The sequence below is a fragment of the Equus quagga genome, chromosome 11, assembly GCF_021613505.1.
Source record: "Equus quagga isolate Etosha38 chromosome 11, UCLA_HA_Equagga_1.0, whole genome shotgun sequence".
Lineage (NCBI taxonomy): Eukaryota > Metazoa > Chordata > Mammalia > Perissodactyla > Equidae > Equus > Equus quagga.
The window spans coordinates 75,126,077-75,196,159 of record NC_060277.1 but is presented as its reverse complement, the minus strand read 5'-3'; the positions used below and the strand labels follow the sequence as shown (position 1 = coordinate 75,196,159).

At 52.0% G+C, this 70,083-nt stretch overlaps 2 protein-coding genes and 2 pseudogenes across 2 annotated transcripts; 2 read left to right on the top strand and 2 right to left on the bottom strand.

Annotated features, from left to right (window-relative positions):
* The first annotated feature begins 11,581 nt into the window (after positions 1-11,581).
* Positions 11,582-20,439, top strand: LOC124247224 (nitric oxide synthase, inducible-like; annotated as a pseudogene).
* Positions 20,440-22,434: 1,995 nt separating this feature from the next.
* On the bottom strand, positions 22,435-34,722 carry LOC124247408 (galectin-9-like). Its single transcript, XM_046676630.1, has 8 exons — positions 34,650-34,722; positions 32,154-32,245; positions 30,984-31,185; positions 30,042-30,152; positions 26,455-26,505; positions 25,266-25,354; positions 24,965-25,127; positions 22,435-23,166 (listed from the first exon to the last, which is right to left on the bottom strand). The coding sequence occupies exons 1-8, from the start codon at positions 34,686-34,688 to the stop codon at positions 23,020-23,022; spliced, it is 894 nt and encodes a 297-aa protein (XP_046532586.1). The 5' UTR covers positions 34,689-34,722; the 3' UTR covers positions 22,435-23,019.
* A 3,316-nt stretch (positions 34,723-38,038) lies between these two features.
* LOC124247223 (nitric oxide synthase, inducible-like) lies at positions 38,039-47,477 on the top strand (annotated as a pseudogene).
* A 2,589-nt stretch (positions 47,478-50,066) lies between these two features.
* Positions 50,067-61,638, bottom strand: LOC124247547 (galectin-9-like). Its single transcript, XM_046676934.1, has 9 exons — positions 61,603-61,638; positions 59,195-59,286; positions 58,047-58,245; positions 57,103-57,213; positions 54,116-54,156; positions 52,868-52,961; positions 52,322-52,410; positions 52,023-52,185; positions 50,067-50,213 (listed from the first exon to the last, which is right to left on the bottom strand). Exons 1-9 carry the CDS (start codon positions 61,636-61,638, stop codon positions 50,067-50,069), a joined length of 972 nt encoding a protein of 323 aa, XP_046532890.1.
* Positions 61,639-70,083: the final 8,445 nt, after the last annotated feature.

Here is a 70,083-nt window from a genome sequence, read left to right as displayed (position 1 = left end):
GTGGGTTCTTTTCTTCTGCCTTGCTGCCCTTAATACATTTTCTTTGTCATTCACTTTCACCAGTTTTACTAATGTATGCCTTGGTGAAGGTCTTTTTATGTTGATGTAATTAAGAGTTCTATTGGCTTTGTTTACATGTAATTCCAGCTCCTTCCTCAGGTTTGGGAAGTTCTCAGCCATTATTTCTTTGAACAAGCTCTTGGCTCCTTTCTCCCTCTCTTCTTCTGTTGGAATACCTATAATCCTTACGTTTCCTATTGAGTAGCATATTTCTTGGATAATTTCTTCATTTCTTTTTAGTCTTATTTCTCTCTCCTCCTCCACCTGAGGTATTTCTCTATTTCTGTCCTCTAAATTATTATTTCTGTCCTCAATAATTTCAACTTTGTTTTTTGAGGATTCTATATTTTTTTTTTTATCTCACTCATTGTGTTCTTCATCTCCAACATTCCTGTTTGGGATTTTTGTTTTAGAGTTTCAATCTCTCTTTTTTTTCTTTGAGGAAGTTAGCCATCAACTAACTATTGCCAATCCTCCTCTTTTTGCTGAGGAAGCCTGGCCCTGAGGTAACATCCATGCCCATCTTCCTCTTATTTGTACATGGGATGCCTACCATAGCATGGCTTGCCAAGCGGTGCCATGTCCACACCAGGATCCGAACTGGCAAACCCTGGGCTGCCAAGAAGCGGAAAGTGCGAGCTTAACCACTGCACCACCAGGCCAGCCCCTCAATCTATTTTTTGAAGAATTCCCTCTGCTCATTTGTTTTTTTCTTGAGTTCATTGATGTGTCTGTTTTCTTCTAACTTGATAACTATTTTGATATTTAAATGATAACTATTTTGAATTCTCTGTCATTTAGATTGTAAATTCTATGATTTCAGATGATTGTTTCTGGACACCTGTCATTTTCCTTCTGGTCTGGAGTGTTAACGTATTTCTTCATGCTGTTTGATGGAGTGGACCTTTGTTGGTACATAATGGTAGTATCTGGTCACAGATTCAACCTGCTACCACTGAGGGTGGCTGGAGCTGAGTTTCTGAGCCCACTACGTTGTGCCTATCCATTGCAGGCTGTTTCAACAGGGCCAGTTTGTGTCTGCCCACTGGCTGCCACAGCTTCACAGGCAGGGGCAGGTGCTCTGGTGTGTATCCCCTGCTCTAGCCTACTGGCCAAGCTGGTGCACCAGGCAGGATGGGGAGCAGGGGGTGCTTTCTTTCCCATCTGTGTTCCTGCTCTGCAGTCACTGGTGGCCCACCTGGGCTGCTTAGCTTTGTTGGTGCCCCTGTGGCGACTGAGCCTGCTCAGTGTGGAGTATTCCTGCTTTCTGGAAGCAACTCTGACACCAAAAGTGTCCCTGTGGAGGGCTGTCTTTTCCCTTGTCTCCCCTCAGAGTTGTGCACCAGCAGCTGTGTGAGGTCCTGTGCCCTAGATTGCTTCCTCTGGGGAGTGGGAGTAGATCCGTTTACCTCCTTCCACTGTTTCTTAGGGGATCCAGTACCCCAATCGTAAGATGTATGGCTACATGGATTTCTCTGACATCTATTGTGTTGTGTGGATGTCCTCTGTTGTTTAACGAGTGCCCTTTTCATCGTATCTTACAGGAAAGAGAATAAGGGAATAGCTCACTCAGCCATGATGCTGACATCACTCCTATAAATACTTTTATAATTTCTAGAAACATACTACTTCATGGTACAGTCTTTCAATAAAATACAGGAAATTTTTGCTAATAGATCCAAATACCTTTTAGTTTCTCTGTAATAAGAAACAAAAAGTGGTAAACTTAGACTTGTTTAACAATTAATAGGTCTGTATTTTATCTTATGTGAAAATGACTTGGATACTCAGTATGTTTCTATCATATAACTTAATTTAGCAAAACTCTAGAGTTTGAAGTCACACAAAGATTTTGAAATTATTTTAAGTAAACACACCATAACGTATAATTGTTATTAAAAAGTTCACCCCAAACCTCTCTCTTTTCACATCTACTTAGTTTATTTGTTTCCAATAATTATGTTTAGACTGCCTACAAAAACTGCATGAGATATTAGACAAAATCAGCTATTGTTCTAAGCTACTTTGTTGACAAATTTTGTAACAGAAATAACATCAGCTTATTTCACTAATAAACCCAGGAAGGAGGAAGATTGCATGTCTGCATGATATCCAGTGCTGATAATTCTAATGAAATGCTTATTTCAATCAAACAACAAACTTGGATAAGCTGTTTACCAAAGATCACTTTTTTAATCACAATAACTTGAAAGACATTTAGGTAGGTTTCTATTACATTTACATAAGTGCTTACTTTAAGCCAATTAAATAGAGCTCTTTAGAACTTTCACCAACTGGAGGCAGTCAATTATCACATATATAACATATATATATAGATAAACAAAAGTACACAGATAGATGCAATGAGGATTTTATATACTCCATTTTTAAAATTTTCCTTAGATTTTTTGGGCAAGGGTGCTTTCATAGAAGTCTGCATCTCCAAAAGCTTCTTTCCCCTCTGCTTCCCCCAGCCCCTACTTTTGTTTTTAGCCTTAGGCATCTGAGATGGTCTAGATAATAGTTCCCCAGAGAGGTCATAAGTGATTTTTTTGAGATAAACAGGGGAAATTTGTTACTTATCAAAGGACTGACATATCTATCCAATTACATTTTCCTTAATTTGCTTCTTTCCCTCTGGGTACTTAGTTTTATCTTAATTTAGGGGAGAAGCCAAAAACAAAATTCCTCTCAGACTTTGAGTATCAGCTTCCAATTTGGCCAAATTTCGGATCATAAGTTACTAAATCCTCTCATATATCTTGTCAGGTTTCAGCTGGGAGAAAGAGCGACTATTCCTGACAGCATTAAATGACTCCATCAATTTTCAAATTTTAATTTCCCCTTGACTGTTTAAGGGCAGCAGTTTCCCAGAAAATCTCTCAGAATGTTGTTAGCCCTTGGAGGGGCTCATATTGGGTCCTCCTTGTAAGGTAGCCATGGCTTAATAAGTGTACTTTTGGGGGCCAGTCAGGTGGCATAGTGGGTTAAATTTGTGTCCTCTGCTTTGGCGGCCTGGGGTTTGCTGGTTTGGATCCTGGGTGTGGACCTATGCACTACTTATCAGGCAATGCTGTAGCAGCCATCCCACTTATAAAATAGAGGAAGATAGGCACAGGTGTTAGCTCAGGGCCAATCTTCCTCACAAAAGAGGAAGATTGGTGGCAAATGTTAGCTCAGGGCTAATCTTCCAAAAAGAAAAAGGGCATTTCTTAAAAGATTTCATCTAATTGGAACATTCCTTCAAATATCCAATGTACAAGTTTTGGAGGCCCAAAGGAGCTCCAAAGTGACCACTATAATTTTAAGTTATTGCAGCTTATCTTGATCTGAAGATCCAACCATTTATGGTTATCCTCATTTTGTTAGGCACTTGCAAGTATCCCATCTGCTGTGTGGATTGAACATGACGTTAGCCAGAGTTCCAGGGGGAGGCTGCCCATCTGGGAACTGGTTGGCCTTAGAAGCAGGATTTCCCAGTTTCTTTTAGTTTTTTTTCCCATAACACTTGAAAAATACCTAAGGACGCTGTAGTGCATCAAAAATGTGCTGCTTGTAAGCATCTCTCCATAAAAACGTCATGAACTCTCTCTTATATGTCTCCATGTCTTCCACCAGCAGTCTAAAACTACCCTGGGGACTCGGAGTGGGGAGATAACAAACAATTTGGCACACGTGTCCAGACGAGCCCTCAATAACTTAAAGTGAAAGCACCGTTCCAGTGACAATTAGAAAGTCTACAAGTTTCCTTCCCACTGCAGTTGTTACCTGTGGTTCCTTGTGGGAAATGTTGATGGAGCTGGTGGAGTCTAGAGGAGCCCCTGGGCCCGTCACTCTTGGTTGCTGTCAGCAAACTGGAGCATCTGGGTGTTAGGTGCGTTGGTGTCCTCTCTTGATCTCCAAGAACGGTTAGGATATTCCTTTTTCCAACGGCCCTTCTGTTCATTGTCTTGACCCTAAGGCTGAGTGTCCTTTGCAGTTGAAAGGTATGGGCCCCTGGGGGTCTTACCCATGGCTGTTTGTCTTTTCTCATTGGCCATGGCGGATGGTGACTGAGGGCTGTGGTGAGCAGAGCAGTTTGCTGTCACGTCTGCCATTGTTCCAGTTTCTCTGGCTCCTGCTCATGTCTATTGAGTGCTTTAAAAGCAATCTCAACAAGTTGAGACTTGGGCATCCCAAATCCCCCTTTCAGTCTTTGTAAATTTTTCCTTATACCAGGGGCATTCTGGCTGATAAAACAATTTCATACCTTAAGCCCCTGTTAGGTCTATGTCCCTTAGCAGCAGGAAGCACCTAGAGCAGCTGTCACTGTCACCACATTTCCCTCAAGATTGAGGAACAAACAACAAAAGGGGGGATTTGTAACCACAGGATCAAGAACAGAATTTGTCATCCTAAAATATGCCTCTTTGGCATAAGAATGATTTTAGGTTTGTTCTTAAGAAACAGCTGGCACAGGAAAAAAGCTCTGAAAATGTAGTAGAAGTTACTCATTTGTAAAGGAAGTTTACATTTATAAGAGAAATCTCCATTTGTAAGGATGCTTCCCTCTCTGTGCCAGGAAGGAAAGGATGACTAAGTCCCTAGAAAGTCTTATCAATAGAGAAGGCAATGACTTAAATCTGCATGACAACTTTACGCTCCTGTATGGTGCTGACCTAGTCCCAGCAACAGAATGTTAAGGCTATTTTCAGGGGTGGTAAGCTAGCCAGGAGTATGGGCAGGAGAGAAAATCTTCATCTGCCATTTGAAACTCATCCAGTCAGCAATTTTGCATACTAGCCTGCCCTCCTGGATCCCTTCAACCCAGCCCCATGCCCTGGCTCAGACAGACAGAGTGGAGAGCCAGCTCTCCTGTCTCCTTACTAATCGATTGCATCATAAACTTTCTTCCCTCAAAGTGGTGTATAGACCGTATTGGCTTCTGCGTGTGCAGGTGGAGAGAGCCCTTGCTCAGTATCAGGAATGCCTTATGGCTGCGAGAAGCTGGTGTCCTTTCTCTCAGAGCTGAATGAGTTTTCAGTTTCTTAACTTGCTATTAAACAAATTGTTCAGACTTTATAGATACAATTCTTTCCAATTAAAACTAAATTAGAAAGTTATTCTGCCCTATTCTCTCCAAAGTTCCACTGAGGCTCTCCTGTCTAAGAAGTTCCCCCTGTGTTTCTCTTACTTAGGAAATGTACCAACATCCTCTTAAGACGTCTAGTCTTAAGACTTGAAACAGCTCAAGTAAAAGTCAGGAATGACAACTAAAAGAATAAGTTCTGGGCTTCAGGAGAAACTCACTGGGGGCACCTGAAGAGTCCTGTGAAGCTGGAGGGGCTCAATGGGCCCATGTGGTACCAAACGCTGCTTCAAAGCAGATTCCAGTTGGTCTCTGGTGGGTTTCTATGAAATCTTGCCCCAGTGTGCCAAGAAACGTCAATGCAAAATAACCAATAATCATTTTATAGCTAAGAGAAATGGGTGAGCTTTAATTGAGTGAGAGTGAGGATTATAACCTGGGAAGGCCTTTTCCAGAAAAGAAGAAAGCATCCCGGAGAAGCATGGCTTTCAGTACAGTCTTATATCTTTTCAGAACAAAGAACATACATTAAACACACCCAGCACATATTTGCATCAAAGTTTCAAAGGAGTATTTAGTTGCAAATTAGTAGGTCAACAAGACTCTGACGTCAGGAAAGGAACTAATAAAGGTTTACTGATAATGGTTTAGGTGGAGAAGTATATGTCCTTCTCTTAAGAGAGGGCATTATTTATCTTAATGGTCAAGCAGATGTACAATGTGTGTTTGATGGATCATAAGTTAGGCTTCTTTAGTTCAAGCTGATCAATTTTGAACTCCAATAGTTACCCCATATACCTCAATATGTGAAAATATTTTGTCAATGTGTCTGCTTCTCCAATGCTTCTCTGCCTCCCAGTTGAGAAACTTACTGAAATGATGCAATTTTTAAAAAATTTAATGGTGGGATGGGAGTGGGAGGTGGAAACCTGCACCCACATTGGAAACTATAGTGTGTCCTGGGCCATCCACCTGATACGAACATTGAGGATGACCCGCTGCTGGGGTCCTCTTGGGCTGGAGGGAAGGAATCACCCTGGTCAATGAGTAGCTCCCCTTCCAGGGAACAGCCTGGTATTCTGCAAAGTGAGGGTGCAGATCCTGGCTTGATGACGGCAGCCATTGGGCTTTGAGTCTCCACTGTGGGCTAGGTGCTTCACACGGTTCATTCATGTACTCTTCACGACATCTATGCCAGGTAGCAAGATCCAACTTTCTTCATTGATGAGGAGACTGAGGTTCCAGGAGGTGCAGAAACTGGTGCCGGGTCACACAGCCTACAAGCGGGAGGGCAGGGGTTTGAATCCTACTCAATGTCCTCTGATGACTATATTCCCTTTTCTCATAGTGTTCAAACCCCTGACTTTTACTGGGTGTGTGCTGCCCAAATTAAAGAGTTCACTGCTAGCTGGGTGATTCGAACAAACAACATAACTTTTAGTGTCTCCGTTTCTTTTCTTGTGTATTAGACTGGGGTGATAATAGTACCTACCAGGCAGAGCGATAGGAGGGTTAAATGAGTTGACCACATACAATACCTAGAACAGAGCCTGGCCATAGCATGTACTCAATAATATTTACTTTGAGCTGCTGGACTGCACAGAAAATAGGGGCAGCTGTTTAGCGGTGCTGTGGACTTCTGACTAGAGGCAGGAAAGAAACCTCAAGACTCTGCATGTTGTCACTGGGCCACTCCCACCAAGCCCCTCCCATTCCACGCAGCTTTGGGGAGCAAAAGAGGAGCTTGGCTTTCTTTTCCCAGAATTAATCTAAAAGAGGTTAACTTGTACCCTCTGAGAGCTTAAATTTTAAGGGCTAGAACAGGAAAGTTCTTTGCAATACTCTTCTTGTGATAGCTCCTTACAGTAATGGCCCCAAAGAGTCATGTTTCCCTATGTCCAGCCCTATGCCATGTGACTTTGCTTTTCCACCCATCAAGAAGTGGAGTCCGTTTTCCCACCCCTGATTGTGGGCTTGCTGGTGACTTGCTGTGGCCACCAGAGTGCTGCAGAAGTAACATCATGACATTTCTGGGGTGAGGCCTTAAAGACCTTTCAGATAAATGGCTGAAGTGATGACTTTTACATTATATATATTTTACTACAACGAGGAAAGGCAGAGAAGAAAGGTATTAAATTCCAGCTGGGTAATGTTGTTCACCAAAAGTTCTGAGTCTGAAGCCTGCCCTCTCTGTGTTAAAAGAGAGACCAGCCCTGGTGGGGAGGTGGCACCAGCATCAACCTGAGTCTTTCTTCTGGAGCTCCTCAGAAGGATTGAAAAATAGTTGGAAAGAGAATGACTTTATCACTGTGTGACTCTAGGTTGTTTAACTTTGTGTCTCAGTTCTACCCAAAAGCATTGTGTTACCACCAGTAGCAGGGGCCCCACACTGGGGATCCCTCAGCTGGGAGGAGAGTGAACGTGTTCTAGGACATGCAGGTTGGCACCGGGTCAGGCTCTCACTGGGTAGGCCTGTTAAGGAGGGCAGGAACCACAGGAGGGCTGGGACTGTCCAGTACCCAAGGTGATGTGATCTTTTTGCCAGCCATGGACTCCAGCCCACTTCTCTTGTCTTGCCTAAACGCTGAGCTATTTCTTTTGTTTAACCTAGTTCTCTTCTCTTGTTAAACGGTGCAGATGTTCCTTTCTCTAACAACTTTGGGGTCTTGAGTTTGTTGGTTTCAGCCATTCTCCAGGAAGAAGACCTAAATGCCAACTGCCTTGAACTCAACCACTCTGAACCAGACCAGACTGGTTCAGACTGTAACCTTAGGAGTCACACCTGCACACATGGGTGGAAAGCTATAGTAAAGTAACCCTAAATAACAGTGTAAATTCTTCTCCTTCTGGGAGAAGGAAGACATTTTTAGATCATGTGATGTATGCAAAAGCTTTTTTTCAAACCACGCATGTGCAAGCTTGTGCCTACCTCTACATGCGATAATGAAACTTCCCCTTTTGAATGTTCGTTACCTATACAGAATAAAGGGACCCATCTCCCTGTGCTTGGGGAGCCACAGCTTTGTGAAATTATTCCCTACTTTCTCCGTTTTATTTCCTGCATGCTGTGAATAAAATTTTGCTTTGTGTGACAACTACTTCTGGTGTATGTTTTGATTTTAAATCATCAAGGATCAGACTCGCTTTGGTCCAGTAACAGTATTAACCAGAGTGGACGGACCCCAGAGCCCTGACTCCTACACTGTCAGAGGAATACCCCTTACACTGAAGCCCACTGACTCCCTGCCAGGCCCCCATCATCAACTCTGGGCCTTGGGGAGGGACACAGTGGTTTGCAGTAGGTCAGAGCACATCACCAGAGCACTTAGCATGTAGCAACAGAAAGTCAGGAGGGTGTGCATGTGGGATCTCTCCTGATGTCTGGTGTGGCAGCTTGTCACTGGCTCCAGTTGCCTCCTGTTGGCAGCCAAAGCTGGGCCAGAACCTGCAACAGGGTGGCCTGCATGCCAATTCCAGTCTGGAAACTTGTTTTGTTTTCCCTACACACTGTTGAAAAAAAAAAGTAAGCCAGCTTTTGGACATTTGGAGATTTCACATGAAAATCCAGACTTCTAGCTTCTCTTAAAATAATAAAAAAGAATGACAAACAAATAAAAAGGAAGCTCTGGCTACACTGGGCTCTCATTCTCATGAGGCAACAGTTCGCCAGACCTGAGTACCAGCTGCCTCCTTAGAGAGTGCATTCTCCAGTTAGCCACAATCCTCACCTTCCCCCGATGTCTCTCCAACACTGAGGGCCAGTGTCAGTGGCCATTTGTCATTGCTCTCTTATTGTGTGCTTCTTACAAGAGAGAACTATTTCTCTATACTTATGTCTCTGCCAAAAGTAAGGAAACAAATGATATACTGAAAGGGCCTAAATTTGTTACAAAAAATGGGAGAGAAAATATTTCTTTGTGGAAATGAGGAATTTTCCTGTACACTTAACAAGCAAGCAAGCACCAGATCCATTTCAGTCATGCAAGATATATCCTGGCCCCAGAGGCCTTTGAGTTTACTCTGAGCTGGACCAAAGACACAGACGGTTTGAGAAGAAATAAGGAAGTCCAGCCTTCTTTTGGCACATGACAGTGCCAGCTGTCTGAGAGGACAGTGGAGGCCTCCCTCTTTCTACCCAAAATACTCAGAAAAGGGAGAGCAAGAAATCTACTGACTTTGGGTGACACCAAACTTACCTCATTTTCTAGACTTATCACAGTGAAACCAAAGCCCCAGGTGTACCGTGACCCAGACCTGCATGCACTTCTGTAGCACACAGAGCTGTTTTGTCAAGAATGCCTGTGGGAGGGCAGCAGCGGCCACACAGGATAAACGATGGGTTCTCTACAGACCTGTTTCCTAGAACCTCTGTCTCTTGAGGGACTAGTGTGGAGTTAGGCGGAAACATTGCTAAATGTCCTGGCTCAGATGCTCAGTTTGACTAGTTTGGAACAGCCCCGGTTAGTGCCTGTTATCCCTGCATCCCCGCTGGTTAGCACCACCTTTTACTCTCAAGTTGTCCTGGTTTGGATGATATGGTCCCCCTGCTTGTAACCGACCCCTTGTCTTTAATTTATATTTCTAAATTATAACAACTTCTGACAATTTATTCCTTTATTCTGGATCCAGAGGTAAACCAAGCACAGAAATAGCCGTGGTTTCTAAGTGTTGTCTGGAGGACTGTTTCATGGGAGGGCATCCTCTGAGCAGCCTAATCAATCTCTAAACGGGATGGCTACCTGGAGGGCCTAGTTTCCCCTGCAGTTCCCAGTCTACCCTCCTGTGTGCCGTTGTAGCTGCAAACTACACAGAGGAAGGTCAGAACTGCAATGCTGCTCCTCTGCCTCCCACATTCTCCATATGGTATGGAATCCAGCATTCTCTGACCATCTCACCTTCAGACGTCAACTTCCTTGCTCAGTATGGGGAAAGCAGAGGTTCTGTTTTCCATTTTCTCCCCAGTGTTTCTCTTTACAGGGGCTCCTTGGCATCATGTGCTCCTCCCACTCTTCCCCTCCCCAGATTCTGACTCCTGTAAAATCTGTCCTTTTTCCCTCCTGCCTTCTTTGAGACTTCAGGCTCTCCCCAGGGGAGCCAGTATAATGGGTTTTAAAGAGTGTGGATGTGTGGGAGATAGTCCAAGTTTGAATCTTAGCCCTGTCACTTATTCTTGTGCGATCTTGGATTAGTTCCTTAATTTCTCCAAGCATCGTTTCCTCATCCATGAAATGAACCTTGTAGGTTGTTGTTGGAATTAAACGGGCTAGTGCTGAAAAGTCTTTAGCACCGAGCTCAGCATGTGGTACCTCCGTGGCAAATGCACTGTTAAATGCACTACTTGCCCAGGTGGATCTTGCTCCCAAATCTACCCACCTCCCCCATGGTATAGTCCTGCCAGAAGGAATCCTCTGGTCCAGTGTGACGCCCCAGCACAGAGGGACCTCAGCAGGGTGGACAGTGATGTCCATAGACACCTGAGTCCCAACGTACACTCCAGGAAGCCCTGGTCCTCCATTCTCACTTCCCTTTCGAAACCTCACTGTGCAGGTCCAGCCACGTTGAAGCACAGTAGCAACTGAAACACACATGCACAGCCCTCCCGAGAACGAGCACGAATTATCACTGAGGATCCTCTAAATCCTTAAAGTCAGCATATCCTTCTTTCTCCTCATCGGCTCATTGACAACCTGCCTCTCTCTCCTGCAAAGGAGTTAGTGCTTGGCTCTTAGAACACGTTTTAGCTGGTTTCCTCAACCGCTGCTTTCAACTCGCCCCTCCACACCTCCAGCACAGGAAAGGGGCCCATTTTGGAGTCACACACACTTTCTGAGGTCTCATTTCTAATTACACAAGGATCCTGTTGATGCTTTGAGATGTACACTCCTAAAGACTGCATTATATTTGCATACTTTTCCGTCTAGCCCTAGGGGGTGGGAAAGAGAGAGTTCATTCTTCCAGTGCATTATTTTCCTTCAAGTACTGTATACAACATTAACCTTAATTCCCAAGGACCCAGATGCACTGCCATTTGCTGTCATTTTGATCATGGCGGATAGCGGTCCTTTTTGGTGAAAATAGGAACGATAACAAGTTTTCACATATTGAGGTAGATGGGGAAGCCAGTAAGGTTTGAATCTGATTTGAACTAAAACTGGTTTTCCAAGAGCAGCCTGACTTATGTCCCACTGGACATGCACTGTACATCTGCTTCAAACACTTTCCCAAAGCAAAGCATGCACTCTTTTAAGATCAGGATGTGACGCCTCCCTCTCTCTGATGCTGATGCCAGTCCTTCTTTGAAAATGAGCTTTTCTTCCCAGAGAACCAACTTCATGTTGATGTGCTCTGTCTGTGCTAAACTGTGGCAAAACATCCCCTTGTGACGTTGGGAAAAAACAATTGCATTCCTCTCATGCTTGATGAATGTTCTTTGTTCTAAGACAGAATATGACCATGCTGTAAGCCACACTTCCCTGGAGTGCTTTCTTCCCTCGGGAAGGGAGCACTTCCGGACTAGTCCTCACATGAGGCTCAATAATAACGCTTGAACTTTCTTATTTATAGATTAGTTGTTGATTATTTGTATCGACGCTCACCCCTCTCCTTCTCCACAGACCAGCCTGTAACACCCACCAGCACCATCCCCAACCCCCCAACATATCCCTAAGAAGTTCTCTCTCCTGCTCCAAAATCAGGAACCATCTACTCCAGCAGAGGCCGTGGAGCAGCTTGAATGGGACAGCATGTAAAGATCTGGTTTCAGGGCACAGAGGTAATTAGGGAAATTTGGATGTGAAACAATGGGGCAAAGACAGAGCCATAGTCTGCCAAATGCTCCCTGTGCCTGCTGCTTTCTGAGACAATCAGGAAGCTTAGATTAGAGGTAGGACAAAGGGACTCCCACCAGGACCTCAAACTGCCCTAGTTAATCTCTAACCAAACCCACCTTCACTCAGGCCCAGATTTTATTTGCATGAAGGAAAGACGAGAGCAAGTCAGTCTTTGCAAGGACAGGAGAGAAGTGGCCGCTGGCGTTGACAATGACGCATCAGTAGCACCTGCTTGACCGGTAACCCCTGTGGCCACCAGTGCCTTGTGTCTGGTCTCCACTAACCACGGGCCAGCTTTCCAGCCTGGGAGCTCGGCACCTGCTTCACTTCCTGTCCTTCGTCACTTAACTCTTTCCCCAAAAGGGAGGGCCAGAGAATCCCAAACACTTGGCTCTTTGTTCAGAACTTTCAGGGAAGTTTGGGCGGGAAAGGAACTTTCCCCGCCAGGATAGACAAGTGCTGTGGACTCTGTGGATTTTGTTTATCTGTGCTGTGCCCTCACATTCATTAGGAAAACTGGGCTTGGTCCTAATAACTGGATTTGTGCTGGGGACAAGGGAAGGTTTGTCTCGATGGCCACGTGTCTCCCAGTGGGATCCTCTCTTTAGGCAGAGTCTGTGGTCAAGCCCTGCGGGGATCAGAGGGCTGCACAGGCAGAGGTGCAGCCTACGCACTCCCCAAGGAGACACCACAGGCCTGGTCAGCCCTGGACCCTCTTGAGCACCCCAGCCTCAGGGGATGCTGGCCACCCATGCTCATGGAACAGGGCAGGAAAAGGAAAGGAGGGCACATTTCCTGGGGAAACTGGCCCACTCATCAGGGAGCTCTGGAGGAATCCTGCTGGCATCACCAGAGGCTTCTTTTTCCCTTCTCCAGCCACACCACCCTCCTGGAGGAATTCTCCAGCGAGGTCAGCTGGGGTCTGAGCTACCTGCCAGGGGAGCACCTCGAGGTTTTACCAGGCAACCAGCTGGTTCAGGTCCAAGGCATCTTAGAGGGAGTGCTGGATGGCCCTGCACCCCACCAGCCTGTGTGCCTGGAGACCCTCGACGAGAGCGGTGAACCCTCTGCACGGGAGCCTCAGCTGAGGCAGCCCCAGCATCTCCTCGCATACCCCCCAATCTGGCTGACGGGCTGGGCCCAGGCCTGTGCTGCGGGCAGCTAACCCTGTCCTTCCTGCTGAGTGGGTGGGCCACCCCAGCCTGCAATAAAGCAGCTTTGCAAACACTCCTCACCCGGCGGGCAGGACAGAAAGAAGGGACGCTTCTTTGGGGCCATCTGCCCAACATCAAAAGCTGGGGAGTCTTTTTCCATTCGTTCTTTTGCCCACCCAGACACTTTTGTTTTTGATCGACTGATTCAATTATTTTTCCTTTGAAATTATAACTGGTCACATCTATATACCAGGCAGGCCCTGGGGTACAAAAAGGAATGAGACTCAGTGTCTGCCCTCAGAAGTCTCACTACCTAGTACCGGAGACAGACATAAAGAATATTCATAATAAATATTATTATAATACAAACAGTAGCAGCTAGCATTTGCTGGGTAATTACTACATGCCAGTATTTTACATGCATTGTCTCTTTAGTCCCCACAATAGACCTGTGTGTGCAGCTTGCTTGGTGACATTATAGAGAAATGTGGAAACCGTGTAAAGAAGATGAGCTCTGAAGGCTCAAGTCCCCGACCCATCACTTACTAGCTGTGACCTTGGGCACAGGAGTCAACCTCTCAGGATTTCTTCCCTTGTCTCCAAAACAGAGATAGCAGAGCCTTGCTTGTGGGGTTGTTGGATCCTGATGAAATAACGTAATACTAATATTTTACCTAATATTTCTGGAGCACTTGAGTACCAGACACTGTACCATTGCACACGCACTATTTCAGTCAATGCTCCTAAAAACCCAGAGAGACAGGCTTTGTGATCACATCCATTTCACAGAGATGGAACCAGGGCACAGAGGGATCAGTCGCCAGCTGGTAAGTGGGGAGCCAGAGTTTGAAACCGTGTCTCCTGGCTCCACGGTCCATGCTGTTACCACCCTGGATGCTGTCTCTGGGGCACATTGAGACTGACCACATCACTTTGAGCTGATTTGTTGCTTATCCAGCACCTCTGGGAATGGCATCCCAGGGGACTGCAGTCACGGGCTTTTCTCTAAATGAATACCTGCCCTCTGGGGTGTACATCAGTGTTTGGTGGCTTTAGTCACTGTGAGTCTGTTGTTCACCTGTGAGTATCCTGCTAAAGGTCAGATCTGGGTCCGAGAGGGACTGGACTCTGGTCCGCGGTTCATTTTGCAGGATTGTGTCAACATGGGTGCCCTTTGGAGGGCTGTTATTCAGCCTTTCCTGATAGCGCTATCTCTGGGCACCACCTTCATAAACACAATTTGGGCACATGAGCCCTTTTGCTGTTCCTGGAGTCAGAACTGTGTCTTCTCTCCCCTGCAGCTGGAAGGTGGAGGGTGTGCGCCCCAGAGGTCTCAATGGGGCTTCATTTTCCATCCTGATTTCTTCCGTCTCTATCCAGGCAGCTACTGGGTCAAGGACAAGCGTCTGGCCCCTGCTCACTCAGCCAGGCCCTCACCTACTTACTGGACATCACCACACCCCCAACCCAAGAGCTTCTCTGAAAGCTGGCCCAGCTGGCCACGAAAGACGCTGAGAGGCAGAGGCTTGAGATCCTGTGCCAAGTGAAGGAGGGGGCTGGTGGGTGAGGTAGGGACGTTTTTCAGAGTTGGGGGAGCCAGAGCCCAGAGATGGTCTTTAATGTCCAAGGGGGATCCCCGCCAGGATCCCAGAGTGAGACCTGTCAAAGGCTGCTGGGACATCAGCCATTGTCTACTATCCTATCTCTAAAACAGAGTTGTGTTGAGTGAACTGAATTTTTCTGAGTGTCTGCAGGATGCAACCGAAGTGCTTCTTCAGAAATTAGCTAGAAAAGGGGAGCTGCTATTTCTTGTCTGTCTTTATATTCCCCAAACCTGGAACACGCCTGGAACTTAGGAAGTGTTAAAGGATGGATGGTGTGGATGAATGGATAAGTGGACATAGTGACAGATGAGTAATTGTATTAATAAACTAATGGGAGAATGCATTAACTCACTGGCCACTTTCTAAGCCCCAGTCTTTGTGAAGGCACTGAATGTTATTATTACCATCATCATTATTGCTAATTATATTGATTCCAGTCACCTCCACTGCCATTATCCTATGGCTTCACTGTACTATCTTGGTGCACATTTTCTTGTTTAATTCTCACAGTGTCTCTGTGAGGTAGGTTATACTATCCTCATCTCACAAAGGTTAAGTAACTGAGACAAGATGCCAGAGCTAGTGAGGGCATTCAGTAAAGATTTGAACTGAGGTCTGTATGATTCCAAAGCCTTTCCCAAAATTATAATAAAGATCTGACTCCTGCCCACAAGTTGCTGATAGTGAAGTTCCAAGCACATGAATTAGATGAATGCTTCTCTCTGGCCTGTGTTCCTCAGGACAGGAACTGTTTCCTCTCCAGCTTGGTCGTCTCAGCACCCTGGACAGCGCCTCGAACTTCCAGGTGTTTGGTGAGGGAGGGAATGAATAAATGAATGAATGAATACTGGATTGTGACAGCCTCTTCCCTCAGTGTGGGGCAGGCACCCTGAGTGACTCACACTGCTGTTGGCTTTCAGCCCTCAGAGTACAACAAGTAGAAGTTTACCAACAGCCCCTCATTCCTGGAGGTGTTGGAGGAGTTCGCGTCCCTGCGGGCGTCTGCTGGCTTCCTGCTCTCCCAGCTCCCTATTCTGAAACCCCGGTGCTACTCCATCAGCTCCTCCAGGGACTGCACACCCAAGGAGGTCCACCTCACCATGGCCGTGCTCAGGTACCGCACCAGAGGTAAGGCTGGGGCACAGGCTCTGGGGCCGTCCAACTCTGCTATTTACGGACAGCTCTCCAACATCTCTGAGCTTTGGTCTCATCAGTTAGACACCCACCTTCCAGAGTAGTTAACAGCAGGAGGAGGCGTGTGGGAGAGAATACTATGAGCTAGGCACTGAGCTAACCCTATTGTATGTGTATTATCAGTAACCATGTGAGATGGGGACTGTGTGCATTTTACAGGTGAGGAAACTGAGGCACAATGAGTTTAAGCCATTTGCTTAAAGTCACACTATTAGCAAGTAATAACTGAGATTCAGACCCAGGTAGTCTGACTGCTGAGTCAAAGTTCTTCACCACCCCACTCCACTCTTACTACTATGGGGAGGATTTAGTGGGATCAAACGTGAAAAACCCCCAGTCCCAGCAGGAGCCCAATGAGTCTTCATCTTCCTGAGAGTCCAGCTGAATACAGGGGTGATTCTGTCTGGATTGTTCATTGACGCCCTCACTCAGCGATGATTTATTTCATAAGTCTCTATGCGTGGCACCACCATGGCTGTGGAAATATAGCACATGTAGCCTCTGCCCTCATGGAGCTTCTCAACTAGAGGGGACAATGAAGAGAGGGCATGGAAATAGACGATTGTCATTATGTGAGTGATAAGGAGATCATAGGCGGCTTTGAGGAAAGAGGATGTGGGATGGACTCACATAGGCTGGAAGGTCGAAACCGTGACCAGTAGGGTTGGCTCCACTGCTGGGTGAACCATGCCCCTGCCCTGCCCTCTGTAACTGAGTGTTTCCTGGGTTGGCAAACCTGGGAGCTGGCCCACACCTCAGATCCCTCTGGGCTCTGAGAGGCTCAGTCACATAACTTCTAAAAAGTGAGCAGAGGCTGTCTGTGTCCTGCTGGAGACCATCCGCCCAGGCCAAGTCTCCATCCTCAGACCAGGAGACTACAGGCAGGCACGTCCTGTGAGAACAAGATTCCACCCAGAGGAAAAGAAAAGGGATTTCTCAAGTTGGTTGAAGGTCCCTTCTAATAGTGGGCCATTGGGAAGGGAATGTAACCCAGAGAAAGGTGGGATTTCTGGAAGCCCAAGAGGGAACACTGGGGGAGACAGAGCAGACGGAATGCTCAGGAGGTTGTCCCTCATGCAGGGTTCCTACCAGCAGGGGCCATACTGGTGAGACGCTCTGGGGCAGTGACTGTGGCTACCCTGTGGGGCCACTTTATGCTACTGTCATTGGACCTGAGTGCCAGGCTGGGCGGGTCCTGGAGAAGCTCTTGGAGGGAGCACTGGGGTAGGAGTCGGGGAAGCTGAGCTGTGACCTGACTCCACTGCTGCCTGAGTGACCTTGTACAGCCCACTTTCCCTCTCTGAGACCCAGTTTCTGCAGTGGCAATGGGAAAGGTTTGCACACTCTCTAGTCCCTTCCAGCCATCACCAGCTCTGGGTGTCTAGAGGGTGGATCTCAGAACCCGGAGGAAAACAGCCCATCATTAAATCAGCAGAGCTCCTGAGTGGGCTGTTGCAGGAGGCGCATCACTGTGGGAGGAGCTGCTGGGACAGGTCCCGCATGGCCATTGGGGGTGATGTTGGTCAGGTCTGTACTGTCTTTGCAGATGGTCAGGGTCCCCTGCATCATGGCGTCTGCAGCACATGGCTCAGCAGCCTGAAGCCCCAAGACCAAGAGCCCTGCTTTGTGCGAAGGTAAGTCCTTCTCCGCTCTCTCCATTGTGGAGCCACTGGCCCAGGGGCATTCTGGGTCGAAAGGGAGGGATCTGAGGACTGGATGCCACTCTGGGCCTCTTGGCCCATGAAGAAGGCGCTGGGCTCACACTGGGCCTCTCCATCCTACAGCCTGCTATGGAGTGCGACCCAATCTCTAGCAGGGACAGAGATGCCAGTTGTGGGGGGGCCCAGAGAACAATGACACTCAGCCCTTTCTCAAAAGGCCCCCAGGGAGAGGTGATGGTGTGCCTGGACAGGGGAATGATGCAGCCTGCTGGACTTGGGAAATCTAATTTAAGCTCCGTGTCCCCACTGCTGAACACCACCACCCCCAACTACAGCCCCAGCTCCCCAGCCCCTGTCCTGGATGTGCATCAGGCCAGGGTGTCTGAGGACTAGGGTCTCTATCCTTCTGTCCCCTTCAGGGCCAGTGGCTTTCTGCTCCCTGAGAACCCGTCTCATCCTTGCATCCTCATCGGGCCTAGTACGGGCATTGCCCCCTTCCACAGTTTCTGCCTGCAGTGGCTCCAGGATGGTGAGAACAGAGATACAGCTGGAGGGCTCCTGGGGGGCGGGGTGGGGGCACTTGTTGGCCAGCACCAGCCTGGGAGCAGGACAGGCGCTGTGGGGCAGTTGTGCCATGCTCCCACAAAAGTCTCCTGGGCCCGCTCCCAAGTTTGCCTCAGCCTGTGTGGACAAGTGATCTGAACGCCCTGGGCCTCAGTTTCCTCATCTGTAAAGGGGGGACAATACTAGACCAGATGCTTGTGGGGATGAAATGAGATTTCAAGTTGCGCGCCCAGCTCCTCAGGCCCTGAGCAGGAGCCCGCCCTCTGGTGGCCACCCTGGTAACTGCATCTCGCTGGGTCTTGCAGGGCTCCAAGGTGGCCACATGACCCTGATGTTCGGGTGCCACCACCCAGATGAGGACCACCTCTATCAGGAGGAGATGCTGGAGATGGCCTGGAAGGGGGTGCTGCATGAAGTGCACACAGCCTGTCCTCGCCTGTCTGGCCAGCCCAAGGTAAAGACAGCCACTGCCCAGGCAGTGGGGGAGCCTTCAAAGCACAGACTATGGGGGGTGCCTGACTCCCCACACACCCCTCACCCCTCTGAGCCTTCATCTCCTCAGCTCTAAATGGGAGGTGGGTAGATATTACGTTCACTCTTCCAGGAGAAGAGACAGGCCCCGAGACGTTCAGGACTGAGTCAGGGACACACGGTGGGTTCATCCCAGTGCCCAGCCCCCTGAAGGTCCTCCTCCCGGGATATGTGACTGCCCGGGGAGAGGTGGTGCAGGCCAGCTTCACGCTCAAGCACAGCAAGGCTGGAGGGCAGCCGCTGCTCCCACCATGGCACATGAGCTCTGCTGCCCCAGGGGGCACTTTGCACCATGAGCGTGGGGAGTCAGGAAGGCTCTTGGCTCAGCCCTTGTGCACTTGCCCCATCCCAGCTCCTCCCAGACCCAGCGCTCCACACCAATTGCTGAGGTCACTGGCATCTTGTGTGGAACAAGAACAGAGAGTCCCCGATGGACTCCTGGACTTCCATGTGACTGGGCAGCCCAGGGCTCTGTGCCCTGCTCTGAATGACAGTGGGGATCCCAGGGACAGTCTGCCCCAAGAGGCTCCCTTTTGTAGGGAGTGGGCACCTGGGCCTCACTGGGCAGGGGCAGTGGGTCGAGGGATGCTTCTTTGAAATCTGGAAAATTCTGAGTAAATCCGGGAGCCCCACTGGGCGGTCAGCTCCTTGTGGTCAATGTCCATCTCTGCAGCCCCAGCCCAGGCCTGGCTGGGTAGGGTGTCAGTGCATCTCCGCATCCCAAGCCTGGTCCCCATGCCTGGCTTTGAGGGTGCTCACCCTGCACTCGAAGATGCAACCAATCGTGCCCCTTGCCCACCTCCCCATGGCCAGCAGGCCTGATTGCAAGCTTCACCCCCAGCGACAGGGGCCCGGACCCACCATCTCCTCTGGTTTCAGGTCTACGTTCAAGACATCCTGCTGCAACAGCTGGCCAGCGAGGTGCTCCATGTGCTGCATGAGGAGTAAGGCCACATCTATGTCTGTGGGGATGTGCTCATGGCCCGGGACATGGCCCACACCCTGAAGCAGCTGGTGGCTGCCAAGCTGAGCCTGAGTGAGGAGCAGGGCAGGGGCCACTTTTTCCAGCTTAAGGCACAGCAGCTGGCATGCGGGCTAAGGATGGAGGTCAAGGGCACTGGCCAGGGAGCCAGGACTCCAGAGTTAGGCTCAGAACAGTCCTGGACCCCAAAGGAATCCTACAGGTGGCTGGAGGTCAGGGCTGGCTGGGTAATGAGAGGCCAGACTGTGCATCCTGGTATGTTGCTCAGTTTAACAGAGGCAAACGCCTTGCTTTATGACAAGACTTCTCAGAGCCTCTGTGCATCGTGACATTTCGAGGTGGGAGCAAGTACGCAGCATGTCCCAGATGCATTTATCTCAGAGCCACATTTCCTGGAGCCTCTGGAGGGACAAGTTCTAGGCAGGCCTCACTGGTCATCATAAGCTTGGGGAGATGCTTAGACGTTCACACCAGAGCAGGGGCCTATGGGAAGGAAAGAGCTGAGTTTAGGTCCAGCATGATCTAAGCAGGTCAGTGGGAAGGCAATGGCTCAGGGGTGTACGTGTGACAGGGAAGCAGGGAGACCAGGGGCTCGTCCCAGCCTGGACCTGATAAATGAGAGGCAGCTGGAGCAGCAGAGCTGACACACTGGTCTCTGTTTTCCCGTAAAGAGCCAAAAGCGCTACCATGAAGACATCTTTGGTGCCGTAGTTCCCTACAAGCTGAGAAAGGATGGGGCCACAGGGCAGCCGAGCCATCCCAGAGTGCCATCGGCCCCCAGGAAAAGTTAAAGCTGCTGCCGCAGAATTCAGTGACAGAGTCAACTCTGGATTACAGCCGGCAGAGATGGAGGGAAATTATCCCCAGCCTCACATCTTATTCCCCATCTCCTTCCCCCTAACCCTTTACTTGACCTGCTACAAAGTAGCAGCCTGGACTGAGTGGAACCTCCTGTCTGTCTTGAGTCCACCCGTCCCCGGATAATGCAGAGTTGGGGCCTCCCTGGTCCTTGGAGACAATCTGCAATGCCAGGCACGTCAAGTGGGAGAGGATGGAACCGGCTTCTGATTGCACCTCTTGGAGTGACCACCAGGAGGCGCTGTCGTACCACTCTGTATTAGCTGCCCCATGTACAGTTATTTATGAGTCTGTATTTAAGAAAAACAAACCTCAGTAGGCTTCTGACAGCCACTTGGGCCTTCCTTGTATGACTCCTTGATGGAGATATTTATATGAAATGCATTCTATTTTAACCACAGTGTGAGTGTGGGTGTGGTTGTTTTATAGGGAAAGCAGTCCTAAATTATGTAGGAGGGGGCACTGGTGGTGCCACAGCCTGGACAAATATCCCCCACAACGGGTCGTACCAGCTTGGCCACACTGCCTCTCTGAAATGGTCAGCAGGTACGGGGCAGCACCTGGAGTTGTGGGCACATCTGAAAGCCTGGATGGGCTGAGGGAGCACAGGCTCGCCTGCAGGGCCTGAGCTCACCTCCCCCAGGAGGCCTCTCCCCTGGGGCTGTGGCAGGTGCCATTGCACGGGATGCCAGTTCTCTAGTGAAGGCCTGGACCACACCCCGACTTAGAAAGTCACTGTACTTTGCTCTGGGGGCCGCCTGTGTCACGTGGGTGTAGCCAACAAGGATTTGGCATCTGGGTGAGAAAGCAGGTGAGGCTGGGCTGCGTGTCAAGGACTCGGCAGAGAGTGAAGGACACACGTGTTCCCTGGGGAAGGCTTCTCAGGGGATGAGCCAGGTTTCCTTCTTGGTGAGAGCGAGGAAGGAACTCAGCCAGGGGCTCAGTGGGGTCTGGACAAATCTGGCCCCAGCTTGGGTTTGGTCTCTGCTTCATTGGCTCCATGCCCACTTCTCCCCTCCCCACTCCTACTCAGATGGTAGGGGGTTGGAGGTGTGGAGAGAGGGACATGCCAGGCTCCAGTGTCCAGCAGGGCATCCAGGATGAAGTCAAGAAGGTGGTCACCTAGCATGGTGCCTCCCAAACTCCCACCCTCCTACCCTCCTACGTGCACACGAACCCCCTGGGCTCTCGTCACAGTGCAGACTCTGACCCAGCAGGTCTGCCCTGGGCCCGAGCTGCTGCGTTACTAACAAGCTCCCAGGTGCTGCTGCTGCTGGGCTGAGGGCTACACTTTGAGCCCCACCCTGGTTCCCGAGGTGCTAGACTCTTGATGGAGCTGGCAGGACATGTTGGCACCATGTGGACACTGAGCCAGGCCCCCTGTCCTGGCCCAGTGGCTGGCAGAACACTACACAAGGAGCTACTTTCCCCACCACACTCCAACCACTAAGCCCGGGGGACCCATAGTGGAACCCACAAAAAGGCCTCTCTTCTGAGTCAGCTTCTTCTGACCCCACTGCCACCTCCTCCCACTGGGACACAGGGTTCTGATGAGCTGGCCCTGCCACCTGGCCTCCTGGCCCTGCTTTGGCCCCCATAGGCTCTGGCCCAGCCCTTGGCCCATCTGGGCCTGTTTCCTGGGTTCACCTCTGTTCCCCAGCTTCCTGCCTCAGAGATTCCTGCCCAAGAGGCCTGAGCCTGGCCTGCTTTCTCCCACACCCGTGAAGGGTTTGTGGGGGACCCACTAGGAGCAGGTATGGATGTCAGGACCCACCCCCCCATCAGAATGAGCTCACACTGTCTCCTCCCACTCCCCTCAGCCAGGATACCCCAATTCCAGAGGCTCCAAACTGTCTTTTAATAAACCACAACCAGCCCATATGTGTGCCAACAAGCCTTTTTCTTTATTTCTTTGAAGGACACAGGGAGGGGAGAGCCCCCTGCTGAGAAGGGTCCCATCAGTTGGAGGAAACCAGTGGGGTGTCATCAGGGAGCGTTCCTGGAGTGGGCGAAGGGCTGGTGCAGGTGCAGGAGAGGCTGAAGCTGGGAGACAGGGAGGGGCCGAGGAGACCGCCTCCCCTGGGGAGTGAAGAGCTGCTGGCCTGGGGCTGACTGGAGCTGACTGGGCTGGGGATGCAGCTGAGAGGCAGACGGGGTGTGGGCCTGGGTCGGGCACTTGGGAAGGCCCAGCACCCTCCCTTACTGCCCAGGGAACTGAACCTGGGGCTGCAGCCTGTGTGGACCACCCCTCTCCTCAGATGGATGGATTTGGGCAGCTGGGGCCCCCGGTCCTGCCCCTACTGAGGAAAATGGTCCCAGCCAGCTGCCCTCGGCACTCCAGGCTGGCTGCAGCAGCCTCAGCAGGGCCAGACAAGAGCGTGGTCTCCCCAGAAAAGAGACCCTCTGCAGGCTGGGAAGGGCTGGGGCTGGGGCAGGGACGGGGAAGGTGGAGGTGATGAGCAGATCCAGACAGCAACGTGCCCCAGCCCTCGAGCCCAGACCAGGGATCCCGCCTATAACTGCACATGGGTCAGCCGGATGTGACCCGCTACATCCAGGACGTTGATGGCGCGAAAGTTCTTCATGCGGTGGTTGTAGTCAAACTTGTACACTCCATTCACGGCCACCCTGAGGCGATGGGCTTTACATGTGATGCGCACCTGGACACAGAGGCCACGTCATTTGCCCTCTACTTGGAAATTCCTCAGGACTCAATGCAGGCTCGGGTCTCCCTCCCTCCCTCCTGCCTTCCTGGCACCTTAATCGAGCAGACCCCACACCTGCCTTCTAGCAGCTCTGAAGGATCCATTCTTCACTCAACACGCCCTGGACTCTCCTGCCCCCGTGCTTTTGCACATTCTGTTCCCGCCGCCCAGAATGCCCTTCCTCTTGTGCTCCCAACTCTGCTCCCCTTGCCCACACGGATGATGGCTCATCGCCCTTCAGGATTCTTCCCCCTCCCTCCAGGAAACTGAGCCCTGCCTGTCTTCCCCACATCCTGATGCCCTCCTAGTCGAGTCAGGAGCCCCCCCAGGCCATGTCCCCACCCCATCTTCATTCTCCAACTGGACCCTAAGCCTCCAGGGCAGAAACGCTGGCTTGTCTGTCCTCGTCCCTAGAACCTGGCGCACAGGAGCGCTCCGCGCCTGCACTCCTGCAGCGCCAGCCTCCTAACCTGTCTTTTCCACCCCAAACTTTCTCCTGGAGGCCCTCGGAGCACGTCTGTGAAAATGTCATCACCCCCATCTCAATAGCTGACACTTGCACACATGCACACACTGTCCTAAGCATGTTATAAACACAAATATCATTTCATTCTTACACGTCTGTGAGAGTGATGTTACTCTCAGCCCATTTTTAGATGGGGAAACTGAGGCACAGTTGAGTCGCTTGCTCACAGTCACCCAGCTATCTAGAAATCAAAGTACAGTGTCTCCCTGGCTTGAAACACACCAACACGCTGTATTAAAATCCCAGCTCCCTTCCATGGCCCTCACAGCCCGACATCAGTCGTTTCAACCCTGGGGGAGGAGCATCAGGGTGGATTTACAAATACGGAGGCCCAGGCTCACCCCCACGTTGGCCTGTACCGGCCCAGGCATTGACTTCCCTTCTTTAAGCTCCTGGGGATTTGACTCTATGGTCGGGGCTGAGAACACCTGCTCTCTGTGAGCCGGGCCTCAGCCGCCACAGCCACACCTCTCTGTCCTCACTGTCCACCTGGGAGCCCCCGCCCCATGGTCCCAGACAGGCCACGCCCAGGACTCCGCCTCTGCAGTAAGAGTGGCTCCCTCAGCTGCCTGCCCCAACACACCCGCAGATCTTTGCAAGGCAGCTCCTTCTGCCACTGGGGTCTCAAGGGCACAGTGGCCTCCTCGGAGAGCTGTCAAGTCTAAGGCAGCGCGGCCCCTGCCCCGGGGCTCACTCTGTCCCTCTATTCTGTTTGCTTTCTGCAGAGCACCTGTTCTTATCTGCAAGGGTCTGTCCCCGCGTTTGTGTCCTGCTTCGTCTGCCTCCTAAACCGCTGACTCCGTGGGGCAGGACCTCGTCTGTCCGCTCCATGCTGTACCCCCAGCACCCAGGGTGCTTCCTGCACAAAGTAGGTCTGATAGAATAGCTGAAATGATTGTGGAATGAATGAGTGAGTGAGTGAATAAAAGGAGGACACCTCCTTCTTGGGCTCCACCTGGCACTTATCGCTGTGTGACCTCAGGTCAGTAACCTGCACTTGTGAGTCTGTTTCCTCATCTGTAAACAGCAGATAGCACCACCTGCCCCATGTGGGACAGTAACAGTAAAATAATGGCAACAATTTGTTGAACACTTTTTCTTATTCTGTGCACAGCCCTCACCCCAGAGGCATCAGCTCCCATCTTGTTCGCGGGACCCCCAATGCCCCCTCTCCTGCTCCATTTGCCCCATGTGAGCCGCTCTGAGCTGCAGGCTGGGGCAGTTTACCGTGAAGCTCTGGCCTTGGATGAAGGGCATTGGTCCCCACAGACTTCTCTCCTCATGCCCCCAAGAGCCGTTGATCAGTGAGTTGCGGACCATAGAGTTCTCATTGAAACGGGGGTTCAAGTGGAAGGCGATGTCACTCCCAGAGCGCAGGTTGATGTGGAACCTGGGGGTGGACAGCTCACATGGACCTCCTCTCACCACTGAGCTCCGGGTCCCTGCGCCTCCCCAGCCCGCCCAGAGCCAGGGCGATGGCCAGAATGACCCTGGGCTGTCTCTCTCCTCCCCGAGAGCCCTAGCTTACCATTGAGCGTTGGGCAGGATGGTGCCCGACACAATGATTCTCCTGGAGGGGTACAGGCCACCCGGGATGCAGGTGAAGAATGGATTCATCTGTTGGGAGGAGAGGGAAGGGTCAGCCAGCGGCAGCCAGAGCAGCCACCATGGCAGGGGGCACTTTGTGCCTATTTCCATGAATTTGGACAGTCAACTGAGTTTGACAACCGTGCCTGTAACATATTTTCAAGAAAGAACTCCATGGTATCATTTCTTAATTCAGTAAATGCCAGATGAAAACTTCCCAGCCTTCTTCAAATGAATGGGCTTAAACTGCCATGCAAAGAACTTTAGGCGGACGTAGGACACTTGGGCTGAGAAGGGAAGGCCACTTCCTATGCTCACTGTGAAGGGACCATTTTAAAAGTGAAGCTCCTGTCAAGAGTCTTCTCGTTTACTTGGGTGATTTTAGGAAGCTCAGCTCACTAGAGCACTGCTTCACTGCTGTCACTGCCCCCCGCCTCCCACCCTGCCCAAAGCCAACAGAACCTCCACCCCTCCTGGGAACACAGTTACGTAGGCTGGGTTGGGATAGCCCGTAGGAGGGAAGGTGGGATTCTGTTGAAAACAGATAATTCATGTGCGAGTGACATATGCACGAGCCCCACACATTCGAGAGGGGATGCTTCAATGTGACACTGAGGTCGTGAGGCTTCAGCCCTTGGATTCTCCATGACTTCCTTCTCATGTCAGCCTTGGCAGGACTTCCTGTCATGTCCCAGGCCCCATCACAGTCAACTGCCCCTCCACCCAGGGCAGCCCCACTGACTCCAGGCCTCCCGTATGACGTGCACTGGCAGGAGGAGGAGCAGCAGCTCCATCCTGTGAGCAGCAGGGACATGCTGGTGTTCATCCTCGGGATGCAGGGCCTCCTCTCCACATGCTGGACCACTGCACTCCCTCTCAGTGACAGAAGGAGACGATTTCCTGCTGGTCCCTAGGGGACCTGCCTCTGGGACCGCTGGGTGAGTCCAGCCACCTCCAGAATCTGCTGTCCCTGGGAGAGTTTCACTCTGTGTCTTCTGAGCAGAGGCCCGGCCCCAGTATCCCCATTCCCTTGCTAAACTGCTTTCTTCGTGACTCTGGGACTAGAGAATTCAGCCCTTGGAGAAGGGGGACACCTGAGGCTGTGATCTGACCAGAGCTTTCAGACTCACCTCTGACATCTGTTGAGGGGCGCTCAGCTCCCTGTGGATCATTGTTTGCTTCTGGAAGAAAGAAAATCAGGTTTTAAGCAGCCCTCCCCAGCATAGAGACCACCACCTGCCACCAGAGGGCACCACATAACACAATATCTGAAGTCAGTTAATCCTGAGGGGGTAACTGGCTCTATGGCCCCAACCAGACCCCCAAAATTGGAGGATATGGGTGTTTCCTCTCTCAGGGGATAAGGGAGGGGCAAAAGTTTCCTGTAGAGAAGGAATTTGGCTGCACTGTGGCCTCTGGCCCACCTTTCTTCTCAGGGGAGTTTCTCCAGCACAGCCTCACTTGGCAGGAGGATGGAAGTTGAGGCCTCGGTCTTCTGTGGCGGCCACAGTGGCAGAGGACTGAGCCAAGAAGTGAGTTCCGGGTGTTTCCTAATTCATCAGGGTCCACACCCCTACTCCCTCCCCTCATCACTCAGCCTGGCAGATGCTCAGGGGTTCAGCCCCACCTTTCCTGTGGGTGGGCACTGAAGCCTGGCCCTGCATCCTCCTTTTAACCCACAGGAAGAAGCAAAATGAAGAGCCACGAAGAGAGAGCAAGAGACTGGAAATGGGGGAGCTTATTTGGCCAGCCTGATTCCTGGAGACGAACAGGATGAGGAAATCAAAATGGAGGTTAACCTCGGTACCACACGAGGGTGAGACCATGGCAGAAACTGTGGTCAGAAATGCCCCCCTGATTCTTCCTTGCCTCCTTCCTGCTCCCATCAGCCTTCCTGAGCCTGAGGCCTGGATCTGCTCGCCCTCCCAAGATCACTGTGCTCAGGAAGGGGCGGGGCCAGGGTTGGAGGACAGGAGCATCCCCATTGGCTCCTCCAGAGGGAGAGGAGGACCTGTCTGATGTAGACCAGCCAGCTTCCCTCAGCTCATTGCTTCCAGGGCCGTATTTCACCCAGAAGGTGAAGACCAGCATTTACTGAGGCCTGTCGTGTGCCAGGCTCAGGTTCCAGTGCTCTCCGAGGGAGGCAAGCTTAGCTCCTGTTCCTCTAGTGAGGCATCCAGGCTCAGGAGGGTTAAGCAACTTGCCCAAGCTCACCCAGGGAGCAAGTGATAAAGTCCAAAATGGTGCCCAGTTCTGTGTGGTTGTGTCCACCCACCCTGTCCTCCCCAGGCCAGGACCCAAGTGGGGCTGCCCTGCAAGGGCTCCCTGGAGCCGCACCAGGCCTGCAGCCAGCGTGGCAGGAGGCAGATGCCTGAGCTGGACTGCGATGTGCCAAAGGAAGGCTGGGTGGACAGATACCCGTTCCCCAGCCCCCACTGTTGGGGAGCCAAAGGAGGGGCCGGGCCCTGCTCCCCTTCCTGTCCTGGACCCTGTGCCCCCTGCAACTGACTGATCTTCTTGCCCTGACTGGTTTCCTCTTCTACTGCCCGTGCAAACCACACTCCACATTCACTTACCCGGTGCCTCCTGTGTGCCCGGCACTGTGCAGAGTGCTAGGGATACACACTGAACAAGCCACAGTCCCAGCCTGCAAGGCTCAGGGGTGGAGAGAAAGAGTGGGTGGAGTGACGGGGACAGACACAGAAGCACAGTTACAATGGGATGTGGTCATTGTACAGTGACATGCAAAGTCTATGGAGACGCAGTGGCAGGGGGGCGTCCAGCCATCCCCCAAGCAGGGAAGACGCCCCCTAGGAGCGACATTTCAGCAGAGCATTGAAGGGCCTTTAGGGGTTGGCTCCAGGTGAGGTGGCTAAGGGTGCTGTCAGCACCGGGACAGCATGTGCAAAAGCCTGATGACCCCAGGGAGCCTCGAGTGAAGAGTGGAGGCTGCGTGAGCTTCATGGGGGAGGGCTGAGGCCGGGAGCTGCGCTGGGGCAAGACTGGGGAGGATGCTGCACATCCTGCTGGGGAGTTTGCCTTTGTTTAAAAGGACATGGGGCCTTCAGGATTTTTCAGCTGGGAGAGGATGTGACCAGATTTGCTTACAGGAAGGGCACTGCTGCAGTGGGAGGGTGTGGGGGGAGGGGGGAGCTAGACCACGGTCCTCGTGATGTGGGGTCGGGGGCCTGGACCAGGGCAGTGGCTGTGGGATGGAGAGGCGTTGGTGCCCTGGAGAGAGATTAGGGGAGGGAGGGAAGAAACAGGATGACTCCCAGGTCCCGGCTGTGGGTGCCTGGTCGAGGGAGACAAGCAACCTTTGGTGGGGCCCTAGGCCCTGGCTGGCCTGCTGGCCGGAGCCGGCCTCTGGGGCCCTCTGTCCTTCCTGCTAACAGCTCCACTTCCCGGACTTTTCTTGTTTAACTCACTTGGGGTTTGTGCCCATTGGGTTTGTGTGGGAAATGGGCAGCCTGGGAGAACTGCCTCGTGGAGAAGGCGGGACAGGGCTGTGTGGATGTTCTGTTAAAGTAAAAGGCACCACGGGGTGAAGAGAAGCATTAATGGGGCCAAGAAAGGCAGGGACTGAGCTGAGAGGGAGAGAGTCAGGCAGGTGGGGGGCGGGAGGGTGCTCAGGACCGCGTGGAGGGGCAGTGGGGATGATTAGGCTCCAGGAGGTGACAGCAGGATGGTCCCCCCCTCTCTCTATATATATACCTTTCTCTTTTTCTCTCTCTCCTCTCACCCTCCTTTTCTCTCTCTGTCTCCATCTCTCTCCTTCTCTCTCCTCCTACCCTTGTAGGGGAGACAGTTGGGTAGGGAGAAATAAGAGAGATGGGGAAGTAAGAGAGATGAGCTCGTATTTGCCCAGGGCCTCTGTGTGTTGTCCCCATCTCAGGAGCATACTCGATACCGAAAGTGGTAACAACAGCTCCAGTCCAGCCTCCAGGGCCCTGCGGGAATGTGGGCCCAGCACACCCCAGTCCTCTCAGTTTTCATGAAAGGCCAGAAATCAAGGTTTCCATGTGCTATTTCCTGACATTTTTTTAAGAATTGAGGTAAAATACACATAAAGCCTACCATCTTAACCATTTTTAAGTTTAGAGTTCAGTGGCTCTGAGTCCATTCACATTGATGGGTAAGCACCACCACCATCCTGCCTGGACAACTTTCTCAGATCGCATAACTTGCTCTGACCTTTTAAACGCTGGCAAAATGTGCAAAAATTTTAAAACACAGAGAAGGTCAAGCAGACCCTGGTATAGTCCCATGTGGTCCATTTTGTAGCCTCTGACATTTATTGCCCCATGAACTCACACCAAACCTCGAAGGGCAGCAGCAACTATGCCCCTTCCACAGATGGGGAAACTGAGGCTGGGAGAGGCCAAGTCGCTTGTGTAAGATCCCAGAGCCAATGAGGATGGCAGAGCTGGGATCTGAGCTGGATTCAGTTGGACTCTCAAGCCTGGTTCTTTCTAGACCCACACGGCCTCCTAACCAGAGTGGAAATAGAGAGTGACAGAGAGGAGTGGACTAGGAATCTGGAGACTGAAGCGCAGGTTCCAGACAGAGACAGTGACACAAGAAGCATGAGACGCGAGAACTGAAGATGTGTCCCCAGAGTCACACGTGGGGTTTGGGCTCCCCCAACAGGGCCTAGACACAGCTAGACTGAGCCTGCCCCGAGCCCCTGGGACAGGTGCCAGGTGGACCATCTGACCTGGAAGCTGATGGAGGACAGTTGCACAGCGCCGGTGACAGAGAGGGTGTCCACGCGGTGGAAGGGCACACGGTGTGGGTACTGCACAAAGAGGCTCCCGTTCAACATCACCTGCCAAGTTGAACGCATGTTCCAGGAGAGGGGTCCCAGGCCCGGGCAGGGAACACACCTGGGCCTCCGGGACCCCTGCTTCTAGAAACTAAGACCATCCATGCCTTGTAGGTCAGGGGCACCGGGCTCCAGAGCTGTGTCAGTTACAGGAACATGCCTGTGATCCAACCTCAATCTGTGCTTGGCTCTCCTTGTTGGCTTTTTAGTTCTTATGGTTGTTTATTGCAGTCTGTTTTCTGTCTAATCATAGCTCCCCTGGGTGTTATTTAAATATGCATAAAAATGTTCATAGGGAACAGAGGAGAGGCGACCTCAGGCTGCATATGGCAGGGATGGGAACATGCACCTTCACAGAGATGCGTGGACACAGATATACTCATCTCCACCCATCTTCCTAAGCCCAGAGACGGGACTCTGCTCGCAAAAGCAATTTGCAATGCCTTGCTAGCCATTACTAGAACCTGGATAAAGCTTGCAACAATATGGCCAAAAAACAAATGTTCTCAGGGACTTGGATGGACCAATGGCTACAGCAGAAGAACAGAATGAACTCAGTTTTTAAAGCCCCAGGAGGCCAAAAAAGCCCATGGTGACTTATCTGGTTCTTAGTCCCTGAGTAAAAGAAGCAACAGGTGCTCCTGGACGAGCCAGTGAAGGTGCGTAATGAGGTGCAGCCATCAGTAACACCCTTAAAGGAAATGGTCCTGTCATCTGTCTATGGCGTTACTCAGCCAGATCTCAATGGGTGTGGTTATTTAAAGGCTCTTCCCCAGGTCTGTTAGCGCTGAGGGGACGGGTAGCGGGAGGGAGGGGATGAGAGCTCCTGCTCACCTGGAAACATGAGCTCAGCACCAGGAAGCTGAGCTCAAAGGGACTCCCCCTCTGAAAGGGCAGGTGTGTCTTCTTCTCCTCCAGCCCCCAGAGTCCTTTCTTCTTCGTGTTGCAGACCACAGACCCGCCCTCTTCAAACCGTGGGTTAAAGTGGAAGGCAATGTCATCGTCACTGCGGCCTGTCTGAAAGTTCACAGCAAACCTAGACGAGGGAAATCAGAGAGTCACCTGTAGCCTGGTTTACACCAATGGCAGGAACGGGGGAGCCTCGATCGACTTTGACGGGTGTCTCTCTGGGAACTTGCAGGTGACTGGCGATCGTCAGTCTGTTGTCACTCTCGTTACCATGTAGCGCTTAGTGTGTTTTTGTACAATTATTGCATTTTGCCTTCACAGTGTGATTTTCCTAAAAATAAGTACAAATTGGGTAAATTGTTGATACCACCAGCAAGAAGCATAGGTCTTGGACACTAATTAAAAATTCATGGGACAGAATGGGAAACAAAGACAGAAATGGGAAAAGTGCCTAAAAGAGCCTTCGGCACCAAGTGGACACTGGTTGGAGGTGTACCCATGTCTGCTCAACTGGGAAAGAAGAGAAGAAATTCAAAGCACAGGTGGAATTGATGGGAATATACCTACAAACACAGGGTCTAAAAGGGGAGGCATGACTAAAAACTAAAATAAAATAAAAATGAAATAAAATGAGATACAATAGGAGGTGTCGAACAAATATGAGCTCTCCTGGCATGAGAATTTTCATCAAATTACATTTGATGGCAACTTTAAATGTTTGAACATTAGCTGAATGAGGGTTCCAAAGATGAGGGCAGTTACGGGAAACAGAGGAAGGGAGATCTTGCACGTCTGGGTCAGAGTACACAGAGTTCAACCCTGTAACATGATCACCTGCCTCTGGGCTTGCCCGCTTCTCTCCTTAGGCTGCGAGCTCCCGTCATCCCTATGTCTACGGGGACTCTATGTTAATGGTGCCAGCACGCTATTGGCAGATGGCAGTGCTGCCATTCAGTGTTGGCAGGGGCCGGGTCCTACTCATCTGGCATGTCCAGGTGCAGGTAGCTCGGAGGGTGCTGGGTGAACCATCCTGAACTGACAGGCACCATGGGTTGCTAAGGGGCGAGGCTGCAGAGAAACAAGAGTTCCAGGTACCTGGTTCCACTGGAGGGTAAAACAGTTCCACGGACAGTGATCTCAAGTCCCTCCTGGAGACCCCCTTGGATTATCCCAGAGAAGGGGGTGACCTGCAGAGAGAAGACACATTCTCCTCTGAAATCTCCAGAAGGAACCAGCCTTGCTGACACTTTGGTTTTCGATTTCTGACCTCCAGAACTGAGAGAACAAATTTGTGTTGTTTTAAGCCTGGCCAACCGGGCTGCTGTGGACTTATGACCAGTGTGTGTTAGTGTGTGTCTGAGTGTGAGTGTGTGTGTGTGTGTGTGTGTGTGTGTGAGGCAGGGATCTCGGCAGGCAACAACACTCACTCTTGCTCTGTATGGCGCAGGAGGGTGGGTTTTGCACTGGTTTTCTGGTCCACAGGCCTGGGCTCGCCTCCAGCTCCTGTGCTGGCAGCTCTGCTGTTGGGCAGTCACTGACCTGTCTGCACCCAGTTCCCTCCGTGGGATGGCGGCACCAGAGCCCCAGCCTGGCCGTGGTCTTGGGAGGATTAGACGAGGAGCCAGCCGGAAAGCCCTTGGCTCTCGGGCCTGACAGCGGCCGCTGTTGGCATCAGGGTGACTTCATCCCTGTGCCGGGTCAGGACTGCTCTCTCCTCTGGCCGTGCCTGGAGCCTGAGAACTTTTCCTTCCCTTCCTGTCCAGAAGTGCAGACAGCAGAGCCAGGCCCTACAGGCCAGAGGGTGGGCAGCCTCCTTCTGGAGGCTCAGTGTCACCAGAGGGCCCCCAGCCCCCCTGGCAGAGGGGCTCACCTGCAGGAGGCAGTGCGAGGCTTACCGCCAGAGGGCGCTGCTGCCCAGAGGTCCCGAGGCCCTTCTGGTGGCGACCTTCGCTGTCTGCATTTCCTCATTATCCTCACAACCACCCAGGCCATTCCTCATCTGTGAAGTGCCACCTTCACAGATGAGGAAACTGAAGCACAGGAAGGTGTGGTAACTTTCCCAAAGCCACACAGCTGGTGAGTGATAGAGTGGGGTTTGAAGCCCATCACCTGTGCTTGTAACCGCCACACAGCCTCCTTCTCACCATGAAGCACAGAACATCCTGGCTCCTGGCTCACCGAGCACTTCCCTGGACCAAACAGTGAGTCCTGTCCTGCCTGTGGTCCCAGCCTCGTCCCGGCCCTCTGAGGAGCTGGGACTGAGCAGAACTGCCGGCCCTGTGCCCTTCCCACCACACTTAGGAGGCAGCACCATGGTCCCGGCTGCCGGAGGTCTGCAGGTCCCCAGGGAGCTCCTGGTGCCCATGGGGACCACACCCGTCCTCTTTCCTGTCCAGACTCCAAGGCCCAGTCTGAGATCTATGCTGCCCACAGGAGGACTGTCCTGATTTGAAAAGTCTGGGTTTTGAATCCAAGGACTGGAAAGTAAAAACCAGTCACCAGAATGATACAGTAGCAGGGCCTGGCTGGGGCTCCAGGGTCCCCATCTGATGGAGAACACACCTAGTGGGGCACATTCTGTCTTGGAGGTCCTGCTTCCTGCCTGCCTTCCCCATTATTGCTCTCTGTGGGCACCTCCCGCCTCTGGGGTGAATCAAGGCACCTTCCTTCTCTGCCTCTTACCATCGGGGATCTGGGTCCAGTGGCCCCAACCTCTTAGAGCCGCAGTTCTTCCCTGTGTGATGCGGGGATGACAAGCCTCACGGGGTTGAAATGAGGCCACCTGTAGACAGGGCCTCCACACAGGGGGCACAAAGGTGCAAAAGGTGGCCCTTTGTGCCCCACACTGCAGGGACAGCCCCACTCCTCTCACTCCCGAGATGACCTCTCTGCAGACTCCCTGGACCCACCCTGGCCTCGTGACCTCCCCTCAGGGAGCACCAGCTCCTCGGGGCCCTTCCCTGCTGTGCCCAGATTCCTGCCAATACTGAGCCCATCCGAAGCCCCGTGTGTGCTGGGCACGTGCAGGCACCCTACAGATGCTGCCTCCCTCCATCCTCACTCCAACCCTGGGAGGGGGACAGGGTCACCCCATTCTATGGACATGGAAACTGAGTCCCACAGAGGTCAAAGGAACTTGCCTGAGGTCATCCAGCCACTCAGTGGCTGAACCCAGGAAGGCCAGCTCCAAAGTAAGTGCCCTCGACTGCCGTGCTGTGTTGTCACCCTCCCCAGAAGTCCTGTTTACTGCCCTTCATGCAAACAAAGCATCACTCTTCTCATCACTACTCACGCCTGTCTTCTACCCCCTCCACCAGCAATAGGACCAGGCCCCCAGAGGGAGCTCAGGAACCCTTTGTCACATGCTTGAGTCCCAATGCTCATCATCCTCCAGTCCTTAGAGGCACAGGGGAGACCAGCGTGGAGCAGAGGCTGTGTCAGGATCTCCCCATCTGGCGTTCCTGCCCTTCTTGTGTTCTCTTTAGGATGCCCCCCTCCCCTGCCCCCTGCCTCCCAAGAGCTGTTTCCTCAGAGCCCCAGAGCTGCTTCCCCCGGGCCAGCACTGCCCCACACCCACAGCCCAGCACTCACTGGGTTCAGGTAGGGAGGCTGGGCACAGGTGAAGACCATCTCCCGCCTCCTCTGTGGCCACCACTGCTTTTCACACCAGCTGGACAGTTGTCTGCACTGGGGAGGACTCCACAGAGATATAAATGTGATTGCGATTTGGCAGTTATTCAATGGGAGGGAGCCAGGAGCAAGAGGAAGCGGATCTAGAGAGATAAAGGTTGAGTCCTGGGGCAGGAGGGGCGAGGGGGGACCTGGAGAGAGGGAAGTGGAAATTCCCCACCCCAGTGACCCTTCCTCCTCTCTCCTCCTGTGTTGCACCCCTGAGACTCAATCATATCTGGCTCATAGAAGTTCAAAGAGCCTGACCACACTGACATGACAGTGAGTTTCTAGACGATTCTGCCCATTAGTATGTAACTGTCTCCTGAGGATGCTCAGTCAGCGTTCCGAAAACATTGGGGATTTTGGACAGGGCCTGTGTGGCTGCACATGCCTGAGCCCGGGCTGGTGGTGGTGGTGAGAAGACCTGGTTATATCCATTTTACACACAGAGTAACCAATGCTCAGAGAGTCTAAGGGTCATACTCAAGGTCACACAGCTCACATGTGGCAGCCTGAGCTATATGAGGATACTTAGGTTCTCAAAAAAGTATGTCTCCCTTTTCAATTCTATTCTTTGTATAAAAACATAATCATTAGGAAGAAATGTTTTGCAAAGAGAAAGCGTCATAATGGAGATTGTTGTCCAGGAGTATTGTGGTGCCCTGGGAGCTTCTGCGCCCTCTCTATGAACTCATTTCCTTTTTCTCGTCTCTTCCCTCGCCTTGTCTGGGCTTCAGAATTGAGACAGGAGAAGTCTTGGACATAAGAGAACATCCCAAGTGATATGGGATAGGGGAGACATATTAAATAAACTGTCCTTCATTGGCTCTAGCACCTGGTTAAGAGACATGATTGATGAGAGAGTCGAGCAGGAGAGGCTGGGTCGGGGCAGTGAGGGTGGGTTGGGAATGTTGATATCAAGCAGGTCGCTGCAGTGAGCTAGGGAGAGGCCCAGGGGTCAAGCCAGGGATGAGAAGTTCAGGGTCATTCAGGCCCCAGTGGGTAGAAAGCGCCCCAGGGCCGCACATCTGTCTGCACCCCTCTTCCTTCTTACCCTTCACTCGATGCACCAGAATTTGCAAAGACTGACTTCTCTGAGGTGCTCCCATAGACTGAAGCTACATGTCCCCCCTACTTACCCTCCATCCCCACCATATTCCTGGATCCCCCAGAATTTGACTGGATTTAAGGGGCAGAAGGCACAGCTGGAGCAGAAAGGAGGGAACAGGGGGGAAATTCTTTGCAATCCTTGCTGACACCAGGGACCACAGGGACAATGTCATCATTGGGATATGGAACTCCCATTCACTACCTGGTTGGAATGTAAAATAATGTAACTTTGGAAGCTTCTTGGTGGATTGCGGTGAGTTCAGATATCTACCTCTCCTGTGTCCTGGCTGTTCTACTCCTAGATATTTACCCAAGAGAGGTAAAGACACATACACATGTTCATACCAGCTTGACTCACCAGAGTCCCCTACTGGAAACAACACAAATGTTCACCACCAAGGAAAAGAAGAAGCAAATTGCAGTATTCATATGATGGAATATGAGCCACAGACACAGGAAACAACATCAATGAAGCTCACAGTCGAGCAGAAGAAGTCAGACACACGTGAGCATGTGCTGTGCTCACAGGTCAGAATAGCGATTTCCCTTGGAGGGGCCTCAGAAGCCTTCTGGGGTTGGCAGGTTTTGAGCTTGATCTGGATGCTGGTCATGAAGCTGTTTTACATAGCTAAAAACTTATCCAGCAAACTAGATCCGTGCATTTTACTCTACCTGTATAATATCTCAATAAAGTTCTGTTAAAAAAACCAAAAAACTCCCAGAGTGCAGGGATATATAGGGACAGCTAGAGTACCAGCCACAAGCACTTTGGGGTCACCACATACCTTGGTGGTGAGTCACAGTGACTCTAGCCCATAAAGGAGAGCCCCAGGGACCTCTGCCCCCAGCCTGCAGGGAGGGACGACAGTCAAACCCAAGGCTAGTGAGTTTTCGGATGAATTAAGACAGTAGGGAGGCATCTTCAAGACAGAGTGCCAGGGCACAGTTGACCTGGGCAGCCTGGCATCACTGTGGGGTCACCACGATCCAATACCTGGGCCTCACTCTGGGCTAAAGGAGGTGGGAGGCAGCCCTTGGGAAAGTTCCATCTCAGAGCTCTGTCAGTCAAAGTCCCTGACACGTGTCTGACGCTCTCTGTTCTCTGCACTGTAGACCGAAGGGTCTGTGCAAAGTGTGAGTCTGCCACTTCACACCCCTTAGGATGGCGACTGTCAAAAAACCAGAAGATGACAGGTTGCTGAGGATGTGGAGGAGGCGGCCTTGGGCACTGCTGATGGGCAGGTCAAATGGTGCGACTGCTGTGGAAAAGGTGGTGTGAGTGCCTGACGATACGCTTTGGATCGCTGAGGCATCCGTTTCAAAGATACCCATCTCAAATAAACGTATTGCCAGCTGGATGACACAACTGCTTGCAAAACAACCAGATGAGGAACTGCTCTGTCCCTACACATGAGGTTCTCTCTTTCACAAAGCCCTGGTGACCTAGATAACTGACTGAGTGAGTGACCGTACTCTTCCTTTGCTGTCCCCTAATTCGCACGCAGCTACCCCACCCTTGGGACTTGAGCATCTGTGGATTTTGGTATCTGTGGGGGTCCTGGAACCAATCAATAATCTATAGAACAAATAGACAGCAAATCTCTAAAGAGTTGGATGATTTAAACACTATCACCCCAATGTAGTTGTCATTTATGGAACTGTGCTCTCAACAGCAGTAGGATATACCTTCTTCTCAAGCACACATCAAAATGAAATCAAAATCTCAGCAGGCTGTGTTCTTGAGGGTTGGGGGGAATTAGCAAGCTGATTCTAAGATTTATGTGAAACGTTAGAGGATCTAGATGAATGAAAACAATCTTTAAACAAAGAGAAACAGAGATCATTTACACTATCTTGATTCCATGACTTACTCTAATGCTACGCTAAGCAGGATGGTAAGGTATTGCTGTGAAGATAGACAATTTGGTCAGACAGAATAGAGAGTCCTGAAATAGACCCACACTTATTTGGTCAATTGATTTTCAACAAAGACACCAAAGCAACTCAATGTGCAAAGGAAACCCTTCTTAACAACTGGTGCTACACACTCTCGTTACGTACATGGAAAACAGCGAACTTTGATCCATACCTCAGCACACACAGAAAATAACCTAGAAATGGATCATAGATGGAAATGTAAAACCTAAAACTATACAGCCTTTAGGAAAGAAATAGAGGAGGCTACCTGTATCCTGAGGATGGGCAAGGCCTTCTTGGACAGCACCCAAAACCCCACAACCATGAAGGAAAAAAAAGGTAACATAGATTTCATCAGATTAAAAACTCCTGTTCATCACCTGGCTAAAATCGCTACAGTTATAAAGACTGACAACACCAAATGTTAGCAAGAGTATGGAGCAACTGCAACCTTCACTAACTGCTGGGGAGAGTGGTAAACCACACCACAACGGTGACCCACATTGCAAATTGTTCTGGTACTTTCTCGTAAAGTTAAGCATGCCTTCCTTATAACCTAGAAAATCCACCCCTAGGTATTTACTCAAAGTAAATAAACTCATATGTCCACACAAAGACCTGTGCAAGAATTTCTTCGCAGCTTTACACATAAATAGCCCAAGTGTCCAACGGAAAGCAGATGGATGAACAATCCTAGTGCGGTCATACAACAGAACACCATGCGGTAATAAAAGAACAAACCGCTGATGAACAAGAGAGAGAAGTCTCAAAAATGTTCTGCTGAGAAAAAGAAGGCAGACACAAAATGTGCACACTGAATGCTTCCGTTCATAGGAAGTTCTAGAACAGACACAAGAAATCTGTGACAAAGGACATCAGACTGGTTGCCACTGGAGGAGTAGGGGTGGCCTGTGAAGCGGCCAGAGGGATCTTTCTGGGGTGATAGAAACGATCTCTATCTCAATAAGAGAAGGGGCTATTTGCATGTATGTACTTGTCAAACTCACCATTCTATACATGTGGGTGCTATGCTTTTCACTGTGAAGTCCACCTCAAATTTCTAAGAAATAGCCTGAGATAGGCCCAAGGAGCTCAATCCCATGTGTATTTCAAAATTAAAAAAAAAAAAAGCACAGAACCGGCCCTTCTGTATGTCAGCAGGAGAGATGGTGAGGATGGAGAGATGCCATATGTCACCCAGGAGAGACCATGCAACATGAGGTCGCCGAATCGTCTTCCAGCCTGGACCGGACCACCTCCAGGCCCGGGCTGACTCTCCCACTGGCCTGGGAATTCAAGGGGGAGCATCGGCATGCGGACAACATGCTCCAACAGAAGAATCATCCCGCTGCCTTAGAGAAGGCCCTGCTCCAACTCTCACGCTCCTTCTCTTAGCCTCTGCTTGGCAAAGGCTCACAAGGGCTCTGGTACCCACGTTGTGGACAGGGCCAATCAAAGGGCAGCCAGGCTTCCTGGGACTGACTCCCTGAGACCCAGTGATGAGCCCCACCTGCACCCAGGCCTGCCCTTTGTCCACAGGGGCTGCTGCCTGAGTCACTCCTTCTCCATCAGGAATGGAAACTGAACACTTCTTTGGAGGAAAGGGGAAGGAGGGAGGAGGCTTGGCTTGGAAGGGGAAGGACACGAGGATCCCTAGTTGGGGCAGAGAAGGGACCCTGGCAGGGCAGGGTGGCAGGCTTCCCCCTGGCTTGGCCCCCAGCCCCTTCCCGCTCCTCCCTCCAGCTGAGCTCCCATTAGCAGAGCCCGGCAGGGCAGGTCTCGGCCTGAGGAGAGGGATTTAAACTATCCGGGGAAGGAAACTCAGTGAAGCTCAGACAGCACATTACCTAGAACAGGAGGCAGACAAGCAGCAATATTCATAATCAGTATTATTATAATAATAATAGTAGCGGCTGGTGTTTGTTAGGTAATTAGTATATGCCAGCATTTTACATGCATCGTCTCTTAGTCCCCACAATAGACCTGTGTGTGCAGCTTGCTTGGTGACATAATAGAGAAATGTGGAAACAGTGTAAAAAGGGTGAGCTCTGAAGGTTCAAGTCCCTGACCCACCACTCACTAGCTGTGACCTTGGGCACAGGAGTCAACCATCTCAGGATTTCTTCCCTTGTCTGTAAAATAGAGGTAACAGAGCCTTGCTTGTGGGGTTGTTGTGAAGAACAAATGAGTGGATACACATGCAACCGTCACAATTCCTGGCACCAAATAACTGCAGGGGTGGAGGAACATCCACGTCCCACAGGCTAATGCACATGTGTCCAGAGGGTCAGAGAAGGGGGCTAACACACCCTGAGGGTCTCCTCGGATCCCAGAGTTTATAACCTCAGTGCATTTTCATGCCATCTAATTTCATTCTGTTTCACCATGAAGGGTCTCATTTGCCCCCAACTTCCCTGGGCAATGGGCAGGGGCAGGTCACAGGTGACAGGCGAGTGTGGCTCCTCCTGGCCATCCTCCCCGGGGACAGATGCTGTCCTAGGGAGGGTCCAGAGCACCCTCTTCCTGTGCCGAGGGGAGGCTCTCAGTCTGTGTGGGGAGCATAGCACGGGGGTGACTGGCCCCAGGAGAGGAGAACTAACGAAATCAACGATCACGGGCCTCCCAGCCCAGAGGACTAGCTCTCTGGCCTTGGTGTCCTCAGTGATAATAACACCTCCAAAGACTGTGCCCCCCTAAAGAGAGTGGCCACAATAGGAAAGTGACGGTCAGAGAAGCAGAGTCTGGCATTGATCCCCACTGTCCAGGAGAAAATGAGAGAGCCTGAAACTCGGGGACAAGGGGACAGGGAGTCATTACGACTGTAGGGAGACAGATGTGGCTCATCAGGCCTTCTTTCTAGATGAAATAACATAATACTAATATTTTTACCATTTATGGAGCACCTGTTTACCAGACACAGTACCATTACACATGTAGTATTTCAGACAATGCTCGTACAAGCCCAGAGAGACAGGTTTTGTGATCATGTTCATTCACAGAGATGGGACCAGGGCTCAGAGGGTTCAGTCACCAGCTAGTAAGTGGAGAGCCAGAGTTTGAAACCACATCTCCTGGCTCCAGTGTCCACACTGTGACCACCCTGTAAACTGCCTCTGGAGACTCCTTGCGACTTGCCCCCTCACTTTGCGCTGCTTTGCTGCTCACCCAGCACCTCTGGGTGTGGCACCCCAGGGGCCTGCAGTCATGGGCTCTTCTCTGAATGGACACCTGGCCTCTGTGGCATACATCGGTGTTTGGTGGATTTAGTCACTGTGAGTCTGTAGTTCACCAGTGGGAGTCCTGCTAAAGTTCAGATCTGGGTCAGAGAGGGACAGGACTCTGGTGCATGATTAGTTTTGCAGGATCGTGTCAACTTGGAGGGCTGCTGATCACCCTTCCCTGGCAGTCCTATCTCTGGGCACCACTTTTCTGAACATGAGCCAGGCACATGAGCCCTTTTGATGTTGATGGAGCCAGGACTTCAGGGTCTTCTCTCCCCTGCAGCTGGAAGGAGGACAGTGTCTGCTCCAGAGGCCTCAGTGGGGCTTCATTTTCCATTCCGATTTCTTCCATCTGTATCCAGGCAGCTACTGGGTCAAGGACAAGTGGCTGCCTCCCTGCTCTCAGCCAGGCCCTCACCTACTTCCTGGACATCACAACTCCCCCAAACCAGCTGCTGCTCTGAAAGCTGGCCCAGAGGCCAAGACCAGAGGCTGGAGACCCCGTGTCAGGTGAAGGTCAGGGCTGGCCGGTGAGGCAGGGACAGGGTTCCAGAGTTGGGGGAGCCAGAGCTCAGAGCTGTTCTTTAAGCTCTGATGGGGATCCACCCCAGCTTTCCAAAGTGAGACTGTCCAAGGCTGGTGAGACGTCAGGCATCTTCTCTCATCCCATCTCTAGGACACAGTTGCATTGACTGAACTGAATTTTTCTGAGTGTCTGTAGGACACAACTGAAGTGCTTCTTCGGAAATTAGCTAGCAAAGGAGAGCTGCTATTTCTCGTCTGTCTTGTATTCCCCAAGCCTGGAACAAGCCTGGAGCTCAGGAAGTGTTAGAAGATGGATGGTTTAGATGAATGGATAAATGGACATAGTGACAGATGAGTAGTTGAATGAATAAATTAATGGGAGAATGCATTAACTCACCTGCCGCTTTCTAGGCCCAAGTCTTTGCAAAAGGTGCTGAATATCGTTATTACTATCACCTTCATAGCTAATTATGCTGATTCCAGGCACCTCCACTGCCATTATCCTGTGGGTACAGTGTATTAACTTGGCACACAATTTCTAATTTAATTCTCACAGCATCCCCTGAAGGTAGGTTATACTATCCTCATGTGACAAAGATTAAGTAATTGGGGCCAGGTCCCACAGTTCGAATCCAGTCAAACTTTGAACCCAGTTCTGTATGATTTCAAAGCCCAGCCCCAAATTAGATTATAGTAAAGATCTGACTCCTGCCCACAAGTGGCTGACAGTGAAGTTCCGAGCACACGAGTTCAGTAAATGCTACTCGCTGGCCTGAGTTCCCCCAATACCTGAATGGTTCCATTTCCAGCTTTGTCAACTCAGCACCCTGGACAGCGCCTGGAACTTCCAAGTGTTTGTTGAGGGAGGGAATGAATAAAGCAATGAATTAATACCGGATTGTGACAGCCTCTTCCCTCAGTGTGGGGCAGGAACCCTGAGTGGCTCACACTGCTCTTGGCTTTCAGCCCTCGGAGTACAACAAGTGGAAGTTCACCAACAGCCCCACATTCCTGGACGTCCTGGAAGAGTTCCCCGTCCCTGCGGGTGTCTGCTGGCTTCCTCCCCTTCCATCTCTATATTCTGAAACCCCGGTGCTACTCCATCAGCTCCTCCAGGGACCGCACACCCACAGAGGTCCACCTCACCATAGCTGTGCTCCCGTACCACACCTGAGGTAAGGCTGGGGCAGAGGCTCTGGGGCCGTTCAACTCTGCTATTTACAGACAGCTCTCCAACATCTCTGAGCTTTTGTCTCCTCATGTGTTAAACACTCACCTTTGCTGTTCACAGAAGGAGGAGGTGTGAGGGGGGGATTACTATGAACCAGGCGCTGAGCTAACCCTTTTGTATGTGTATTATCGGTAACCATGTGAGATGGGGCTGTGTGCATTTTACAGGTGAGGAAACTGAGGCACAAAGAGGTTAAGCCACCTGCGTAAAGCCACACTATTAGCAGGTAATAAGTGAGATTCAAACCCAAGTTGTCTGACTGCTGAGTCCAAGTTCTTAACCATCCTGCTTCACTCTGCTGTCATACTACTGTGAGGACGATTTAGTGGGATCGAATTAGCTAGGAAGATGATAGTAATAATGATATTCAGCACCTTTCGCAAAGACTTGGGCCTAGAAAGCAGCAGGTGAGTTAATGCATTCTCCCATTAATTTATTCATTCAACTACTCATCTGTCACTATGTCCATTTATCCATTCATCTAAACCATCCATCTTCTAAAACTTCCTAAGCTCCAGGCTTGTTTCTTAGTGGGAGCCCAATGAGTCTTCATCTTCCTGACATTCCAGCCAAAAACAGGGATGATCCTGTCTGGATTGTTCATTGACTCCCTCACTCACTCACTCAGCAGTGATGTATTTCACAGGTCTCTGTGCTTGGCACCATGGTGGAAACAGCGCATGTTGCCTCTGCTTCATGGAGCTTCCCATCTAGAGGGGACAATGAAGAGAGAGCATGGAAATAGATGACTCTTATTATGTGGGTGCTAGGAAGAGGAGCGCAGGGGCTGTGAGGGCAGAGGATGAGGGATGGGCTCACATAGGCTGGAAGGTCCAAACCTTGTCAATTAGGGCGGGCTCCTCCGCTGGATGAACCGTGCCCCTGGCTGTGCCCTCCATAACTGAGCGTTGCCTGGGTTGGAAAGCTGGGAGCTGGCCCACACCTCAGAGCCCTCTGTGCTGGGAGCAGCACAGTCACACAGTTTCTAAAAACTGGGCAGAGGCCTAATTGCTTTGCCGGAGACCATCAGCCCAGACCAAGTCTCCATCATCAGATCAAAAGAGGACAGGCAGGCACATGCTTTGAGAGCAAGATTCCATCCAGAGGAAAACCAAAGGGACTTCTCAAGTTGGGTGGAGGTCCCCTATATTGCTGGGCCGTTGGGAATGGAATGTAACCCAGAGAAAGATGGAGCTTCCACAAGCCCAGGAGGGGACACTCGAGGAGACAGAGACATTTCAGAGCAACTGAATGCTCAGCACGTTGTCCACCATCCAGGCCTCCTACCAGCAAGGGCTATACTCATAGAGACACTCTGAGGCAATGACTGTGGCCACCCTGTGGGACCACTTTATGCTACTGTCATTGGAGCTGAGTGCCAGGCTGGGCGAGTCCCAGAGAAACTCTTGGAGGGAGCACTGGAGTAGGAGTCGGGGAAGCCGAGCTGTGACCTGACTCCACTGCTGCCTGAGTGACCTTGTACAGGTCATTTTCCCTCTGAGACCCAGTTTCTGAAGTGGCCGAAGGAGAGGTTTTCAGACTCTCTGGTCCCTTCCAGCCATTACCAGCTCTGGGTGTATAGAGGGTGGATCTCAGAACCAGGAGGAAAACAGCCCCTCCTTAAAGCCGGCAGAGCTCCTGAGTGGGCTGTTGGAGGAGGCAAGTCAGTGTGGCAGGAGCTGCTGGGACAGGTGCCGCACGGGCGCTAGGGGGTGATGTTGTCAGATCTGTCCTATCCCTGCCGATGGACAGGGCCCCCCTGCACCAGGGCATCTGCAGCACATGGTTCTGTAGCCTGAAGCTGCTTGACCCCGTGAGCTGCTTTGTGCGGAGGTAAGTCCCCCTCTGGTTTGTCCAATGTGGAGTCACTAGGCCGTGGGACTTCTGGGTTGAAAGGGAGAGATCTGGGGTTTAGGTGCCATTCTGGGCCCCTTAGCCCATGAGAAGGCACTGGGCTCACACTGGGCCTCTCCATTCTATCTCCTGCTATAGAGTATGGCCAAGTCTCTAGCAGGGGCATGGACAGAGATGCCAGTGGTGGTGGAGCCCAGGGAACAATGAGGCCCAGCTTTTTCTCAAAGGGTCCCTATGGTGAAGTGACGGTGTCTCTAGACAGGGGAATGAAGCAGCCTGCAGGAGTTGAGAAAAATTATTTGAGCTCATTGTCTCCATCCCCCCACCACTATGACCCCTAACCACACCCCCAGGTCCTCAGTCCTTCTCCTGTGTGTGCATCAGTCGACAGTGCCTGAGGACTGGGGCCTCTCTCTTTCTGTCCCCCTCAGTGACGGTGGCTTCTAGCTCCCTGAGGACCACTCCCATCCTTGCACCCTCATCGGGCCTAGCATGGGCATCGCCTACTTCTGCAGTTTCTGACTGCAGTGGCTCCATGATGCCGAGAAGAGAGGTACAGCTGGAGGGCTCCTTGGAGGTGGGAAGGGGGCACCTGTTGACCAGCACCCGCCTGGGAGCAGGACTGGAGCTGTGGGAGAGTTGTGCCACCACCCAACAAACAGTCACTGGCCCCTCTCCCAACTTTGCCTCAGCCTGTGTGGACAAGTGATCTGAACACCCTGGGCCTCAGGTTCCTCATCTGTAAAGTGGGAAAGTACTACATTGGATGCTTAGGGGGATGAAATGAGATTTCAGGTTGAGGCCCCAGCTCCTCAGGCCTTGAGCCGGGACCTGCCCTTGGTGGCCACCCGGTAACTGCACCCCGCTGGGTCTTGCAGGGCTCCAAGGTGGCCCCATGACCCTGATGTTCGGGTGCAGCCACCCAGATGAGGACCACCTCTATCAGGAGGAGATGCTGGAAATGGCCCGGAAAGGGGTGCTGCATGAGGTGCACACAGCTTGTCCTCACCCGCCTGGCCAGCCCAAGGTAAAGGCAGCAGCTGCTGGGGTAGTGGGGGAGCCTTCAAAGCTCAGACTATGGGGGATGCCTGGCTCCCCACACGCCCCTCACACCTCTGAGCCTTCATCTCCTCAGCTCTAAAGGGAGGCGGGTAGTTATTACGTTCACTCTTCCAGGAGAAGAGACAGGGCCTGAGACGTTCAGGATCCAGTCAGGGGCACATAGTGGGTTCATCCCAGTGCCCAGCCCCATGAAGGTCCTCCTCCCAGGATATGTGACTACCCAGGGAGAGCTGGTCCAGGCCAGCTTCACGCTCAAGCACAGCAAGGCTGGAGGACAGCTGCTGCTCCCACCACGGCCTGTGGGCTCTACTGCCCCAGGGGGCACTTTGCCGTGTGAGCCTGGGGAGTTGGGACTGATTCTTGGCTCATTCCTTGTGAATTTGCCCCATCAGAGCTCCTCACAGATCCACTGCTCCACGCCTATTGCTGAGGTCACTGGCATCTTGTGTGGAACAAGAGCAGAGAGTCGCCGATGGACTTCTGGGCTTCTGTGTAATGGGGAGCCCAGGGCTCTGTGCCCTGCTCTGAATGACAGTGGGGTTCCCAGGGACAGTCGGCCCCGAGAGGCTCCCTTCTATGGGGGGTGGGTACCTGGGCCTCACTGGGCAGGGGAAATGGCTCGAGTGATGCCTCTTTGAAGCATGGTGAATTCTGAATCAATCCAGGAGCCCCACTGGATGGTCAGCTCCTTGTGACCGTCCATCACCACAGTCCCAGCCCAGCCCTTGCCAGTCAGGGTGTCAGTGCACCTCCGCATCCCAATACTGGTCCCTGTGCAAGGTCCTGGCTGGGAGGGTGCTCACTCTGCTCCTGAGGGTGCAGCCCATCATGCCCCTGCCCACCTCCCCATGGCCAGCAGGCCCGACTGCAAGCTTTTCACCCAGCGGCAGGGGCCGGCACCCACCATCTCCTCTGGTTTCAGGTCTACGTTCAAGACATGCTGCGCCAGCAGCTGGCTGGCGAGGTGCCTCACGTACTCCATGAGGAGCAAGGCCACATCTATGTCTGTGGGGATGTGCGCATTGCCTGGGACGCGACCCACAACCTGAAGCAGCTGGTGGCTGCTAATCTGAGTCTGAGTGAGGAGCTGGGCAGGGGCCATTTTTTCCAGCTTAAGGCACAGCAGCTGGCGTGTGGACTAGGGATGGAGGTCAAGGACACGGGCCAGGGAGCTAGGACTCGAGAGTCGGGCTCAGAACAGTCCTGGACCCCAAAGGAATCCTACAGGTGGCTGGAGGTCAGGGCTGGCCGGGCAGTGAGAGGCCTGACTGTGCATCCTGGTCTGTTATTTAGTTCAACAGAGGCAAATGCCTTGCTGTATGACAAGACTTCTCAGAGCCTCTAACATACTCTGTGCATCGTGACACTTCAAGGTGGTAGCAAGTACGCAGCATCTCCCAAATGCATTTATCTCAGAGCCACATTTCCTGGAGTCTCTGGAGGGACAAGCTCTAGGCAGGCCTTGCTGTCCATCATAAGCTTGGGGAGACGCTTAGACGTCCACATCACAGCAGGCGCCGATGGGAGGGAAAGAGCCCAGTTTAGATCCCACATGATCTAGGCTCGGCAGTGGGAAGGCAATGGCTCAGGGGTGTACGTGTGACAGGGAAGTGGGGAACCCCAGGGGCTCGTCCCAGCCTGGACCTGATGAACGAGAGGTGGCTGGAGCAGCAGAGCTGACACCCTGGTCTCTGTTTCCCTGTAAAGAGCCAGAAGCGCTACCATGAAGACATCTTTGGTGCCACAGTTCCCTACAAGCTGAGAAAGGATGGGGCCACAGGGCAGCCCAGCCATCCCAGAGCGCCATCAGCCCCAGGGAAAAGTTAAAGCTGCTGCCACAGAATTCAGTGACGGAGCCAACTCTGGATTACAGCCTGCGGAGATGGAGGGAAATTATCCCCAGCCTCACATCTTATTCCCCCATCTCCTTCCCCCCAACCCTTTTCTTGACCACATACCAAGTCGTTGCCTGGACTGAGTGGAACCTCCTGTCTGTCTTGAGTCCACCCGTCCCTGGATAATGGAGAGTTGGGTCTCCCTGGTCCCTTGGAGACAATCTGCAATGCCAGGCACATCGAGTGGGAGCAGATGGAACCGGTTTCTGATTGCACCTCTTGGAGTGACCACCAGGCAGCTGTCGTACCACTCTGTATTAGCTGCCCCAAGTACAGTTATTTACGAGTCTGTATTTAAGAAAAGCAAACCCAAGTCTGCTCCTGACAGGCACTTGGACCTTCCTTGTATGACTCCTTGATGAAGATATTTATGTGAAATGCATTGTATTTTAACCACAGTGTGTGTGTGTGTGTGTGTGTGTGTGTGTGAGCAGTTGTTTTATAGGGAAAGCAGCCCTAAATTATGTAGGAGTGGGCACCGGTGGTGCCACAGCCTGGACAAATATCCCCCACAATGGGTCGTACCAGCTTGGCCACACTGCTACTCTGAAATGGCCCCCAGGTACAGGGGCAGCACATGGAGTTGTGCGCACATCTGAGAGCCTGGATGGGCTGAGGGAGCACAGGCTCGCCTGCAGGGCCTGAGCTCACCTCCCCCAGGAGGCCTCTCCCTTGGGGCTGTGGCAGGTGCCATTGCACGGGATGCCAGTTCTCTAGTGAAGGCCTGGACCACACCCCGACTTAGAAAGTCACTGTACTTTGCTCTGGGGGCCGCCTGTGGCACGTGGGTGTAGCCAACAAGGATTTGGCGTCTGGGTGAGAAAGCAGGTGAGGTCGGGCTGTGTGTCAAGGACTGGACAGAGAGTGAAGGACACACATCTTCCCTGGGGAAGGCTTCTCAGGGGCTGAGCCAGGTTTCCTTCTCCAGTGAGAACGAGGAAGGAACTCAGCCAGGGGCTCAGTGGGGTCTGCACAAATCTGGCCCCAGCCTGGCTTTGGTCTCTGCTTCATTGGCTCCATGCCCACTTCTCCCCTCCCCGCTCCTACTCAGATGGTAGGGGGGTGGGGGTGTGGAGAGAGGGACATGCCAGCCTCCAGTGTCCAGCAGGGCATCCAGGACAAGGTCAAGAACGTGGTCACCTAGCCTCTTGCCTCTCACCCTCCTACGTGTATGCAAACCCCCTGGGCTCTCGTTACAGTGCAGACTCTGACCCAGCAGGTCTGCCCCGGGCCCGAGCTGCTGCCTTTCTAACAAGCTCCCAGGTGCTGCTGCTGCTGGGCTGAGGACTACGCTTTGAGCCCCACCCTGGTTCCCGAGGCGCTAGACTCTTGATGGAGGTGGCAGGACGTGTTGGCATCATGTGGGCACAGACCCGGGCCCCCTGCACTGGCTCAGCGGCGGGCAGAACCCCACACACGGAGCCACTTTCCCCAACACACCCCAAATACTAAGGCCAAGGGGCCCACAGCAGAACCCCATAAACAGGCTTTTCTTCCGAGTCAGCTTCTCCTGACCCCACCTGCTGCCTCCTCCCACTAGGACAAGGGGTTCTGATGAGCTGGCCCTGCCATCTGGCCTCCCAGCCCTGCCTCAGACCCCATGGTCTCTGGCCCAGCCCTTGGCCCATCTCGGGGCTATTTCCTGGGTTCACTTCTGTTCCCAAGTTTCCTGCGTCACAGAGTCCTGCCCAAGAGGCCTGAGCCCAGCCTGCTTTCTCCCACAGCCTTGTGGGTTTGTGGGGGACCCACGGGGAGCAGGTGTTGATAACAGGACCCCCCCAGCCCCTGATCAAAATGAGAACATACTCACTCTCTCAATCCGTCAGCCAGGGTCTCCCCAATTCCAGACTCCAAATGTCTCCAAGCACATTTAATAAACCACAACCAGCCCGTATGTGTGCTAACAAGCCTTTTTCTTTATTTCTTTGAAGGACGTGGGGAGGGGAGAGCCCCCTGCTGAGAGGGGTCCCATCAGTTGGAGGAAACCAGTGGGGTGTCATCAGGGAGCGTTCCTGGAGTGGGCGAAGGGCTGGTGCAGGTGCAGGAGAGGCTGAAGCTGGGAGACAGGGAGGGGCTGAGGAGACCACCTCCCCTGGGGAGTGAAGAGCAGCTGGCCTGGGACTGACTGGAGCTGACTGGGCTGGGGATGCAGCTGAGAGGCAGATGGGGTGTAGGCCTGGGCCAGGCGCTTGGGAAGGCCCAGCACCCTCCCTTTCTGCCGAGGGAACTGAACCTGGGGCTGCAGCCTGTGTGGACCACCCCTCTCCTCGGAGGGGGGATTTGGGGCAGCTGGAACCCCAGGTCCTGCCCCGACCAAGGAAGGTGGTCCCAGCCAGCTGCCTTGGCACTCTTGGCTGTCTGCAATCTCAGCAGGACCAGACAAGGGCATGGTCTCCCCAGAAAAGAGACCTCGGCAGGCTGGGGAGGGCTGGGGCTGGGGCAGGGACGGGGAAGGTGGAGGTGATGAGCAGATCCAGAGAGCAACGTGCCCCAGCCCTCGACCCCAGGCCAGGGATCCCTCCTATGTCTGCAAACGAGTCAGCTTGATGTCACCAGCCACTTCGAGGACGTTGATGGCGTGCAGGTTCCTCAGGCGGTGGTTGTAATCACACAGGTGCTTACCATCCACGTCTACCCTGAGGCAACGGGCTTCACATGTGATCCACACCTGGACACAGTGGCCACGTCATTTGCACCAACTTTTAAAGTCCTCAGACCTAAATGCAGGCTTCTGTCTCCCTCCCTCCTGCCTTCCTTACATCTTAATCGAGCAGGCCCCACACCTGCCTTCTACCCCGCTGAAGGATTCATTCTTCACTCAACGTGCCCCGGGCTCTCCTGCCCCCGTGCTTCTGCATATTCTGTTCCCACCGCCCAGAATGCCCTTCCTCTTGTGCTCCCAACTCTGCACCCCATGCCCACACAGATGACTGCGCATCCCCCTTCAGGATTCTCCCCCCTCCCTGCAGGAAGGCGAGCCCTCCCTCCCTTCCCCACCTCCTAATACCCTCCTAGTCGAGTCAGGTGCCCCCTCAGGCCATGTCCCCACCCCATCCTCATTCTCCAGCTGGACCCTGAGCCTCCAGGGCAGGAATGCTGGCTTGTCAGTCCACATCCCTAGAACCCGGTGCACAGGAGGGCTCTGTGCCTGCACTCCTGCAACGCCAGCCTCCTAACCTGTCTTTTCACCCCAAACTTTCTCCAGGAGCCCCTCGGAGCACGTCTGTGAAAATGTCATCATCCCCATCTCGATGACTGACACTTGCATACTTCCTGCTCACCAGGCATGATGCTAAGTGTGTCACAAACACAATTTAATTTCATTCTTACTTCTCTATGAGATTGATGTTACTATTAGCTCATTTCTTAGATGAGGAAACTAAGACACAGAGCAGTTAAGTATCTTGCTCACACTCACACAGCTATTTGGAAATCAAAGTGTATCACCCTCTGGCTTGAAACACACCAAAACACTGTATTAAAATCCAAACTCCTTTCCATAGCCCTCACAGCCCACATCTGTCATTCAACCCTGGGTGGAGAGTATCAAGGCATATTTAAAGATTGAGAGGTCCAGCGTCACCCCCTCAATGGCTCAGGCAGGCCCAGGCATTGATTTTCCTTCTTTAAGCTCCTGGGGATTTGACTGTGTGGTCGGGGCTGAGAACACCTGCTCTGTGTGAGCCGGGCCTCAGACGCCCCACCCACACCTCTCTGTCCTCACTGTTCACCTGGGAGCCCCAGTCGCCTGGTCCCAGACAGGCCACACCCAGGACTCCGCCCCCGCAGTAACAGCTGCTCCCTCCACTGCCCACCCCAACGCACTCGCAGTTCTTTGCCAGGCAGCTCCTTCTACAACTGGGGTCTCAATGGCACGGTGGCCTCCTCGGAGAGCTGTCCTCATCTAAGGCAGCGTGGCCCCTGCCCCGGGGCTCACTCTATCCCTCTATTCTGTTTGCTTTCTGCAGAGCACCTGTTCTTATCAGCAAGGGTCTGGCCGTGCATTTCTTTCCTGCTTCCTCTGCCTCCTAAACTGCAGACTCCGTGGGGCAGGACCTCGTCTGTCTGCTCCATGCTGTACCCCCAGCCCCTGGGGTGCTTCCTGCACAAAGTGGGCCCTGAGAGAGTAGCTGAAATGATTGTGGAATGAATGAGTGAGTGAATGGAACGAATGAATGGGTGAATAAAGGGAGGACACCTCATTCTGGGGCTCCACCTGGCACTTATCGCTGTGTGACCTCAGGCCAGTAACCCGCACTTGTGAGTCTGTTTCCTCATCTGTAAAGAGCAGATGTGGGACAGTGGGACAGTAATAGTAAAATAATAACAACAAGTGGTTGAACACTTTCTCTTCTGTACGCAGCCCTCACCGCAGAGGCATCAGCTCCCATCTCATTCGAGGGGCCCCCAGACACCCCCACCCGTGCTCCATTTGCCCCATGAGAGCCCCTCTGAGCTGCAGGCTGGGGCAGCTTACCGAGAAGCTCCGGCCTCGGATGAAGGGCATTTTTCCAGATAGAGTTTTCTCCACATGTCCCCAAGAGCCATCGATCTGTGTGTTGAGGACCACGGTTTTCTCTTTGAAAAGGGGTTTCAGGTGGAAGGCGACGTCACTCCCAGAGCGCAGGTTGATGTGGAACCTGGGGGTGGGTAGCTCACATGGACCTCCTCTGACCACTGAGCTCTAGGTCTCTGCCCCTCCCCCGCCTGCCCAGAGCCAGGGTGATGGCCAGAATGACCCTGGGCTGTCTCTCCTCCCCACGAGCCCTGGCTTACGACTGAGCGCTGTGCAGGACGGTGCCTGACACGACAATGCTCTTGGAGGGGTACAGGCCACCCGGGATGCTGGTGAAGAAAGGCATCAGCTGTCGGGAGAAGAGGACCAGGTCAGCCAGTGGCAGCCAGAGCAGCCGCCACGGCAGGCACACCTTGTGCCAATTTCCATAAATTTGGACGGTCAACTGAGTTTGACAACCATGCCTGTGAGTAACATATTTTTAGGAAAGAACTCCATGACATCTTTACTTGATTCGGTAAATGCCAGATGAAAACTTTCCACCCTTTCTCAAATGAATGAGCTTAAACTGTCATGAAAATACCTTTGGCCGGACACAAAAGGACACTTGGGCTGAAAGGGAAGGCCATATAGTGTGTTCATATGAAGGGACAATTTTAAATGTGAAGCTCCTGTTAACAGTCTTCTTGTTTACTTGGGTGTTTTTAGGAACCTCAGCTTCCTAGAGGACTGCTTCACTGCTGGCACTGCCCCTCGCCTCCCACCCTGCCCAACAGAGACAAAACCTCCACCCCTCCTGGGAACACAGTTGTGTAGGCTGGGTTGGGATGGCCCATAGGAGGGGTGTGGGATTCTGTTGAAAAGAGACCAGGAACTTCAGTGTGGGAGTGACACACACACGGGCCCCACACAGTCGAAAGGGGATGCTCCAATGTGACACTGAGGTTGTGAGGCTTCAGCCCTTGGATTCTCCATCACTTCCTTCTCATGTCAGCCTTGCGGGACTCCCTGCCATGTCCTGGACCCCATCACAGTCACCTGCCCCTCCACCCAGGGCAGCCCCACTGACTCCAGGCCTCCCGTCTGATGTGCACTGGCAGGAGGAGGAGCAGCAGCTCCATCCTGTGAGCAACAGTGACATCCTGCGGCTCGTCCTCGGGATGCAGGGCCTCCTCTCCACATGCTGGACCATTGCACTCTCTCTCAGTGACAGAAGGAGCCAATTTCCTGCTGGTACCTAGGGGACCTACCTCTGGGGCGACTGGGTGAGTCCAGCCTGGGGCAGACTCTGCTGTCCTCAGGAGAGTTTCACTCTCTGTCGCCTGAGCAGAGGGCCCTTCCCCAATGTCCCCCGTGCCCTGCTACACTGCCTTCTCCCTGAATCTGGGACCAGAGAATTCAGCCCTTGGGTAAGGGGGATGCTGTGGTGCTGTGAGCTGACCAGAGCTTTCAGACTTACTGGTGACATCTGTTCAGTGGCGTTTAGCTTTGAGTTAATCATTGATTGCTTCTGGAAGAAAGAAAACCAGGTTTTAAGCAGCCCTTACCAGCATGGAGACCACCACCTGCCCCCAGAGGGCACCACATAACACAATCCTCTGATGTGAGTTAATCCTGAGGGAGTAACCAGCCCTATGACCCCGAACAGACCCCCTAAATTGGAAGAAAGGGGTGTTTCTTCTCTCAGGGCAGGAAGTTGGGGCAAAGGTTTCCTCTGGAGAAGAAATATGGCTGCACTGTGGCCCCTGGCCTGTCTTTCTTCTCAGTGGAGTTTCTCCAGCACAGCCTCACTTGGCAGGAGGGATGGAAGGTGGGGCCTCGGTCTTCTGTGGCTGCCGCAGTGGCAGAGGACTGAGCCAAGAAGTGACTTCTGGGTGTTTCCCAATTCATCAGGGTCCACCCCCAACTTCCTCTCCCCAGCACTCAGCCAGACAGATGGTCAGGGGGTCGACCACCCTCCTTATGGACAGGGAGGACCTGATGCCTGTCCTGCCTCCACCTTTTAATCCACAGGAAGAACCAAAATGAAGAGGCTCTGAAGAGAGAACAACAGACTGGAAATGGGAGCAGGATTGGCCGGCCTGATCCCTGGAGTCTGAAGGGATGAGGAAATCAAAATGGCGGTTTACATCGGTGCCACACAAGGGTGAGACCACGGCAAAAATGTGGTCAGAAATGACCCCCTGACTGGCCCTCGCCTCCTTCCTGCTCCCATCAGCCTTCCTGAGCCTGTGGCCTGGATTTCCCCACCATCCCAGGTTCACAGTGCTTAGGAAGGGGGTGGGGCCAGGGTTGGAGGACCAGAGCATCCCCATTGGAGCCTCTAGAGGGAGAGGAGGACCTGTCTGATGCAGCCCAGCCAGCTTCCCTGAACTCCCATTGCTTCCAGGGCCACATTTCTCCCAGAAGGTGAAAACTGGCATTTACTGAGGGCCTGTTGTGTATGAGGCTCGGGCTCCAGTGCTCTCCGAGGGAGGCAAGCTTAGCTCCTGTTCCACTAGCGAGGAAATGAGGCTCAGAAGGGTTAAGCGACTTGCCCAAGCTCGTCCAGGGAGCAAGCAATAACGTCCAAAATGGTTCCCAGTTCTGCCTGGTTGTGTCCACCCACCCTGTCCTCCCCAGGCCCAGGCCCAAGTCGGACTGCCCTGCAAGGGCTCCCAGGAGCCCCATCAGTCCTGCAGCCAGTGTGGCAGGAGGCAGGAGGCAAGTGCCCGAGCTGGACTGTGATGGACCACAGGAAGGCTGGGTGGACAGACACCCCTTCCCCCGCTCCCACTACTCCAGGAGCCTAAGGAGGGGCCGGGCCCTGCTCCCCTTCCTGTCCTGGACCCTGTGCCCCACAGCTGACTGATCTTCTTGCCCTGACTGGTTTCCTCTTCTACTGCCCATGCAAACCACATTCCACATTCACATACTGGTGCCTCCTGTGTGCCCGGCACTGTGCAAGATGCTGGGGATACACACTGAACAAACCACAGTCCCAGCCTGCAAGGCTCAGGGGCAGAGGGAAGGAGCGGATGGAGTGATGAGGACAGACACGTAAGCATAGTTATACTGGGATGTGGTGACTGGCACTGCACAGAGATATACATTGTCCACTGGGACATGAGGGGCGGGGCGGCAGGGCATCCAGCGATTCCCCATTCAGGGAAGACGTCCCAGAGGAGTGACATTTAAGCAGAGCATTGAAGGGCCTTCAGGGGTTGGCTCCAGGTGAGGTAGCTTAGGGTGCTTTCAGCCCCGGGACAGCATGTGGAAAATCTGGTGGCCCCAGTGAGCCGTGAGTGAGCAGTGGAAGCTGCGTGAGCATCATAGGGGAGGGCTGAGGCTGGAAGGTGCGCCGGGGCAAGACTGGGGAGGATGCTGCACATCCTGCTGGGGAGTTTGCCTTTGTTTGGAACGACTTGGGGCCTTCAGGATTTCTAAGCAGAGAGAGGATGTGACCAGATTTGCTTACAGGAAGGGCACTGCTGCAGTGGGAGGGTGTGGGGGGAGGGGGGAGCTAGACCACGGTCCTCGTGATGTGGGGTCGGGGGCCTGGACCAGGGCAGTGGTTTCAGGAGGGAGAGGCGTTGGTGCCCTGGAGAGAGGTTAGGGGAGGGAGGGAAGAACCAGGACGACTCCTGGGTCCCAGCTCTGGGTGCCTGGCGGAGGGAGACAGGGACCCTTTGGCGGGGCCCTAGGCCCTGGCTGGCCTGCTGGCTGGAACCAGCCCCTGGGACCCTCTGTCCTTCCTGCTAACTGCTCCACTTCCCGGACGTTTCTTGTTTAACTCACTTGGGGTTTGTGCCTGTTGGGCTTGTGTGGGAAATGGGCAGCCTGGGAGAACTGCCTCGTGGAGAAGGCGGGACAGGGCTGTGCGGGTGTTCTGTTAAAGTAAAAGGCACCACGGGGTGAAGAGAAGCATTAATGAAGCCAAAGAAGAGCGGAAAGGCACGGACGGAGGCCAGAAGGAGAGAGCCAGGCAGGTGTGGGGTGGGGAGGGTTTTCAGGACCGCGTGGAGGGGCAGTGGGGATCATTAGGCTCCCGTGGGTGACAGCAGGATGGTCCCCCCTCTCTCTATATATATATATGCACCTTTCTCTTTCTCTCATTCTCCTCTCTCTCTCTCTCTCCATCTCTCTCTCTCACCCCTGTAGAGGAAACAGTTGAATATGAGGAATATGAGAGATGAGGACCAAAGAGAGAGGAGCTGATATTTGCTGAGGGCTTCTCTGTGTTGTCCCCATCTCAGGAGCGAATGGAAATATCGAAAGTGGTAACAACGTGTCCAATCCAGCCTCCTGGGCCCTGCAGGAATGTGGGCCCAGCACACCCCAGTCCTCATAATTTCACGGAAAGTCCAGAAATCAAGATTTGCATGTGATATTTCTTGATTTTTTAAAAAAAATTGTGGTAAAACATACGTCAAATGTACCATCTTAACCAATTTTAAGTTTACAGTGCAGTCACATTGTTGTGTAAACACCACCACCATCCAGCTCGAGAACTTTCTCATCTTGCAAAACTTCTCTGACCTTTTAGATGTTGGCAACACGTGCAAAACTTTTAAAACACAGAGAAGGTCAAGCAGACCCTGGTGTAGTCCCATGTGGTCCATTTCACAACCTCTGACATTTATTGCTCTGTGAACTCACACAAAAACTCGTGGGGCAGCAGCAACTATGCCCCTTCCACAGATGAGGAAACAGGCTGCGAGAGGCCAAGTCGCTAGTCTAAGATCCCACAGCCAGTGAGGACGGCAGAGCTGGAATCTGAGCTGGATTCAGTTTGATTCCTAGACCCTGGTTCTTTCTGGACCCACACGGCTTCCTAACCCAGGTGGAAATAGAGAGTGACAGAGAGGAGTGGCTTAGAAGTCTGGGAGATGGAGACAGGCGTTCCAGACAAAGACAGTGACACAAGAAGGATGGGACACGGGAGCTGGAGGTTTATCCCCAGAGTCACACATGGGGTTTGGGCTCACCCAACAGGGCCTAGACACAGCTAGACTGAGTCCACCCTGAGCCCCTGGGACAGGTGCCAGGTGGACCATCTGACCTGGAAGCTGATGGAGGACAGCTGCACAGTGCCGGTGACAGAGAGGGTGTCCACGCGGTGGAAGGGCACACGGTGTGGGTACCGCACAAAGGGGCTCCCGTTCAACATCACCTGCCAAGACAAGCACGTGTTTCAGGAGAGGGGTCCCAGGCCCGGGCGGGGAGCACACCTGGGCCTCCGGGACCCCTGCTTCTAGAAACTAAGACCATCCATTTCTTGTAGGTCAGGGGCACCAGGCTTCAGAGGTATGTCAGTTACAGGAACATGCCTGTGATCCAAACTCAATCTCTGCCTTGCTTTCGTTGTTGGCTTTTTAGTTTTTATGGTTGTTCGTTTATTGCAGTAGGTTTGTGCGTCTAATCATAGCTCACCTGGGTGTTATTTAAATACGTGTAAAAATGTTCATAGGGAACAGAGGAGAGGCGACCTCAGGCTGCACATGGAGGGGATGGGAACACGCACCTTCACAGAGATGTGTGCATACGGATATACACACTGCCACCCATATTCCTAAGCCCAGAGACAGGACTCTGTTGAAAAAGCAATTTGCAACCCCTTGCAAAACTAAGGCATTACTAGAACCTAGAGAAAGGCTGCAACAATATTGCCAAAAAATGATGTTCTCAGGGACCTGGATGGATCAACAAATACAGCAGAGGAACAGAATGAATTTGGACTTTAAAGACCCAGGAGGCCAAAAAAGCCCATGGTGACTTGTCTGGTTCTTATTCCCTGAGGAAAAGAAGCAACAGGGGCACCTTTAGATGCAGGTGAAGGTGCAAACGGAGCCTGCAGCCATCAGTAACACCCTTAAAGGAAATGGTCCTGTCATCTGTCTAATCAGCCAGATCTCAATGGGTGTGAATATTTCAAGGCTCTTCCCCAGGCCTGTTGGCGCTGAGGGGACAGGCAGCGGGAGGGAGGGGAGGAGAGCTCCTGCTCACCTGGAAACATGAGCTCAGCACCAGGAAGCTGAGCTCAAAAGGGCTCCTCCTCTGAAAGGGCAGGTGCGTCTTCTCCTCCTGCCCCCAGCGTCCTTTCTCCTTCGTGTTGCAGACCAAATAGCCGCCTTCTTCAAATTGAGGGTTGAAGTGGAAGGCAATGTCATCGTCACTGCGGCCAGTCTGAAAGTTCACAGCAAACCTAGACGAGGGAAATCAGAGAGTCACCTGTAGCCTGGTTTACGCCAGTGGCGGGAACGGGGGGCCTCACCTTCGATTGGCGTCTGTCTGGGAACTTGCATGCGACCAGTGATCCTCAGTCTGTCATCATCTTTTCTGTTCACCTAATTACCACTTAGTGTATTTTTGTGCAATTATTGCATTTTGCATTTACAGTGTGACTTTTTAAAAATAAGTAGAAAGAGGGTAAAGTGTTGATACCAGATAGAGGAAGCATAGGTCTTGGAAACTAATTATAAATTTGTGTCAAAGATGGAAGTCGGGAAACGTGCCTAGAAGAGCCTTCAGCACCAGGTGGACACTGGTTGGAGGCCGGCCCACGTCTGCTCAATTGGGAAAGAAGAGAACAAACTTAAAGCACATGTGAAATTGATGGAACTATACCAACAAAGACAAGGTCTAAAAAGGGAGACATACCAAAAAATAAAATAAAAATGAAATAAAATGAGATAAAATAGGAGGCGTAGAACAAATGTGAAACTCCAGGTGTGAGAACTTTATCAAATTACATTTAATGGCAAATTTAAATATTTCAACTTTAGCCAAATGGTGGTTCTGAGGTAGACCAGGGCAGTTACGGGAAACAGAGGAAGGGAGATCTTGCACGTCCGGGTCATAGTGTGCAGAGTTCAACCCTGTAACATGATCACCTGCCTCTGGGCTTGCCTGCTTCTCTCCTTAGGCTGAGAGCTCCCATCATCCCTATGTCTACGGGGACTCTATGTTAATGGTGCCAGCACGCTATTGGCAGATGGCAGTCATGCCATTCAGTGTTGGCAAGGGCCAGGTCATACTCATCCGGCATGTCCAGGTGCAGGCAGCTTGGAGGGTGCTGGGTGAACCATCCTGAGCTGACAGGCACCATGGTTTGCTAACGGGCGAGGCTGCAGAGAAACCACAGTTCCAGGTACCTGGTTCCACTGGAGGCTAAAACAGTTCCACGGACAGTGATCTGAAGTCCCTCCTGGAGACCCCCTTGGATTGTCGCAGAGAAGGGGGCGACCTGCAGAGAAAAGACAGATTCTCCACTGAAGCCTCCGGAGGGAACAGGCTTGCTGACACTTTGAGTTTAGATTTCTGACCTCTAGAACTGAGACAACAAATTTGTGTTGTTTTAAGCCTGGCCACTAGGCTGCTATGGAATTTGGACCAGTGTGTGAGTGTATATGTGTGAGAGTGTGTGCGCGTGTGTGTCTGAGTGTGTTTGCCTGCGTGTGAGTGTGTGTGAGGCAGGGATCTCGGCAGGCAACAACACTCACTCTTGCTCTGTATGGCACAGGAGGGTGGTTTTTGTGCTGGTTGTATGGTCCACAGGCCTGGGCTCGCCTCCAGCTCCTGTGCTGGCAGCTCTGCTGTTGGGCGGTCACTGACCTGTCTGCACCCACTTCCCTCCGTGGGACGGCGGCACCAGAGCCCCAGCCTGGCTGTGGTCTTGGGAGGATTAGATGAGGAGCCACCTGGAAAGCCCTGACAGCAGCTGCTGTTGGTATCAGGGTGACTTCATCCCTGTGCCAGCTCAGAACTGCTCTCTCCTCTGGCCGTGCCTGGAGCCTGAGAATGTTTTCCTTCCCTTCCTATCCAGAAGTACAGACAGCAGAGTCAGGCCCTACAGGCCAGAGGGTGGGCAGCCTCCTTCTGGAGGCCCAGTGTCACCAGAGGGCGCCCAGCCCGCCTGGCAGAGGGGGCTCACCTACAGGAGGCAGTGCGAGGCTTACCGCCAGAGGGCGCTGCTGCCCAGAGGTCCCGAGGCCCTTCTGGTGGCGAACTTCCCTGTCTGCATTACCTCGTTATCCTCACAACAACCCAGGCCATTGTTAGTGCCACCTTCACAGATGAGGAGACCGAGGCACAGAAAAGTGTGGTAACTTGCCCAAAGCCACACAGCTGGCATCCTGGCTCCTGGCTCACTGAGCACTTCCCCAGACCAAACAGGGAGTCCTGTTCTGTCTGTGGTCGCAGCCTCGTCCAGGCCCTCTGGGGAGCTGGGACTGAGCAGAACAGCTGGCCGCCTGCCCTTCCCGCTGCACTTTGGAGGCAGCAGCATGGTCCCTGCTGCTGGAGGTCAGCGGGTCCCCAGGGAGCTCCTGGTGCCCATGGGGACCACACCAGTCCCCTTTCCTGTCCGGACTCCAAAGCCCTGTCTGAGCTCTCTGTTGCCCACCGGAGGACTGTCCTTCTGATTTGAAAAACCTGGCTTTTGAATCCAAGGACTGGAAAGTAAAAACCAGTCACCAGAATGATACAGTGGCAGGGCCTGGCCAGGGCTCCAGGATCCCCAACTGATGGAGAACACGCCCAGGGGGACATGTTCTGCCCCAGAGGCCCTGCTGCCTTCCTACCTTCCCCATTAACGCTCTCTGTGGGCACCTCCCTCCACTGGGGTAAATCAAGTCACCTTCCTTCTCTGCCTCTTACCATCGGGACCTGTCTCCAGTGGCCCCATCCTCTCTGAGCTGCAGTTCTTCGCTGTGTGACACAGGGATGACAAGCCTCACGGGGTTGAAATGAGGCTGCCTGCAGACAGGGCCTCCACACAGGTGGCACAAAGTGCAAAAGGCTGCCCTCTGTGCCCACACTGCAGGGACAGCCCCTTTCCTCTCACTCCCAAGACGGCCCCTCTGCGGGCACCCTGGACCAGCCCTGGCCTCGTGACCTCCCCTCAGGGAGCACCATCTCCTCGGGGGCCTTCCCTGCTGTGCCCAGACTCCTGCTAACACTGAGCCCTTCCTAAGCCCCGTGTGTCGGGCATGTGCAGGCACTCTAGAGATGCTGCCTCCCTTCATCCTCACCCCAACCCTGGGAGGGGGACAGGGTCACCCCATTCTACAGACATGGAAACTGAGGCCCACAGAGGTCAAAGGAACTTGCCTGAGGTCATCCAGCTAGTCGGTGTCTGAACCCAGGAAGGCCAACACCAACGTAAGTTCCCTCGACTGTCGTGCTGGGTTGTCACCCTCCCCAGAAGTCCTGTTTACTGCCCTTCATGCAAACAAAACATCGCTCTTCTCATCACTACTCACGCCTGTCTTCTACCCCCTCCACCAGCAGTAGGATCAGACCCCCAGAGGGAGCTGAGAAACCCTTTGTCACACGCAGGAGTCCTGGTGCTCATCACCCTCCAGTCCTGAGAGGCACAGGGGAGAGCAGTGTGGAGGAGAGGCTGTGTCAGGATCGCCCCATCTGGTATTCCTGCCCTTCTTGTGTTCTCTTTAGGATGCCCCCCTCCCCTGCCCCCTGCCTCCCAAGATTTGTTTCCTCAGAGCCCCAGAGCTGCTTCCCCCGGGCCAGCTCTACCCCATGCCCACAGCCCGGCACTCACTGGGTTCAGGTAGGGGGGCTGTGTGCTGCTGGCCATCTCTCCGCCACCTCTGTGGCCACCGCTGCTTTTCACACCAGCCGGCCAGTCATCTGCACTGGGGAGGACTTTGCAAAGACATAGATACTAATACGATTTGGCAGTTATTCAATGGGGAGGAGCCAGAAGCAAGAGGAGGTGGATCTAGAGAGAGAGAGAAGGGTAGAGTCCCGGGGAAGGTGAGGTGATGGTGGGACCCGGGGAGAGGGAAGTGGACATTGCCCACCCCACTGACCCTTCCTCCTCCCCCCTCCTGTGATGCCCCCGTGAGACTGACTCATATCTGGTCATAGAGGTTCAAACTGCCTGACCACACTGACATGACTGAGTTTCTAGATGATACTGCCCATTAGTATGTAACTGTCTCCTGAGGATGCTCTGTCAGTGTCCAGAAAGCAGTGGGGCTACTTGACAGGGCCTGTGGGGCTGCACATGCCTGTGCCCAGGGTGGTGGTGGTGGTGGGAAGGCCTGGTGATTCCCATCTGGCACACAGTAAATTGAAGCTCAAAGAGTCTAAGGGCCATGCTCAAGGTCACACAGCTCACTAGTGGCAGCCTGAGCTATAGGAGGATACTTAGGGTCTCAGAAAAGTATTTCTCCCTTTTAAGATTTTATTTCTTGTACAAAAACATAATCATGTAGAAAGAAATGTTTGCAAAGAGAAAACATCATAATGGAGATTGTCGCCCAGGAGTATTGTGGTGCCCTGGGAGCTTCTGAGCATCTCTCTACGAGTTTATCTCCTTCTTTTCTTTTCTTCTCTGTTTTTTCTGGGCTTCAGAATGGAGAGACAGGAGAAGTCTTGGACATAAGAGAACATTCCAAGTGACATGGGGGTGGGGGAGACATATTAAATAAACTGTCCTTCATTGGCTCTAGCACCTGGTTCAGGGACGGGATTGCGTGAGAGCGTCGAGCAGGATAGGCTGGGTCAGGCAGTGGGGAGGGGGAGGGTGAAGTCAAGCAGCTCCTTGTAATGTGCTAGGCAGAGCCCCAGGGGTCAAGCCAAGGGAAGCAGTTCAGGGTCATTCAGGCCCCGGTGGGTAGAAGGAAACCCTAGGCCGAACATCTGTCTACACCCCTCTTCCTCATGGCACCTGGCTTGATGTCCCAGAATTTGCAAAGACAGACTTCTTTGAGACACTTCTATAGACTGAGGCCACGAGTCCCCTTGCTCACCCTCCATCCCCACTATATTCCTGCATCCACCAGAGTTTGAAAGGATTTAAGGGGCAGACAGCACAGTTGGAGAAGAAAAGAGGGAAAGGAAGGGAAGTTCTTTGGGACACCAGGAACAATGTCATCATTGATTGGCATATAGAACAACTGGAACTCCCATTCACTGCCAGGTTGGAGTGTAAAATAACATAACTTTGGAAACTTCTTGGCAGATTGTATCAAAGTCAAATATCTACTTCTCCTATGTCCCGGCTAGACGTTTACCCAAGAGAGGTAAAGACGCACATGTGTGTTCACAGCAGCTTGACTCACCATAGGCCCAAACTGGAAAAAACACAAATGCTCACCACCAGGTGAAAGGGGAAGCAAATTGTAGTATTCGCACAATGGAATACCCTCAGCAATCAAAAGGAGCCACGGACACAGGAAACAACATCAATGAATCTCACGGTTGAGCAGAAAAGCCAGAAACACGTGAGTACATGCTGTGCTCACAGGTCAGAATGACGATTTCCCTTGCAGGGGCCCGAGGAAACTTCTGGGGCTGGAAGTGTTCTGAGCTTGATCTGGATGGTGGTCACACAACTGTTTACGTACGTAAAAGCTCAGCCAGCAAATTAGAATCTGTGCATTTTACTCTGCATATATAACATCTCAATAAAGTTCTTTTAAAAAAGCAACAAACTCCCAGAGCCCAGGGAGACACAGGGACAGCAGAAGTTGGAGCAAATCAGCACTTTGCTGTCACCATGGACCTTGGAGGCGAGTCACAGTGAGTTCAGCCCAAAACGGAGAGCCCCAGGGTCCTCTGCCCCTACCCTGTAGGGAGGTCTGACAGTCAAACCCAAGGCCAGTGATTTTTCTAATTAAGACAGTAGGGAGGCATCTTCAAGACACTGTGCCAGGGCACAGTTGACCTCAGCAGATTGGCATCACTGTGGGGTCACCATGATCCCCTTGCTCTGGGCTAAAGGAAGTGAGAGGCAGCCCTTGGGAAAGTTCCCTCTCAGATCTCTGTTATTCAAAGCCCCAGACATCTGTCTGAGGCTCTGTGTTCTCTGCACTGTAGACCGAAGGGTCTGTTCAAAGTGTGAGTCTGCCGCCTCGCACCCGTTAGGATGGCGACTGTCAAAAAAACCAGAAAGTGACAGGTTGCTTAGGATGTGGAGAAGGAAAACTTCGGCACTGTTGGTGGACAGGTCAAATGATGTGGCTGTTGTGGAAAAGGTGATGTAAGTGCCTGACAATAAGCTGCTGATCGTTGAGGCATCCGTTTCAAAGATATCCATCTCAGATTAACACACTGCCAGCTGTATGACACAGCCACTTGCAAAACAACCAGATGAGGAACTGCTCTGTCCCCATCCATGAAGTTCTCCCTCTCACAAAGCCCTGGGGGACCTAGATCACTGACCGAGGGGCGACCCTGCTCTTCTCTTCCTGCCCCCTAATGCCCACCCAGCGAGCCCATCCTTGGGACTAGAGCATCTGTGGATTTTGGTATCTGCAGTGGTCTTGGAACCAATTCCCTACAGATACCAAGGGACGACTGTAACTGACAGGACTAATAGAAAATCACTAAAGAGATGGATGATTGAAACACAACCAACCCAACCTAACTGTCATTTACGGAACGGTGCTCTCAACAACAGTAGGGTATACCTTCTTCTCAAGCACACATCAAAATCAAGCCAAAACCACAGCAGACTTTTTTCTGGGGCTTGGGGGGAATTAACAAGCTGATTCTAAAGTTTTTATGAAAAGGCAGAGGATCTAGATGAGAAAAGCAATCTTAAAAAAAAGAAACAAGGTTCACTTACAATATTTTGATTTCATGACTTACTCCAGTGCTAGCCTAATCAGGATGGCAAGGTATTGTTGTAAAGATAGACAATTAGGTCAGTCAGAATAGAAAGTCCTGAAATAGACCCACACTTATTTGGTCAATTGACTTTCAACAAAGACACCAAAGCAACTTAATGTGGAAAGAAACTCCTTCTTAACAAATGGTGCTACACACACTAGCTAGCTACATGCAAAACGGTGAAGCTTGATCCAAAGCTCACCATACACAAAAAATAATCTCAAAATGGATCATGGATGTAAATGTAAAACCCAAAACTATGAAGCTTTTAGGAAAGAAATTAGGAGATTGTCCGTAAGCTTAGGACAGGCAAAGCCTTCCCGGACAGCACCCGAAAGCTCACAACCATAAAAGAAAAGAAGATAAAATAGATTTCATCAGGTTAAAAACTCCTGTTCATCAACCTGCTAAAATCATTATGGTTATAAAGACTGACAACACCAAATGTTAGCAAGAGTGTGGAGCAACTGGAACTTTCACTAACTGCTGGTGAGAGTGGTAAACCACACCACAACGGTAAGCTGCATTGGAAATTGTTCTGGTAGTTTCTCATAAAGTTAAGCATGCCTTCCTTATAACCTAGAAATTCCACCCCTAGGTATTTACTCAAAGTAAATAAACTCGTATGTCCACACAAAGACCTGTGCAAGAATTTCATCACAGCTTTGTTCATAAATAGCGCGAGTGTCCAACGGAAAGCAGATGGATGAACAATCCTAATGCGATCATACAACAGAACACCATGTGGTAATAAAAGAACACACTGCTGATAAACACAACAGAGAGAAGTTTCAAAAAAGCTGCTGAGAAAAAGAAGGCAGACACAAAATGTGCACACTGAATGCCTCTATTTATAGGAAGTTCTAGAACAGACACAAGAAATCTGTGGTGAAGGAAATCAGACAGTGGTTGCCGCTGGAGGAGTAGGAGTGACCTGAGAAGGGGCCGGAGGGATCTTTCTGCGGCAATAGAAATGTTCCCTTTCTCAGAAAGGAAATAGGCTATTTGCATGTATGTACTTGTCAAACTCACCATTCTATACATGAGGGTGCTGTGCTTTTCACTGTGAAGTCCACCTCAATTTCTAAGAAATAGTTTGAGATGGGCCCAAGGAACTCAATCCTGTGTGTGTTTCAAATTTTTTGTTTTAAAAAAAGCGCACAGCCGGCCCTGCTGTATGTCAGCAAGAGAGACAGTGAGGATGGAGAGATGCCCTATGTCACCCAGGAGAGACCATGCAATGTGAGGTCCCCGAATCATCTTCCAACCTGGACGGACCACTTCCATGCCCCGGCTGACTCTCCCACTGGCCTGGGAATTCAAGGAGGAGCATCGACATGCAGACAACACGCTCCATCAGCAGAATCTTCCCGCCTCCTTAGTGAAGGCCCTGCTCCAGCTCTCATGCTCCTTCTCTTGGCCTCTGCCTGGCAAAGGCTCACAAGGGCTCTGGCACCCAGGTTGTGGACAGGGCCAATCAAAGGGCAGCTGGGTTTCCTGGGACTGACTCCCTGAGAGCCAGTGATGAGCCCCACCTGCACCCAGGCCGGCCCTTTGTCCACAGGGGCTGCTGCCTGAGTCACTCCTTCCCCCATCAGGAATGGAAATTGAACATTTCTTTGGAGGAAAGGGGAAGGAGGGAGGAGGCTTGGCTTGGAAGGGGAAGGACACGAGGACCCCTAGTTGGGGCAGAGAAGGGACCCTGGCAGGGCAGGGTGGCAGGCTTCCCCTGGCTTGGCCCCCAGCCCCTTCCCACCCCTCCCTCCAGCTGAGCTCTCATTAGCAGAGCTGGGCAGGGCAGGTCTTGGCCTGAGGAGAGGGATTTAAACTAGTCAGAGCTCAGGAGCCCCTTCCCACTGGAATCAGTTGTTTTCCAGGAAAAGCAGGGTGCACATACCACCATGACACCTACCCCCTTTTCAGCCCTCAAGCTAATATTGCAAGCACTGGAGGAAGAGAAGAAACAGCATAGTGACACTCGAACTTTGGTGAATCAAGACTGTCTCCCAGGGCCCGGGGTTCGGTAGTTTGCAGGTAGGGCCGGATATCTGCATTTTCAACAAACACCACAGGAACCAGCCCTATGGCCTAGGGGTTAAAGGTCAGTGTGCTCTGCTTCGGTGGTCCAGGTTCGGTTCCTGGGTGCAAAACCACACCACTCATCCGTCAGTGGCCATGCTGTGGCAGCAGCTCACATGGAAGAACCAGAAAAACTTACAACTATGTACAACTATGGACTGTGGCTTCAGGGGGGAAAAGGAAGAAAAAAGGAGAAAGGTAGGCAACAGATGTCAGCTTAGGGAAAATCTTCCCCTGCAAAAAAACCCAAAAAACAAAATACCAAGCACCCTAGGCAGATGTGGGTTTTGTGGAGCATCTTTAAGAAAAAACAGGTCTTACTTTTTAAAAATTGATGACCGTGGAAACATGTTGCTAGAGCCCTCCCCAGGGTCCCCAAAAATGAGGGTCCCTGCAGTCCACGCCTCATAGACCTGCCTGTGAGTCCACCTCTGAGCCCAGAGGATTCTGATGGGAGGGGACAGTGAAACTCCCTTGAGTAAGCACAGACCAGCACTTCATTTATAAGCATTTACTGTGCACTTGCTGGATGCTTTGTTGTTGGCTCTGGGGACCACAGACTAAGAGGACATTGTCAGTTCCCTCCAAAGATTAAAAAATCATTAGGGTTCCTGGTGATACAAATTATTAAATGCCCCAATGTGCTATGAAAGAAGTGTACTGAGCTTCCAGTGGGGCACAGCAGCTGGGGGAAGCTGGGCAAGTTACTTGAACTCTCTAGGCCTCAGTTTCCTCATCTGTAAAATGGAGCTAATCACAGGCCATATTCCATAAGGTTGCTGTGAGGATGAAACGAGCTAAGGCACTGAAGTAAATGCCTGGCAGAGGGAGCACACCACAAATCGCATCTGTGTTCTCACGTATCTCACCTGTGGGTGGTGGGGCCAGGATGGAGTTCAGAGAGTAGGTGGCCCTGGGGCTGAGTCTTGGAGGATCTGTGGTGTCCCTTCTATGGGTGTCAGGATGAGGAGTGGAAGAGCATGGAGCTCCGTGGAATCGAGCACACTCAGAGTCACTGTCCACACTTCCTCACTGGGGACCTCATGTGAGCAAACCTTTAGCACCAGATGTGCAAAGATTAGTGTCATATTGGTTAGTTAGCCAGATACACAGCTTGCCTCTGCCTTTAGTCCTTGTGGGACTAGTCTGAGACTAGACTTACTTCCCTATTTCTTTTAAATAAACCTCAGTGCATTTATTCTAGAAGCAAACTTTATGTCATTACCATAAACAAAAACCATTGCTGCTTCCACAAATAAAAACTAATGGTGGGTGAAATGGGTGATGGTGGTAACATGAATTTGGGGGGAACACAAACATTCCGACCATAGCAGTTGACAAAAGTCCCAAAAGTCTTCTTGGTGGATTGTAGCAAAGTCAAATATCTACCTCTCCTATGTCCGGGCTATTCTACTCCTAGATATTTACTCAAGAGAGGTAAAGACACATACATGTGTTCATACCAGTCTGACTCACCATAGCCCCAAACTGGAAAAAACACAAATGTTCACCCCCAGGAGAAAGACGAAGTGAATTGTAGTATTCATACGATGGAATGCCCTCAGCAGTCAAAAGGAGCCACGGACAAAGGAAATAAGAGGCCAGGTCGGAAGCAAGAGTACACACTTTGGGAAGCATCAAGACTTGGCTTCAGATCCAAGTTTCCTCACTTGCTGGTTGGACGACCTGAGCAGGTTCCTTCACCTCAGTGACCCCAAGTTTCTCCTTCTGTAAATGGTGGTAATACTTGTCTCACATCATTTACCTGATGTCAAATGAGATATCACAGGAAAAGCAGCTTACATGGCCACAAAAGGTTCCTGGACCCCATCCCAACATGTGTGTGTATGTGTGTGTGTGTAGGCTTCTCCACACCAACAGCAGTTCTTGGCTGCCAGCAGTGTGTCTGAGAATTCAACTCAGTTCTGTCACTATCTACACAGAGATAGCATCAGAGTCCGCAGGTAAATGACTCAGCCCCAGAAGACCAGCCTCCTCTTCAGACGCCAGTCTCAAGCCCAAGTTCTTACTGTGCTTCTGACCAGTTGGCTGTAGACTGGAGGTTCCAACAAGCCCTCCACCTCAGGATGCCAGTTGCAAGTCCATGTTATTATCCATGCCTCTGACTGACTGGCTGTAAATCAGAGGTTCTCATGACTCCTGCTCAGGTTCAGTTAGTTTGCTAGAAAGGCTCACAGAACTCAGGGAAATAGTTACTTACATTTACCAGTTTTTTGAAGGATATGATAAAGGACACATATGAACATCCGGATGGAATAGGTGGGTTGAGAAAGGTATGAATGAAGGGGTGTGGAGCTTCCCTGCCCTCTCTGGGCACCACTCTCCCAGCACCTCCATGTATTCACCAACCTGGAAACTGTTAGAAAAAGATAGACTAGCTGAGCTTTCAGGTCTTAATGGAGCCTTCATTATGGAGTCATGATTGAGAAAGTCATTGGCTGTTGGCAACTGAGTCAACTTCAAGCTCCCCTCCCCTCCCTGGAAATCAGGGGGTGGCACTGAAAGTTCCAATCCTTTTATCAACTGGCTGGTTCTCCTGGCAGCCAGCCCCCACCCTTGGCTGGGGTCCAAAAGGCACCTTCAGTAACATAAACAAGAAATTCCAAGGGTTTTGAGAGCTGTCAGCCAGGAACTGTGGATGAAGACCACATATATATGAGAAATATATTTTGATCATCTGAATGACCGAATATATATTCCTCTTAAATCACAATATTGCAATGGCCCTGCCACATAAGTAGGCACTCAATGTTCTCTTGCTTTGCCCAGCCCTCCTGGTGTGTGTCCAGAACTGGACACTGTCCCAATGAATCTGACCAACAGATAACAGTATGGGGCTTTCACCTCCCTTTAGCTAGAGGTTCTTCCTCTAGGAAGGCAGCCTAAGATAATTTTATTCTTTTCGGCAGCTGTATCACTCAGTGGTTCTCACAAACTAAAATCCTCCAGTTCTTCCCACATGTAGCATCTGCTCCTCAGCCCCCTCCCAGCAGCCATGATAATGGGTCCAGCGGCAGACAGTGATGGCTGTGGTGTTCAAGACACATGGCAAATCCCAGGCCACTTCCTCCATGACTCAGGCCTTTCTTCCACACTGCCATGGAAGGCTAGCCCAATCCACCCAACAAAGGAGGGACCAGGTGAGATTCAGAACCTAGCCGCCTGCACCTCCTCCCTGACCACTTCTATTCCCGAGGGGCGTCGGACCCACCATGTGCTCAAGGGGGGAAGATAGTAGACACTCAGTTCCTACCTGGTGATGAGAAGACGAATGAGCTTACATGCTGTCAATGCAAAATAA

Excerpts from the sequence above, each read along its gene's own strand:
- LOC124247408 (XM_046676630.1), bottom strand. The coding sequence starts at position 34,688 with ATGGTCTTCACCTGTGCCCAGCCTCCCTACCTGAACCCA. Across the intron at positions 31,186-32,153 it reads TTACCCTCCAGTGGAACCAG|GTTTGCTGTGAACTTTCAGA; the intron begins GTACCTGGAACT and ends TCCCTCGTCTAG. Across the intron at positions 23,167-24,964 it reads TCCAAGGCCAGAGCTTCACG|GTGCGCATCACATGTAAAGC; the intron begins GTAAACTGCCCC and ends CTCTGTGTCCAG.
- LOC124247547 (XM_046676934.1), bottom strand. The coding sequence starts at position 61,638 with ATGGCCAGCAGCACACAGCCCCCCTACCTGAACCCA. Across the intron at positions 57,214-58,046 it reads TGCTGAGCTCATGTTTCCAG|GTGATGTTGAACGGGAGCCC; the intron begins GTGAGCAGGAGC and ends TTGTCTTGGCAG. Across the intron at positions 50,214-52,022 it reads TCCGAGGCCGGAGCTTCTCG|GTGTGGATCACATGTGAAGC; the intron begins GTAAGCTGCCCC and ends CACTGTGTCCAG.